At 38.5% G+C, this 72,089-nt stretch overlaps 1 long non-coding RNA gene across 1 annotated transcript; it reads right to left on the bottom strand.

Moving 5' to 3' along the window:
- Positions 1-24,114: 24,114 nt before the first annotated feature.
- On the bottom strand, positions 24,115-41,902 carry LOC140847673 (uncharacterized). Its single transcript, XR_012127676.1, has 3 exons — positions 41,807-41,902; positions 27,167-27,212; positions 24,115-24,307 (listed from the first exon to the last, which is right to left on the bottom strand). It is a non-coding gene; the product is annotated as an uncharacterized lncRNA (long non-coding RNA).
- Between the last annotated feature and the right edge of the window lie 30,187 nt (positions 41,903-72,089).

The following is a 72,089-nucleotide window of genomic DNA, read 5'->3' as shown; positions in this document are numbered from 1 at the left end:
ACAAATAAGCTTCAATTAAGGAGTTTTCTTGATCAGCTGTTTTCAAACTTTTTTTTAAGCAGAATTTTTCCAGGCTCTTAAACCATTTCTCCTGGGGCATAGTTTGCAGGTTTTTCACCCTGTTGGTCCCTTGATATGTTGCTCTGGTATATTTCAATTTTTTTTCCTGGAGTCTCCAAAACAAAAATGTTTCAAGTGCAGTCTACTCTAGATGGACTGAAGAGGCTTTCAGAACTGTAGAATGTTTGTATTAGAAGGAAATAAAATATCATCAAGCTCCTTCCAGTAGGATGAATATGGTAAACTACTGTTGGGCACCTACATAAAAATCACTAGGGAAGTTTGCTATGCACATAAATTCCTAGGCCTGTCCTCAGAATTCTTATTGTCTGGGGATAGAACCTGGGGTGCAGAATTTTAACAACATCTTCAGTGATCCTGTTGTTTGGCCATTCTTGGGAATGTCCAGGGAACACACTGGTTCCCAAATTGTGGCCATGACTTCAAGGGTGGGGGGATATGTAATGGTTTTAGTTATTCTAAATGCTGCCTTTTTATTGCCAAATAAATATTACTTGTTTCCCTCATGTATAATGTTTATCAAACCTATAGATGGTATTGTAACTAATAAGATATGTGTTTAAAAGTTATCCCATTCACAATAGCAATATGTTTTTATAGTTTTTTTCTCAACAAACAAGTACTACCAAGAAAACTTTATCATGTGTAACTCTGGGCAGGAAATCCTGGGGCAAAATACCTTTGAAACTGAAATCAGTCAAAGGTGGAAATAAAGTGGGAGAAGCCATTAGTTGCATATAAGCAGCCATCCACTTTTGCTCTTCATGTCACTTGCTACCTGGCTGCAGAAGAAGAGGCCCCATCCACCCAACCTTTCCCCCCTTGTAATTACAAGGGGAAACGAGGGCATATCTGGACCAGAGTGGTTGGATGGAGACCCCTTTTGCAGCCAGGTGATGAGAGACACAGATTAGCAGAAGCGGACGACTGCTTGTAAGCAATAAACAAGTTCCACTTTATTTCTCCCTTTGACTGATTTCAGTTTCAAAGGTATTTTGCTCCAGGATTTTCCCCTGGAGTTATAGTCAGCTAGTGCAGGCTGGCTCTACCAGACCACTGGGCTAACTGAAAATCTAGTTCTCATGATTCCTAGCTTCGTGTTCTTTCCACTACACTGCAAATAAAGCTAGCATGTTAAGAAGCCCTGGCAGCACATTATTTATGGAATCAGGGTTTATCATTTTGTATACAAACCCAGAGCCACCCAGTACACACCATCCATACCTGAATTCCTGTGGGTTTCTTCTTGCCTCCATATCACCCTGTTCTGACCTTATAGTTGCCATTTTTGGCTCTCCAGAAAAATTCCATGGGCTTTGCCTCCCTCCTTAGCCTGATTCTTTTCGTACAGTCTAATTTATCTTCAGGAGAGCCCCTCACCAGGTGAGGGTCAGCCTACTTAACTATGATTTTAAGGTTCTATCAGTTTGATTTTTCAATAATCATGTGGTATCTTTAATAAGCACCATTATCATAGACTTAATTTTTATCAGTTCTCCTTATAGTGCTTCCCAAAGTGGAAATCTTCCTTAAAGATGTTCAGTTAAAAAAAAAGGTTTTGTGATCGAATATGAATGAGACATGTGGCATAGTACTATACTATAGCTGCCTGCCCCCTTCCTTGGAGAACTACAGTCCATATTCACAAATTAGTGACTGTGAGCAGTCTTACAAAGAGAAATATGCTTACTTTGGTTTGATCTAAGATTTCCAAAATTTATTCAAGCATGTACCCTTTTATCACTGATCTTATAACCATGGAATATGTTTGGTAAATACTGAACAGTTTTAGTAGTTTACAGCAGTATGTACCTTATGGCATTTAAATCTATGTTCCATGTTAGGTAATGGCCTACCCTTGACCTTTCAATGGCAGATCAAAGAAGACAGATGTATTCTGATATCAGTGATTGGCCCAGCTCTTTAGGATTCAGCAGCCAACTCTGTTTATCTTCCAGGGTCCCTCTTAATCTTCCTGCATGAGACAATGGTCTTTTTAATTTAAGAAGCCATTTTTATGTGGAAGAACTACCAGACAATATTTCTGTTTGTTTTCCTTACTCATGCATACTTGGCTAGAACAGGCAGCATAGAAAGGATAGTTGTGAGTGAATATAAAGAAGTATGAGTAAAACGAAGTAGGATAATACAAGACCTAGGCAGTCAGGCAGAGAAATTTAAATGTGAAGATGTTAAGAAAGAGGAAATGGAACAACTGCCTATTTTCTCCTGTTCTTGGGCAGCTCCTTCAAGAAAGAGAAGTACCTTTATTGAAACAGCTCATTTATAATGTAACTGTTTCTCTTCTTTAGATAATAACATGGCTTTAAATCTGAGCAGCAACACAATATTAGCCAGGTGTCTCCTGAAAACCTCCTACTGCTGTTATACTCTTGCATTGGTGACCCTTGACTTCTTTACCTTTTTCTCATGCAGTGCCCTGGGCTTGATTCACAGTGACTGTGCTGATACCCAGCCTCAGCTCCCTTGGTAATAGTCATGGATTCCCTCATTGAATAGGGTGATATCCTTGGAGATTCAAACCTGCCCGAAAGGAACAATAAGGCTACTAGTACTTTTGTGTGTGTGCAGGTGCCCAGTGGAATTATATCATTGCTTTGAATTTCTCTCTGATGAGACTCCTTGTCTTTGGGGAATATCTAGTCTGCAATTGATTAAATCTACATCTGCAGGGAATAGAAATACTTCACCAGCCACTGTTGTGGCATCACTGCTGTGAAGATATTTGCTTGTCCCAAGAGCCAATCAGAGAAATGTGAGAGCCTTCTAATGCTTCCTTCTTCCAGTGCCTCAATTACCCAAATCTGCCTTGAAGAAATGCTTCCTGACATGAATGCCCTTCAGCCCACCTCTTCTGCCAGACTGGCAGAGACAATTGCTAAACATTTCACCTGCAGCCCACTTACTGATAGCTTTCTTATTCTAATTGGAAAAGCTTCTCCAATCAAATCCCATTCCTTTCTGTGTTTACCTGCTCTTGCAGTATAGTAGGGTCACAGCACACTCTCCTTTTCATAGGACTTCCTGGGAATTAGCTCTCCACCTCAGACCTGATGGCAGGTTTGATAAGATAACTGTTTCTTTACAAGAGACCACTTAATTTAGAGAGCAAATGTAGAAACCTTATTAATCTTTCTGTTCCCTTGTGACTTAGCTGTTTTCAGTAACTCCCGGTGGAACTCTGGGGATGACCATGGTTGGAGTTTTTAAATGATTACGTTGCAAACTGTTGAGTCTGGTACAGTGCCTAGCTGAGCTGAGTACACAGGTGTCCTCAGTACAGTGAGAAAAACAGGTGTTCTGTGTAGGTTTTAATCGTTCCCATGTGTTCCCCATCTGCCTGCTTATCCCCGGTTCTGTATTAATAGCTGGCCTTCTCACCCACAGTGCATTTGCAGGCACAAAGATGGCTCAGCAAAAGGTCTCCTGCCTGGTAAGTGCTCAAGGCCCCTTTTGATTCCAACCGTGCCTGCTCTTGTTCATCTTCCCAATACTTTGATCTCTGACTTTTTTATTTGGTGCTCACTCTCTTTTTTGGGGGCTCTGTGGTTTTTGACCACCTGGACTCCCCTCTGGCTTATGAACTGTTTTCTATCTTAAGCTCTTTGCTGAGCATACTCTCTGACTTCCATACACCTTATAATTTCAGACGAATAGCGTTTTTGTCAGTCCTGACCCATGTGATACCCTACTAGCTCCCTTAACTTAGGGAGGAGGGGGTTTTGAACTTTTACTTAGAACCCAGAGTCCTTAGTCCTTTATTTATTGCTAGCCAAGGACTGTGGATGAGACCCTCAAGATACCACAGTAAGGCAGGTCATGCACAGCTGGTGGCACTCAGGGCTCAGCTGGTGAAGATAAGATTGGGCTACTGAGGATTCAACTGCAAACACTCCAGGATAAAACCTCTACCGTCCCCAGTCCCACACTGCCAAAGAAGTTCAAGTAAGATTCTAATGAACTACCAAGCAGTCTTTATAAATTCTGCGTATAAACTCAGGGTTTTGGGTCCTGTGAATTCTATGAGTAGTTATTGTCTTTTGTTGGGAGTGTAGGGTTGAGCAATACATGGTTTGCCTCCCATAGCCTTTATTGTAGTGTCCCTCTATGGCACTGTACCCAGTTCTCACCCGTCTTACAATTGACCAGCTGCTAGGCTTAAATGAAATCAAACTGAGCAATGCACTTACCTAGCTGAAGGGGGAGAAGATTGGCTTTCCTTTTGTGAGGATTTATGTTCTTTTTTTTTTAAAACTGTTCTGCTTAACATCTTTAAGTCTTCATTTTGAGATAGGGCCATCTGCTCTTATTCTGTATTTTAGGCTTCAAGGATTTTTTAATAGGCCTCTTTGTGACTGGACTATAAATGATCACCTCTTTGCCACGTGGATGGTGTATGTAAACCTAGAGTTTATCTTTTGGTATATATGGATGCTGGGCAGTGGGGAGGACACGTTTGACTTTAAGTGGTATGGTAACTTTGATGCTGAGATTGTTGAGTGCTTGGGTTCATCTGGAAATATTTAAATTGCTAATTGACTGATGCATTACAGCACATGATAAAGAACCTGGGAGGAAATGTGAATATGAGAGGACCCTCATTTAGAAATATCAAAACTCCACCTCTGACTTCCTGATAGATTCTTTTAAATTAGAGAGTTACGAGAGAAGTGAGAGAAACTAAATTGGAAGTTGATCACAAAAAACATTTCTCAATCTAAGTCTTTGTTTGAGACAATTATAGATTTACATGCAGCTGTAAGAAACAATACATACAGTTCCTCTGTACACTTTTCCTGGTATTCCCCATGGTAACATTCTGTAAAATTATAACATCACAACCAAGATACTGACATTGATACAATCCACTGATCTTTAGACTTCACTATTTTGCTTGTAGACATCTGTGTGTGTGTATCTCTGTATTAAAGTTCATACAATTTTATCCCTTGTGTAGTTCAGTGTATCAACCACCATAGTCAAGATACTGAACAATTCTAACACTGTAAGTATCTCTCCTGTTGTTCTTTTATTGTCACACTGACTTCATGTCCCCATTCCCTACCTTCCCAGTCCCAAACCTTTGGCAACTACTAATCTGTCTTCCGTTCCTAAATTTTGTCGCATTAAAAACGTCATACACATGGGATCATTTAGAATGTAACCTTTTGGAATAGCTTTCTTTTGCTAATTTGCTGGAGATGCATCTGAGTTTCTGTGCATATCAGTAGTTCATTCTTTTTTATTGCTGAGAGTATTACATGGTATGTATGTACCACAACTGAACCTTTCATCTCCAGAAAGATACCTGGGTTGATTGTTTTTGGCTAATTACAGATAAAGCTGCTATGAACATTCATGTGCAGATATTTTTGTGTGACTGTTTTCATTTCTCTGGGAGAAATGCTTAGGAGTGCTTTTGTTGGGTCATACAGTAGTTGTATGTTCAGTTTTTAAGAAACTGCTACACATTTCTCTAGAACGACAGTGTCATTTCACATTCCCACTGCACCCCAGTGGGCACTGGTGCTGTCATTTTTAGTGTGGCCTTTCTGATCAGCGTGCAGTGCTATCCCTCACTGTGGTTTTACTTTGCATTTACATAATGACTAGTATTGAATAGATTTTCATGTGCTTATATATTGCCATCTGCGTATCTCCTTCAGCAAAATATCTCTTCATGTCTTTTGCAGTTTCTAATTGGATTTTTTGTCACTGTTGAGTTTTGAGAGTTGTTTATATATTCCTGATACAAGCCCTTTGTCACATACGTGTTTTACAGATATTTTCTCCCAGCCTATAACTTGTCATTTCCTGCTTTTCATATGGGCTTTCACAGAACAAAAAGGAAAGTTGTAAATTTTGATGAGGTTCAGTTGATCAGGTTTTCCTCTATGGGTCATAATTTTAGTGTCAATGCTAGGGACTTTTTTCATAGTCCTAGACCTCAGAGATCCCCTCTCCCTCCCCACCACCGCCCAACCTGCCTCTTTTCTTTTTTTTGGTTTTACAATTTTCTATAGTTAAGTCTATGATCCTTTTTAAGCTAATTCTTGTAAAGGTGTAAGGACTAGGTTGAGATAGGTGCTTTTTTTCTTCTTTTGTCTATGGATATCCAACTGCCACAGCACTGTTTACTGAAAAGAATGATTCAATATATAAAAAAACCTAAATTATAATAGCATCAGGAAAATATTATCCTTTGATCTGGGGTTGAGATGCTACTATGCTGTTTGTAAGTTCTCATGTTCACTGAGAAGTTTTTGAAGGTCCATATGATCCTACAAAGGAAGATTCTGATTTATTGTAGCACTTTATGGAAGGTGTTACTTCTAGGAGTTTTCAAGTGACTTGGAGCTCAGGCCAGGGGTGGCCTATTAAGCATTTATTGTAGAACATTACTCATTCCTGATAAAACTGAGTAGAATGAATCACTAGTTCTAATTCCAGAAGGCCAGAGGGGTCTTGAAGGCCATTGAATGACCAACAGCACTGGCAAACAGACCTCCGCTTTGGGCCTGAAGGATCCAGGTCACCCTCCCAGTAGCCTCTGCACAGCTTCCATGTCTCAGAGGGCACTTAATTGAACAGCATGGTCTAGTCCACCAGCCAATAGAATGACAAATCCTTTCCTTTCAAGAAAATGTTTTTCAAGAGTTGACCTTTATCAAGTGAAATATGTGTGACCTACAGATATTAGTTGCACCAATTTTTTTGAAATGTTTGATAGAAGGCATTTTCTTTCCATAAGGAGTTTATCTAATCCAATTTTCTTAATATGGCCTACATTTGGTGCAGTCACAGAAACTAGAAACTCCTCTGTTTTTACTTTCCATTCCACCCAGCTTTGTCAAATACAGTGCAGCTGCCAGCCTTTCAGCTATTTTAGAAGCCTTTATTTGAACGAACAAACTGCCAGGACTAGAAATGTCAACAAATCACATGGGCATTTGAATGGCTATCACCTCAGCCTCTGAAGCTGAAGGGATCCAGGCTTAACTCCAACATAGACCTTCAGCAGGTCAGTCATGGACCTAATAAAAACTGACCTAAGACTCAGTTTCCTCAGTTGAAAGCAGAGCGAATGATTATAGCACTTACCTTCTTGTGGAATACGTGGACTAATACATACAGACTGCAGATACTTAAAATACACCCAATAGAAAGGCAGCTATTTTGTTCACAAGCACTTTCTGTTAATAACTAAATCAAAAGCAACTTAGAACATTTTTGCCTCTTTGTTAAAATGAAACTATTTTTGCTATGAGTACACTTATACCATCAGCCATAAAACAAAAAAATGTTACTAGGGAAACTCCTACCTGGATGGTGGTGAACAGTGGCATGTATAAGTGTGTGTGTATGTATATGAGAGGGAAAATGCACGTGCAAGGCAATGGAACAGCATCTCCAAAGTACTGAAAGGAGAAATATCTTCTTATCCAGAATTCTACCAGCAAACTCAACCCAAATGTATTGTTACCTTGGGAAAAAAAATCCATTTATAACAATTTGTGCAGATCCATGTTTTGACTTGGTGTCAGATTCCTGCTACTGGAAGAACTTAACATTTCTTGTGGTGCAGGTCTTCTGACAATGTATTTCTTCAGCATTTTATTGGTCTAAAATTTTTATTTTGGCTTAATTGTACCATGTAGTCACCCCAAGCACTCTACCTCTTGCAGTTGGAGGAGGTCTGTCACTGCATCAGGAGTGAATATTGCTTCAAGGTGTGCCACTACATATTTTCCTTATATATCTTGTTTCTTGTCCCTTAGAATGTCAGTCCCATGAGGGGAGTGTTCTCAGCACTAGTGCAGGACCTGGTCTCAGCCACCCTTTCCTCTGAAACCACTACCTTGGCTGCCTCTTAGTGGGTGGGTGCTATGTCCTGGCCCCCACTGGCCCCTCGGCTGCCCCCGCCATTACCATCATTGCTGCCCACCCTTACTGCAGCCTTGGTGGAAGGTTAAGGTGACAAAGCTCTATTGTCATATATGCCCCAGTGACAGCAAAGCAGTCAGCTATGAGAGAGGAGCCAGCTGCATATGGTAGTGGAGGTGACGGCGTGGGAGTTACACAGGGCATCAGGGATGAGCAGGATGAGTGAGCTGAGGATGCCTATGACTCCCTGGAGGCAGAAAATGCCCTTCAGAAGAAGCAAGTGGAGCTGTGGAAGGTGGTGGTGATGGGCTCAGAACCTGAAGTTCTGGGGTGGATGTAGGGACAGCGAGGGGGAGGGGGGGAAAGATGTGTGTGTATTTGTATTTACATAGAATTCATGAGAGTTGCTTGGGAGAGAATTTTTAAAATAGTAACAAGCTACTTACCAGCCTCTTGACTAGTAGAGAAGATGTTAGAGAAACAAAGTTGGAGTCCTCGGCCTGCCAATTATGGGCTGTGTAACCTCTCTAAGATCTAGTTAAATTACCTGAAGAATGGAAAAAATTACCTAGTGTGATGGCTTATTTTATGTGGCAACTTGATAGGACCATGGGATGCCCAGATATCTGGCTAAACTTTATTTCTGGGTATGGATAAGAGGGTGTTTCCAGAAGAGATTAACGTTTGAATTGGCAAGCCGAGTAAAGCAGGTGGCTCTCCCCAGTGTGGGTGGGCATCACTCAACTGTCGGGGGCCCAGATAATACAGAAAGGTGGAGGAAGGTTGAATGCTGTGCACGTATTTGAGCAGAACACCCTTGGACTGGGACTCATACTATTGATGCTTCTGGCTCTCAGGGCTTCAGACTCAGCCTGGAACTATACCATGGACTCTCCAGCTCTCAGGCCTTTGAACTTCCCTGGGTGTCCTGCTTACACAGGGAACATCCTGGGACTTCTCAGCTTCCATTATGACATGAGTCAACTCCTTATATATACATATACTATGGTCTCTCTCTCCCTATATAAATATACACACACACATATATACATGTACATATACATATACACATATACATGTATATGTTTATATACACACATACATGTGTATATATAGGCTCTGTTTATCTGGAGAACCATAATACACCTACATTACATGACAGATAATGTATTAATTCCCTAATACCTACCTGGAACATTGAGTCACAGAGTGAATGATTTTAGGAGTGTAAAAAAGTCTTTCTTTTGGCTGAATTGTACCATGTAGCCACACTAAGCACTGTATGTTTTGTAGTCAGAGGAGGTTCTATCACTGCAGCAGGGATGAAATTGCCTCAAGATGTGCCACTATTTATTTTATTTACATATCACATAAACTTGGAAATCATAAAGCTTTTTTATTCACCTGCCTTTCTAATTTAAATGAAGAGGGTTACATCTTATGACCTCCTTGGCTCTTTTGGGGTTTATCTACTCTGTGAATTCCATGATAGAATTCCTTGGATTTTGAGTATAAGCTCTAATTTGCATGTCAACCAGACATAGATAAATGCATTTATAGAAAAGGCTTGAATAGTCTTTAAGATATTATAATTACTCATCTTGGTGATTTTTGTTTCAGGAAAAATTCCTTGAAGAATTGAGTATCATCATCATTTGTCTAAATCAAGTAAACTCAGAATGTTTAGAATGCTATTTGCCAGTATAAATAAAACTACTCTACTGTTACAGAAATAACAGTAACTTAGCCCATATTAAATTGCCTCCCTGCTTCAGATTTCTCCCCTCTCACATCCAGTGTTTATGACTTACCAAAGTCATATTCCTAGAGCACAGATCTGAGCACATCTCATACCCAGTCCAGATCCTCCATGGGTTCTCTGCTGTCAAATGGTGTGGTCTGACATGACTAGCACACTTTTCTAACCTCAACACGTATAGTGACCCTCAGAGATATTATGGTCTAGAGAAATGGAGACATGTCTTATACCATGTCCCATGCTTTCCCCCTCAGTGGGAATGTTTAAATTCTACCGAGGCTCAAAGGCTCATGGAAATGGCACTTCTCCCTGGAAGCTTTCTCTAATTCCCATGCCCAAGTCTAGCTGATAGTTCCTGTCTCTGAATGACCTCAGAGCTTTATTTCACCTGTTTTGTACCATGCTGCGCCCACCTGCCTGCTCTCCCTCATTCTCCTGGCACCATGTGTGCATCCTGTGTCCCATGCTGCGCCATGTGCCAAGTGTGCAGTGAGGCATGAAGCCGGAAAGACCCTTGCTCTTCTGGATGTGGTGATCACACTAGGGGGAATAGCCACTAATCGACCAAAGAGTTAATTTATAATTATACAATGAGTTGAGTACCACCCGGGAAAGTACAGAGCACCATAAGCTAGCTTAACAGAGGATATCATTTGGATTTCGAAGTAGAGAAAGATATTTTGGTCAGGGAGGTGGTACAGACCTGGCATAAGGCATATGAAGGTGCTAACAAAGGACACCAATGGACATCATGCGTTCAGGCATCCCAGCCTCCAATCTGCAGCTAACCAGTCAGGTTCTCCTGGAGAATTCGTAAAAAACTGACATTTTTTTCTTTGATGCTCATCCATCTGCCTAACAGGAGAATATCTTGATTAGCCTTTCCTCTAGCTAATTATCAATTCACCAAAATACACTGTTTCAAACTATGCTATTTTGCTTTTGTCAGATGAAATCTATTAATAATAAATACTAACTTATTGGTTTCCTCTGCATATAAGTAAAGGACATGCTAACAGATAACTAGTTGTCTGTCAGTTATTTTTTGGCAGAAGGTACCATTTACTGAGCTTTGATTATGTGCCAGGAATGGTGCTGAGAATTTTAAGTGGATTATGTCATTTGATTTAATGAAATTCTCAGATCAAGTTTTCTTTTTTTATCATCAAAATGGAAACTAAAGCACAGGAAAGTAAATCAGGGCAGGAACAACGTTTGAACCCTGTTCTGTTTGACTCCCGAACCTGTGCTTGTAAACACAGTGCCATACCATTCCCAAGTGTACACTTGAAGGGAGGGAGCATGTCATCCAAAGTGAGTCCTGACATGTGAGATGGAAATCAGCTAGAATAAACACATTTGAGACCATTACATTTTAGAAATAATGGGATATTCTGATCCTCTGAAAACCTGACTCGGGATTTTAAGGACCCAAATCAGTCCAAATTTAGATACCAATTTTTGGACTAACAAGTCCAACTCACAAGCAATAAGTATGTGGTTTTTCAAGAGAACAGATGACATTGTGAATATGTTGTCTCCTTTTTTTCTCTCAGCACATTTTTACCAAATAGGTTTTGATCTGTTTTTCTCCAAGTGTCTGCCTGCCTGTCGTCCTCACTTCCTTCTTCCCTCCCTTTTTTCTTCCTTCCCTCTTTCTCTTTATTTCCTTCCTTCCTCTTGTATTTTATTTGCTCCTTTTTCCCCCCTCTTAATTCCTACCTTTCAGTCCATTTGTCCACCCATTCTCTTTTCTCATTCAGTACATGAATCAAAGAGTGCCAAAATAGTTGAAATTTCTAGAAATGCTAAGCATTCTTGTCTCCAATAAATAACCTCTCCATGAGGTTAGCATTCCCACAGCTGAGTTCAGGGACTGGCATGTGAGGTAGCTTTGTTGAATGGTTTAAGCATCTCTTGAGGAGGATCATTTGTAATTTTATCTAGAAAGGAGTTTTGTTTTCAAAGTTACTGCTTGCCCTCCACCAGAGGGAATTTTAAAGCCCTCAGAAGGCACTCCACCATGAATAAAAAATGAGGCTATATGATAAATAGGTGGACTTCGAAACCTTGAACACTGAGATGCTTATCTGACCCCAAACTATGCGTCAGTAGATTAACTTCCAAGGTTCAACAATTCCTGTTTCCAGTCAAGCCAGAATACCTCGAAGTAATAGCCAATTTGCAGTCTTGTTGGTGCTATCCTTCAAAAACTTGAAATGTTACAAAGTAATTTAAAAAAATTACTTTGCTGCTGGTGTACATTGACATATGCATGTAGGATTAAACTTCTTCATGAGGGCATCATGAGCAGCCTAATGATTTGGTATCTCTGTAAAGCAATATTATTCAAATAGTTGTTCCACATGTATTTAGTAGTATAGGGAAACATCTAATTTTCTATTAATAAAAACTATTCCTCTCTTCACATTCAGAAAAAGAAATTTGTTATATACATTAGATAAAATATTTTAACTTTGGTATCTATTTCCTTCCATGATTCTTGGTTGCATATACTAAGGGTAGAAGCAACTTACATGAATGTGGCTACAGATTTGTTTAAAATACTGAGTTTAAATTTTTTCTTCATTGTGGTTTCATGTTGGCTAAATATTTCCAATTTTCTGTGGTTCTAGCTTAATGTTTGTTAAACTGGAGTATTTCTTGAAGGGCACTTATTTAAATTTAGATAAGAAATAATATATTTTGCTGTAGCATAAACCACATCATGCTTATTTTTCAGGCTTTTCTTCAATTTTATTTGACTTTCAACTGCTCAACATTGGTGGCTTGGCTGCATGTGCATGGCATGGAAGACTTTTATACCTGTGGATTTATGGCAAACAACATTTTCTTCAGATCTGTGAGTTTCCCACTAATTTTAATTATTTGAGATTAATTTTGCCAGAGCTGAGAGAAATTTTCCCATTTTTTTCTCATCACATAGCAAAGAGGTTTTCAGGCATATAGATTTACAGAGAGAGAGTTAAGTCTGGCAGGATCCTCAGAGATTGTATGATCAGATTATTTTGTGTTTCAGGAAAAAAAAGAAAGTCAAGATCAGGTGAGTGAGGCTTCCCAGGCCCCCTGCAAGAAGGTCCCGATTCTGTGTGCAGGGGGACAGTGGCTGTGTTGTGGTCCTTTTGGGGGCCTCTTGTTTTCATGCCTTGTTGGGAGACAAGGGAGGTTTTGAAGCATCAAGGGCCTTTTGAATGTCTCTGTTTTTGGTCTTAATTCCAATGCAGCACCCACCTTACAGTCTGGGAGAAAGATGTAGGAGGAGATAGAAATTTAAACAGTTACCCAAGAATTGTTTAAAAGCAGTTGTAAATATCATGAAAAAAATAGAGTACTGTGAGTGTGTAGGTAAAACAGGGATTTGATCTTGTCAGGTGGATTGGGGAAAGCCTCCAAGAGGAAGGCAAATTTAAGCTGAGATCTGAAGGATGATTAAGAATTGTCCAACCAAGGGAGACAGTGACTGTCACTATCAACAGCAGAGACACCGAGTAGTGCTTGGAGCATATGGTTTGAGACCTTGTACTCGGAGAGTTGATCATCTGAACAAACTAGTCTGTTTCTGTGGGCAAGACACTGAAATTCTTTGTTCCTTACCAGTCCTTTTTGTAAATTGGGGTAATAATACTATTAGGGCATTAGACCATTTTCATACTATTAGGAGAATCCCTTATGAGGTTTGAATGAAGCAATGCATGTAAAGCCCCTTAACACAGTGTCCAACACACAATAAACCATAATAAATGTTGGCCACTGTTTTTCCAGCACTTTGCAGATTACACAACTTTTTAATAGGCACCATGTATTATTTGATCACCAATGCTTCCCTGTAGTACCCAGTCTTCAGGGCTTAGCACCTCTGCTAAAGGTACTGTGATTCTTTTTCGGAGAAAATTAGTAAATGCTGTGGACCCCTCTTTTTGCTCCATTAGGGGCCAGGAGTAGACTAGAGAAAGGACCCAGATATTGCCTGGGTCTCAGGGTCCCAAAGAATATTCAAGGGTCATCTTATCAAGCCTGGAAGTTTGTCAGTACTTAAAGTACAAGTAGTCTCCCAAGAAGAAAGGAAACACACACTTAAAGGACCAGGTTACATTAAGGATTTTGACAACATGATATTTATGGTTTAAGTGCCCCTCAAACTGTTCAGTAATGAAGATGGGTGAGCAAGCAATCTAAGTGTTATTTTAAAATAATTTTGGTAGGAGTACAATATTGTTAATAGTCATCTCTACATCTCTGTTCTGTGAAGTAGCTATTCATTGTCCATTTATCCTTTCACAGCTATAAATCTTTGACCAAGTCATGTAGCATATTCTAAAATTTCTTGGAAGATATTCTAAAGAAATCCAGTGTGAGAAGGTGTGACTATTTTGCCAACTATAAAATAAGGGATGTCATTTGTATTGTAAAGAGCATTCTTTCCACTGCACATATATTTAACCTTCTTCTATGTGGTATTGTGGCTCATTCAAGGGTAAAGATGATGGCAATTATCACAGTTCTACAGTGTTTAATACTGGTAGATTATTTTGCCATTTGCAAAATATATTTTCCATTTTTTCACATTTGATTCTCACAACAGCTTTTCCAATTTTTAGTTTGTGAAACTGAATCCTGGAGATGTTAAACAAGTTGTTCAAGTTCAGACAGCTGGTTAGTGACAGAGCCAAGACTTGAATCCAAATGTTTGGTGTCCAAATAGAGTGCTTTTGCCATTGCACTACGATTTTTGCCTTGTTTTCAAACTTGGATGTGAAAAGAACAAGCATCTTAGAGTTGTAAGATTAGTAGGATACAGAAGACCATCTTTCCCCAGTAAGTCCCTGAGGCTCCCACTCAGAATAGATTCAGTTCCAGGCAAGTATTAGGACAAGAAGATGTCCCTGCTGAGTTCTGTGACCAGCAGTCCCCCTGGTGAGAGCTGTTAGGAGTATAGTTAGACTTGACCACTCTTCTCTGCCACACCTTCCACACCAGAGAATTCCCCAGAGGCCGTGAAGCAAAGGTCCTCCTAAGGCCTGGGGATTTCCAGCCCTTTTTGAAAAAGGCAACCTGCAACCATTTCCCGTTTGAGGCAGCCACTGACAGGTTGCTAATGATTCCCCTAGGGTCCCTCACTTCAGGCACTTAAAGGATTATTTCACTTGAACTTGAATCGGGGCGTTTTTCAAAGAAAATCCAGCTTGCTTTTTACCACCCTCCTTTGGGATTAGGTTTAAGGAAAAATAAAGCCATTATCTGCTTGTGGCTTTGATGAATCAGTGTATTTGCTTACTATAAACCCATGTGAAGTAGTTATTTTTCATGAAGAGATGGCATAGGCTTTTTTGAGTCTTGAGTCTTGAAGAATACACAGAAGGCTGTCTCACATTGATAACTGAGCTGGCGTCAAGGCAGCATACAAGTGCAGTGGACGGCTTTTCCATGTCTGACATCTTGAGAGACAGAGATACAGATTCTGTTTAAAATAGCAAAAAAAAAAAGGGTGCTAGGTAAAGGAGGCATTGATAACATTTGGAAATAAACAAAATGGTTTGCTTTTCTTCTGTTGCTTTAAATTGCACCTTCTCGTCAGTTGCTTAAGATACCTTTTGATCAGAGTGTATACAGGTTTGATAATTTTGCCTTTTGGGGACAAACATAGTAGACTGCACATGTGGCTTATTTAGGCTCAGTCACAGCAAGGCAATTCACTTTACTTTGTTAAATCTAAGACTGTTGATTCTAAGATGAACCACATTCTGTTATATCACTAACAGATATTAGCAGCTGGTCACACTAGCTTCTTTTGGCTTTGACATGTATCCTGTTCTCTTCTGGTGGCACTGGTTATTTTTCCTGCCTTTATTTTATTGTTTGGCATTTGAGAGGCACATGTCTTTTGCACATGTACCAATAACAAAAATAACATATCTTCATCTACGTCTTGGTTGTAGCTTCGTCTAAAGAACTTGTGTGTTGCCTTACAAGAGAATATAGTGTTTCAATTGTTATTTTCACCTAAGCATTTACTTTATGAATAGCGTCACATTTACATGCAGTAGCTCATTTTAACAGATTCTGTTTCAACAATAAACACAGTGAACTAGACTGTCAGGGTATGCCATCTCATATGTTACTACTGCCACTGGCCAACCATTGATTCTAAGACACACCCCAATCTTGGAAAAGGTAAAATGTGAAAAAACTTAGAATTGATGAACTATGATCATTTGTCAGCCCAAATAGCCAGGAGATGAGAAAAATCACCAAACTATAGGAATTTCAAGACAAGAAAGAATTGAAGCAGTAATCTAGTGAACAAGATCTCAAGTTCCCCTCAGCTTCACTAAACTTTAAATACATTTCTTAATGACTGTAGGCCCCTGATCTCCCTTGTTTTAGCATATTTACTCTAGAAAATTTATAATGATAAATTCTTTCTCTGTCTCTTTGAGATGGAAATGTTCCACAACCCAAAGGAGTCTACTCAAGGACCACCCCTTTGAAATACAGTCATGGAGGGTGATAGTGGCCCTATCTCTCCCAGTCTCTGTGGGAAGGTGGGGGCCTAAATTCTGGTGACAGTTAGCAAACACAGATGGCCTAATCACATTGGCCAACCCTCCCTGGCAAAGTCCTCCAGTACTTTTCCAGGGACTCACCCCGGTTCTTAAAAATTCCCTGCCTTTTGTTTCAGCAGAGAAGAGTTTGATCTCTTTCCCCTATTGCAGTAGTCTTTTCATAAAGTCTTCCTTGCCTGTTTAACTGATCTTGTGCATTTTTTCTTTACACGAGTAACCCAGTTCTAAAGAATTGTCAGCTTTAAAATGATCCTTTGTACATACATAGCACATCCTAGATTGAATTGCGATTTCATTTTTGCACGTTTTGGTCTCCACATAGTTTATGTGTTTTCCGAGAGTAAAATCTAGCAATATATTTTACTCTGTACTATTTCCATGTTGTAAATGCTGATTGTAAGTTTGTTGAGAATTGTAATTCATGGTTAGAACTAGTCATTTTTATTGTTCTGAGCCATAGGAGTTTGGAGGTAAAAAGAAATTCTTTCTAATCCAAATATCTTTTGTTCCAGCGTAAGATTTTGTGGCCCATAGAGATTAATGCCTTTCTCAAGATCACATAGCTAGGGTTAATCAAGAACAGTCCAGTGTTGTTTCCATTATACGAATGATACCCAAAATTGAACTATGCATCGGGCACCTGGGGAGCTTGTAAAAAAATGCTGGTGCGTGTTTATCAGTCTGGATCCAATGATTTGGAATCTCTGGTTGTAGGCAGTTTGTAAAAGCTCACTGAGTTTTTTTTTTTTTTTTTAAGCTTATCTCAAATGCAGCCAGGGCTGAGAACCACCAAATATGCTTTCTCCCTATATGTAACATACTAAAACCAGTCAGACTAATTGCTGGCTTACACCCTATATAGAAGAACACAAGGCTGAATTCTGAATGCTTTTAGCATTCATGTATTCACGAATTATCATTTTTAAAGCACCTGGCACTTCTCAGTTAGTCCTCCCATTGCTTTCCTACCCTAGCAGTTGTATAAAGTTGCATGTGATACAGCTGCTTGACTGGTTATGGTAGTTCACAGAACCTGGGAAGGTGGCTTTTGTACCAAAGCAAATAGCACTTGGTGAATCTTTGAAGCTGGCCTACAGGGAGATTGGGCCAAATATCCAAAGGGAAAGTTTTCAATGGACATTTCTATATGTTACAAATCAAATCATCTAGACTGTTGACTCACAAATCTGTACAGGTGATAGGGCATTTTTTTATGGGTGAGATACACTTCAGGAGAATGAGCTCCTTGGGGAAAGGAATTCTATAAATGCAAATGATTATTTTTATTATGCAAATAATTGAGCCTAATATCATAATAATTGCAATTATAAAGAAAGCCAGATCCCTATTCCCTGAGAGCAATATCTTTGTAAGGAACTTTAACAAAGCTTTTTATAACTATTGTTACATGCCTTAACTGCAGGGTTTTGAGTAAAAAGCAAACTTTTAAGTGAGTGTTTTTTTTTTTTAATCCATTAGACATAAATTAAGCCAAACCAGGAGATTGAAGTGTCTCCTCCCTCTCCCTCCCACACCACTGTGGGCCTAACCTTAATTTGCTGATGTTTGCAGTATTTGTGCAAGCACTGTTATCTTCTGGAGCAAAAGGAATGCTACATGATGATTCAGGGAAAGAATTAGAAACTCTGTATTTTTAAAGTCTTCCTTTTATGAGCAATTTAAATTGGCAGGGAAAATACAATTAAGCAATTTCAAAGGTGTAATTTTATGGAGATTTAAACACTACATCTCTAAACACTGCTTTAAAAAAGAAATTTGTAATTAAGGTTTTCTATTATTTATAGTTCTAATCCTTGTGAGACAGTGGCAAAAAAAAAAAAATTGCCAAGAACGTGATTTTTACAAAGTTCAGTCTGAAAATTTCCAGCCTAAAATGTTGAAATAGGAAAAGGTGAGAGTGACTGGAGGCTTCAGAGGTGGAAAAGAGCAGAGACATCCCTGCCGTGTCACTAAGCTCATGAGCTACGGGCGGCCTGCGGACTCCATCCCTCAGCAGCTGATGGGAAGTGTCTTACCTGCAAATTAGAGAGATCTTGCCGGATACTGTAGAAGGAACAGGAAATTACCAGATGTCCATAACCCTTCCATTTTCACACCCTCTTTTTGTAACCATCCAATACAAAGCTTCATCTTACAGTTCTCTCTGACAGCATCAAGTCTGCTTCGCTTACCCAGACTACTGGGAACCCCTAGTTGTTGAGCCAGTCTGTCCCATGGCACAGCTTTGCTTACTGCAGAATTGTGTAGTACATCATTACAAATCTGAATCTACATTTCATTTCCTGAAGTAGTCCCTCTTTGTAAGTCTGCATTTGGCCACACCAGGTTGGAGCTTGAAATCATCCATAGGCAGAATGTTTACAGCAAGGAAATATGCAAAGATTAGTAATTAGGGAATTTTTGGAGAGCTGGTTGTTCAGGTTTTGACAGCAAATTCCTTCCTCTGGAGCTGAGCAGAGCAAGTCTGCTTACTCATCTCGGCAACAGGTTTGCAAATGTTTTTAAGGTTTTTGTTCCTCAGAAATCCAGGCCACACACAGTGTGAGGGACACTGGCAGGGTCTCTTGCTGGGTCTCTCTAATTCTGAGTATGGAGTATGTGTGTTTTGTGTCTATGTCCTCCTCTAGGATATATTGCTTGTTTCATTAAACTTTTTCGGGAATTAAAATGATGCCTGAAAAATGCTTAGCATGGGGCCTCACACGCAGTCTACTTGGATACTATAATCTATTTGATGTTTAGTGTAAGGGTTTATTGTTCCGGACAGCCTTTGCTTACTTTCCTCTCCTTGCCAAAGAGGTTAAGAAAAAGGGCACCTTAAAAATTGCTTGTGCTTTTTTCCGAATTATTTCACCTGACTAAAATTTGTACAGTTCTGTTTAGATACAAAGGCTAGGAATGTATTTCCAACTTTAAATTACACACTGCACCTCGTTAGGACACGTGGTGGATCGTTGGGATGGGGATCCCAAAGTCTTTCTTCCCTTTGCAAAGAGAACTCCAGCAGGCGACAACAACTACATAATCGCTCAGAAGAGCAAAATCTCTGGCCTGAGGAGACTTAGTGCACAGTCACTTCCTATGCTGCTGTCTGGTTTGTCTTTCTGTCTCTGAGTCTATGACCCTCTTGGCCCTCTGTCCATGATACTTTCCTTTCCTAAACTCCTGAAGACTCCTGGTGCTCTAAAATCCAAAAGAGGACCTGGGCTGTGGCTGGTAAGTTGCTAGGCTGCTTCCCTCTGGTGTACATGTCCTGGGTAATCCCTTCCCTCTGAGTGTGGGCATGACTGAATAGGATGGGCTCACACTCCTGTGTTAGCTTGTGTTATATGGCACAGCTGGCTTCAAGAAAGGGAGCTTATCCTTTGTTGACTTGGCCTAAGCATGCGAACCCCTGAAGGGACTGGGCTTTTCCTGGAGTCCGAGACTGGAAGCATGAGATGGATTCCATGTAAGGGTGATGGTCTGTTGCTGGCTTGGAATATGGAAGAAGCCAATTTTCAAGGACTTGAGAGCAGCCTCAGAGCTGAGAGTGCCCTCAGTCAAAACAGGACCTCAGTTATACAGGGTCAAGGAAGTGAATTCTGTCAACATCCTCAATAAGCTTGGAAGTGGATTCTTCCCCAGAGCATCCAAATGAAAACCCGACCAGCCTAACATCTTGAAGTGTGAGAGACCCAGAGTAAACCCAGCTGAGCCAGAGCAGACCTGTTAGTTAAACAACTATGTGATAAACAACTAAATGGCTATTTTAAGCTCCTAAATTTATGGTAATTTGTTAGGCAACAATAGAGATATCAGCTCCTTGCCCAGATGGTGTTGTCTTCCTCAGTCTACACAGCTTAGGTCAGGGCACTATGTTGCCAGGTTCTCTCATTAGCCATGGGTGCTTTCTTCTAGATTGTTCCAACTTCCCTAGTGTTACCTCTTAAAATGGGCTGCGGAATGACTGCATTCCATCGCAGTTTGTCTAGCTCTGGCTCAGTGATCACTCTGTGCACAGACAGAATGTGCCAAAAAGATTCAAGGGATATTCCAGTGTTCAGTAAATGCATAAGTTACATCAATGTGAAAAACTGTAAATCTTTCCTGAAACAAGGCAGGGTAGAAATAATTGAATAAGATAAGGCTGGCTAAAATTTAGATCCATCTCTGTACTGTGGCATACTTTGCACAGTCACGTGATTATTTTCATGTTGGTCTCGCCTGTGAACTCCGGAGGGTGACTGCGCTCCCTTCATCTCTGAACTCCAGGTAGAGTGCTTAGCATATTATAGGTGCTCAAATGTCTTTTCTGTTTACCTAGAACAGAAGCATTTGCAAATGACAGGATTTACAGCTTGCTGAGTTTAATTGAAGTTTTTCTTCAAAGTTGAAAAGGAACAAAGAGAACTATATGATCAGAAAGACGTGAAGCGCTGAGGAATGTACCAGAGAGCAAATGCTTTTTCAGAATCAGAAAGCAATTTTTATGAACCAGGAGGTGTTGGTGAGCTGTTTCTGGGTGGGAGATGAAGAACTGAACAAAAATAAAAATGAGACACCTTAGAATTTGCCATAGAACAAACAAGACAGGAGGTGATACACTGATAGTTTAGAGCTGCTCTCAAAGTATATTTTCTCTAGTTGAGGAAAGGCACCGTCTCTCCTTTGAGAGAGCCTGGGTTATATACACAGACATAGCCAGGGGGAGTTATCCACAGTAAAATTGCCAAACTGATATTAAGAGAAGAAAATACACTCACAGCTAAAAGATAAATGGAACAAAGAAAAAGAAGCTGAAGTGCTTCAGGCAAGTCTAGGTTCCCCTGTAGGGAACCCAATTAGTACTTTACTAACTTGGACTGCCAGTTTCTGGGGAACATCTGAAAGAAATGGACAACTAAGGAATAACAGCACCAACCAAAATTGATGTCGTTATCTGTAGTGTCTATTACTGCATGTGTATGTGTATATATGTATATATCAGTTTTACCATTCCTTAGTTGGGGAAACTGAGTCTCAGAAGGTAAGTGACCTGTCCAAAGTTGCAGAGCTGATAATTGATAGGGGGAGCTGAAACCTAGTACAAGCATCTGTTGTTAATCTCTGAGCTCTTTCAGAACATCAAATTGTCTACAGAGGAACAGAGAATAGAAGATTATTTATTTTGAAATTAACATCCAAACTATTCATGTCTGTGAGAATCAGATGAAAGAGTTATGTTCTTGGGAAAGTCATTTAATTTCTCTGGAAAAAAATGTCCAATAATCCATTCAGCTCTGACAATCTTTGCCTGCCTGACTCTAACAGTTTGTAGAGTACTTAAAACGGATGAAGTGCCAGGAGACATTATAGGAAATACAGAGTCAGACTCTCTGTGCCTGCATATTCATTTATTTAACAGACAATTATTAAAAGCTGCCTTTGTGCCAGGCAGATGCTTGGAAGTACTCTACTAGATTCTAGGACATTTTCTTCTATGAACTAATTAAACAAAGGTTTTTGTTGAAATTTGGCTCATAAATTCCCACCTTATCTGATGTCAGCCCTACAAGTGATGTTCCCACAAGCAAATCAGAAGATGTTATCTGTTTTACAAATTTCCTTCTAAAAGCAGTTACTTTCCCATTCAATGTTGAAATGTCACATTTAATTTGAAAGTGAAGACTATGTTTGTGTTTGTTTTCATTAGCTGCTAGGTGATAAATCACTGACCTCCACTTTTCACTATAGAGAAGATCAATCCATTTAGGATATATCTTTTTATGTTATATTTTAGAAAATTAAAAATGTAGAATTCATCTTTGAGGACTTTCATTTATAAAAAATTTCTAGGTAATTAACAGTGAATATATGTGTGGTATAAAAGTTATGATTAGTCAGCTCATTACAAAGTATGGCACCATTTATACCATTTGAGATAATCTACAAATCCAGGTGTTTAATGAGCAGACGTGAAGTGTAAAAACACCAATTCACCAGAAGTGACAAGTGAATGAGGATGCCACTCACTGTCACCCTTTCCCTCTGGTGGAACTTCCAGGATGGTTGGCTTGCAGTGAATGATATACCTATTCTCTAATGAAAGGACAAGAAATCACAAATAAGTTGTAATACTGTTTCTCCTTCTCCTGATGTATCACCTTGTTCCATCTTAAAGCACCACAGTCATCGCTGCCTCTCTGCCCTTGTCCTTCCTCCTACCAGGTAACTGAAGCTCATTTTGGAGAATGCTATTTAAATTCTACATGCTGATTACAGAAAAATTTAGCACACATATGTAAGGAAGAAATTAAGCATAACTCACAATCTACCACCTCAAAACAAACATTTTTAGTGTAACTGGAATTTTTTGTGTTTGTGGTGGAGTATGTATGTGTGAGGCCTTTTAATTTTTGTTACCAACACTGTTGTTCAAAAATGGAATTGTTTTTCATTTCTGTTGGTTTAATATAAAGAGAAGGTACATTTAATATTTGTTTTATATTTTATTACATTTACATTTTACCTAGCCAACTTACTAAATTCTCTTGTTACTTCTAGTATTTTTTTTTTAACTGGAGTTTCTTGAGCTTTCCTAGTATATGGTAAAATAATCAGCAATTTTTTTTCCAATATTTAAAGTAATTGGTACGTGTTCTAGTCATACAACATTTTCTAGAGCCTCAAGGTAACATTGAAAGAAATAAATATATTTAACAATTGTAGTACAATGATATTATCAGTCTATCACTATCCATTGGATTTAACTCTGTGTAGTGCTAGTTTCATGGATTACCACTGATCCTCCTATATTTTATTCTTCCTTATCTTGAGGGAATCCCTCCATTCATCAGATAACCTTTAATGTCCATGAACTGAATCTGATTCTCGGCTCAGTCTTCTGTCCTGGTTATGATTTTTGAATGGCCACTCGTTTCCCTCTGCTACTGGCAGTAATAGGGGAAAGCGTTATTTGCTCTGATTATCTTGTCTCTGTGGTTAACTGGTCCAGCAACAGGGACTCTGGTATCTTCAAGTATTAAGAATCAGGAAACCTGGCTGTCTCTTTACGCTAGGATTCTTGTATGTCTGTTGTGATGATTCTGCTATCTCCTGATGTCTTGAGACATTCATCTCCTTGCCACTAATTGGCTGCATTTATTCAGACCTTTGGCTAGTGGTTTCAGTCGCAGGGTCGAGAAGACACTTGTGTCACTTTCCGCACCACTGACCATTTGCCTGTCCATCGCCATACAGTTGTTTGTGTTGTCTGTCCTGTATGTATGAACTCTGGAAATCTAGATATGGTGTCCCAGCCGTGATAACACTGTTTGGGTTTAGGAAAGTCTGTGAAATACTCAAAAGGCAAAATAAAGTTAAGGACATCAAGTGTCTGTCTTTGCTTTGGATATAAATGTAAAACTGAAGCTTTCAGTTTTCTCTGTATGTCCGTAAATGAAAAACAAGCTTTGTTTCACCCTCAAAAGAGCCTTTTCAACTGTTTCTTCATATTCATAGAACTTTTTTGTGTCTGTGACCAGATCTTTCTGACTGTCTCTTTTTCTTTCTGTCTCTCTCAGGACTTTATGGAAATAAGTCATAATAATCTGTCATTTGTGTACACTTTAGGGATATCTTATTCAGACAGATCTCTCACATTTAGAAGTACATACAAAGATGGAGAGAAAGAACCAAACTTGTTTTTATTTGGTTTGGAGAGCAGAGTGATCTGGATTCTGAAGGAGTTTTACTTGTTTTTTTTTTTTTTTTTTTTTACAATATGTGTATAAATATGTATGAACGTGTACTAGAAAGAAAATGCAGATCAGATGAGAATCATTCCGTCTGGCTTATGCTGGGTCTCATGTCCTCTCATTAGGACCTGAAAAATCTGAAGTACATGACTTTTTCTCTTCTCTCCTGAAAGTACTGGGACACTTTTGTAGAAATTCACGAATGAGCTAAATCAAGATGTGAGGAAAACTTTGAAGAGCTAGAACAAAGTATAAACAAAACTTAGAGTTAAGCCCGTATCATAACCCACAATCCAACTGTACAGATGTTAGTGAAAACAGCTTCTCTGAAAAAGGGAGAAATGGCCTCTAGCCATAAACTTCTTACCGTGGAGTTAGGACATTCTGTTCCTAGACTGAGATACCTACCCAAGAATCAGCACCAGGAAAACGGCTCTGTACAACAGAGAATACCTACCTCCAAATTTCCCTACCTTGACCAAGATAGTGATAAGATTCTTTTACTCTCTGAGTATGCATGGTGTTCTGAACAAATAGGTTGAAATACATTTATGTATTCTGGAGATTAATTAACTACATTATAAAGGTTCTTAAGTTTAAAGGAGTTCCTCTTTGGATTGGCTTATAGAGTATATTTAATACTTCTATATGTCCAAGAAAAGAGAACTCAAGAATTTCTCAGTAATGAAGGAATTTAACTCCTGTGCTTGAAATGTCCTGGCTTTTTAAGAAAGCTCTAAACCCTTATTGAAGCTATAAATCAGGGGGAGAGAAACTTATCTGTGAGTTAAATTAATGGATATTGTTAGGTTATAGCAAGTGATATCCAGCCTATAAAAAAAAAGCAGAACACTAAGAGTTTTAGCATTAAGACTTAATTGAAGAATTGACTTCTTGATTTTGAGTAAAAAACAAATATTCTTGTCCATATAAACTTGGAGCCATTTATCATACATTTTGCCCCTTTATTTATCTTTTTATTAAGGTATCATTGATACACAATCTTAGGAAGGTTTCACATGAGCAACGCTGTGGTTACAACATTCACCCGTATTATCAAGCCCCCCGTCTATACTCCATTGCAGTCACTGTCCATCACTGTAGTTAAGATGCTAGAGTCACTACTTGTCTTCTCTGTGCTGTACTGCCTTGCCTGTGACTCACCTACATTATGTGTGCTAATTATAATGCCCCTTAATCTCCTCTCTCCCTCCCCACCCACCTTCCCAAATCCCTTCCCTTTGGTAACTGCTAGTCATTTTTGCCCCCTTTTCTACCAAGTTCTTTCACTTAAATTCTTCAAAGTCCCTAATTACATTATTTCTAAACATTTCAATTGTTGAGAGTAATCTTTTCAACCCCTGGGTTTGACATCTGGCCTCAGACTTCTTTAGTAAGTTTCTTATGGCCATATGTAAAGGCATGTTCCCTTTTATAGTCAATGTAGGCATATAATCACAATTATCTGCTATTGTTAGTATTAGCCCCAAAGAAATTCCCAGGAAAGGGATAAAAATGGACATGAAATTAGTGATGCAAACTATGGTCTAATTATTCCTCATAAAAGCTACACAGAAATCACTACAAGATCTGTTTAATTTCACCAATTTGCTTGTACTTTACCAGTCAAACCCATTAAGGCCAGAGAGTAATGGATAGCACCTGTTTATCATAAACAGCACATTTGTGCATCTTCAAAATGTAACTCAGGTGTGTGTGTGTATGTGCGCAGATGGCTTTCCTGTCCTTAGCACATCAAAACATGACCATCTCACCTTCCCTTGCATTCAGAGGTAACTCTCCCTGATTAGTGTTGATTTATTTAGAGTCTGACAATAATTTACCAGGATGCATCTGAGATATTGTCTCCAATTTATGAGGATTTCTACCCTGTTTCATTGTCTCCAAGCTAGTAGAATGTTTAATCCACAATTTAAGGCTGACTAAAGCCCAGATAGCAAGTGAAGCAGCTCAAGCTTTAGAGGCCAAACTGACCAGCAAAAACAGTCCTGGCTAATAGATTTTCTCTTGACTATTTACTGGCCAATCACAGCAAACTGCACAATGACTGAAACACCTTGCTGTGCCTGGGTAAATACTTTAGGAAAAGATGAAACTATCATTAACTTAGAGAAAAGACCACTTGATTATTTGAAGTTAACTATCATTATCCATAGGACTTATTCCCTTGGTTAGGTCCAGGCAAGGAGAAAATGACCTACAAATTCCAAGTTTTCTAATGAATTTTTGATTGCCCTTTTACTTTTTGACTTCCACTACTATATGATACATAGTTGTTTATATGTTACTATGTTGCTAATATCCCAAGTGGATATTCAGTTGATGACACAGAATAAAAAAAGAATAAAGTCAGTTCTATGGTCAACTCTGCTCACCTGGAATCCGAGGTGGACTTAAAGGGGACTGAGAAATCATGGGAAAATTATGCAGTCCTGACTTAATTGCCAAGGAGTGGTCACCAGAAGCCATAATTCAGAAACAGATAGATCATACTCCTTGAAATAGCAGTATTCCTTAGAAACCCCCCAAATAATGGAAATTGTCTTCCTCAACAACTCCCATCTACAGCTTAAGGGAAAACTGTCCTGTTTAGTATATTTCCGTCAGTTAGCTGTACCAAAGGACTGCATTCCTCAGATCTTCTTCAGTGTTTGCTTTTAAAGCTTTGGCTTTGTTTGGCAACCCCATCTACACATGCTTAGTCTCTGTCATATAAAAGTATATTTTAGCAATCTTCCAACTTAGGGGTGGGCAAACTTGTTATGTAGGTTCAAATAGCAAATATTTTAAGCTTTATAGGTCATATGATTTCTGTTGCAACTACTCAACTCTGCCGTCATAGGTAAAATCAGCCATAGATAATATGAAAATGAGTAAGCATGGATGTTTTCTAGTAAAACTTCACAGATTTTTTATCAGTATAGACTCCTAGATATTTTACACTTGGTTCCATATTTTATGCTTGTATTGTATTACAGTACAATTTTACTTCTTTTCCTCCCAGTCTTATATAGTGCTGTATGCCAATTATATTTCAATGAGTTTAAGGTATACAGTATATACAGTAGTTGACTTACATGTTGTGAAACAATTGACACAATCAGTTCAGTTAATATCCATCATCTCAAAAAAAAAGGAAAAAAATATTTTTTATTAGTAATAAGAATTCTTAGAATCTACTCTCTTAACAGCTTTCAAAATACCCTACAGCAGTGGTAGCTATAGCTGTCATGTTGTGTTACATCCACAGTACTTATTTATCTTATAACTGTAAGTTTCTATCTTTGACCTCTTTATTGAACCCTCTCCCCAGCACCCCCCACTCTGGTAACCACAAATCTGATCTTTTTTATTTTTTTTAATTACACATATAAGTGAGGTTATAAAGTATTTGTCTTTCTTTGAACTATTTTATTTAGTGTTGCTCTCAAACTCCATTCATGTTGCCACCAAAGCCAGGACTTCCTTCTTTTTTATGGCTGAATAATAATCCATTATATATATATATGTGTGTGTGTACACTGTGTGTAGGCACTTAGGCTGTTTCCATGTCTTGGCTATTGTAAATAATGCTGCATGAACATGGAGGTGCTGATATCTCTTTGACATGGTGTTTTACTTTCCTTTGAATGTTTTCTATGGAATTGCTGGAATATAGGGTAGTTCTTTTTTTAACTTTTTGAGGTACCTGCATACTGTTTTCCATAATGACTGTATCAATTTACAGTCCCACAAACAGTGTATAAGAGTTCCCTTTTCTCCACTTCCTTGTCAGAATTTATTATTTGTCTGTTTGATGATGATGAGTCTAACAGGCATGAGATGAGATATTTCATTCTGGTTTTGGTTTGTATTTCTTTGATGATCAGTGATGTTGAACACTTTTCATGTACCTGTTGGCCATTTGTTTATCATCTTTGGAAAAATGTCTATACAGGTACTTTGCCCAGTTCTTAATCTGATTATTTGTTTTTATGCTATTGAGTTGTATGATTTCTCTACATATTTTAGATATTAACCCTTTATCAGATAAATGGTTTGCAAATATTTTTTTCCCATTCCATAGGGTGTCTTATTTTGTTGATCATTTGTTTTGCCATGCAGAATTTTATGGTTTGATATAATCCCACTTATTTTCAATTTGATGCTTATGTGTTAGGTGTCATATCCAAAAAATCATTGCCAAGAACCATGTCAAGGATATTTTTTCCTGTTTTATGCTAGGGGTTTTATGGTTTCTAGTCTAATTTTAAAGTTTGAATCCATCTTGGGTTCATTGTTTTTAAGTAGTATAAGGTAGGGATCTAGTTTCATTTTTGTACATATGAATATCAAATTTTCCCAGCACCATTTATTGAGACAGTCTTTTCTCCATTGCGTATTCTTGGCTACCTTATCAAATATTAGTTGACCATACATGCATGGGTTTATTTCTGAACTCTTGATTCTATTCCATTTGTCTATGTATTTGTTTTTATGCTGGTACCATACTGTTCTTATTACTAGAGCTTTATAATATATCTTGAAATCAGCAAGTGTGATGCCTCCTGCTTTGTTCTATTTCAGGATTATTTTGTTTGGGGTCTTTTGTGATTCCATATGAATTTTAGAATTGTTTTTCCTACTTATATTAAAAAATGCTATTGGATTCTTGATAGACTATAGATGGCCTTGGAAGGTGTAGGCATTTTAACAAAGCTAATTCTTCCAATCCAGGAACATGGGGTGCCTTTCCATTTATTCGTGTCTTCTTCAATATTTTTCTTCAACCTCTTGTAGTTTTGAGTGTAAAAATCTTTCACCTCTGTGGTTATTTTATTTCAAAGTATTTTATTGTCTTTGAGTCTGGGTGGAATGGGAGGATAAGCTCCAAGCTCACCCCTAGGTGCTTCTAGTCAGGCTTTCTGGTTGCAAGGTGCTAGGAGCTTCATTCAGCAATGAGAGGAGCTATGAATTAGATCCCTTGCTTGGGTGGAACAAGGGGAACTCTCTAAACCTGAGAAGACTTGTTTTGTTTGTGTTCTTAACTCAAATTGACCTGTTCCCCCATTCCCTGACTTAATGGTGTGTCTGGCTTTATTGTTTTGACAATCAGCTCTTCCTGTTATTCTCTTCGCTCAGACATTCCTGGGCTAAGCAGAAACCAGGCATCTGGTCAGGAGTGGCCAGGAGCTATATTTGGCAGAGGACCAGGCTATGACTCAGCTCCCCTGTCTGGGTGGGGGCACACTAAACTCTGTGGCTGCCGAGGTTCTTTATTTGAGGACCCAAATCAGGCAGACCTGCACCACACTGAGCTCCTTGGTCAGGCAGTGCCACTATCTTGGCTCTGCAGTTGAGGAAAGCTGGAGGCTGGGATTACTCCTTGGGTGTTGCAGGTAGGAACTTGGTTTTCCTAGATCCATTTGCTGGCTGTTACAAGCTCTTCCCCCTTTCTCCATCATAATCAGATTCCCAGTAGTCAAGACCCACAGATTCCTCTGAGATCCCCAGTGGATGAGACCATAGTGGGGGCTCCCAAGAACCACAGTGACAGAAGACCTGGATGTCTACCCTAGTTTCTCTTTTCCAACTGAAGTAACTGTAGGCTCAGTGGAGACCTTGGTGTGGTGACACACCAGCCTGGGGGAGGGGCAGTAGGGTCAGCAGGTAGCTGCTCCTCTTGCCCTTCTAATGCAGTCTCTCCCAGTCTCTGTGACACAGTTTCACCCCCATGTTCTAGAATTTTCTCAGTGGTATCTTGTTCAAGAATAGTTGTTAGTTCTTGTAATGGGGAGCAAGGTCAGGAATGACCTATGTCACCATCTTGGTGGATTCACCTGTGTTGTTTATGGATATTGAAATTTAGTTTTCATCTAGTGTTCTGTGCTATGTAGTATTACTATTCTTTGATGCAGTTTTAACCATTTGAAGATGCAAAAAAATTTCTTAGCTAAGGGACTGTACTAAATCAGGCAAAGGCTGAATTTGTCCTGTGGTCTGTAGTCAGCCAAGCCATGCTCCAACTGAGGATTTCTCAGTAGTTTTTTGACAGGGTGTGACATGTAGAAAAATATAGGGATACAAGAAGAACTTGAAGGGAAAATCTCCAATATAAGCTGATTGTGTGAAGAGAGGGATTGCCAGCTTGGAAATATCAACCCTGAGGATATCCTCGATAAAAATGAGAAATGGGAGGGAAATGAACTTCATGATAGGTTAGATATATTTCTCATTTCTCCTTTTTTTTTATTTGATGGATTTCAAGTTTCATTATGGAAGCTGTTATCCCCTGCTTATTTTCATAAATAGACTGCAAAAGAAGAAGTTAGAAATATTATTTTGAAGTCATCTAACTCCTCTGGTATACATGCACTATAACATATTTTTATCTTCCTGATGGGCTTTCACTTCCCATGCTAATAGTGATTTCGATTTTTGTCTCAAAGAAGCAGAACAACATAAGCTTTTCTGAGAAATTGAGACAAACAGTGCCAGTGTCTTGTGAGTGATTTGTTCAGAGAACATGCAGCAAGAGAAAGAAAGAAATGAATGTTACTGAGTAACTACCATGAATGGAATGTTATGCTAATATGTGTAGGATGCTTCCTAGAGACAGCACTAAACATATTAAATACAATGTAGTGGTTATAATTATCAGTGTCTTTTCTGATCTTAAAAAAACCATGTGCCTGAAGTACTGTTATGCCTGTTTTGGATTTTGGGACAATAAGGCTTATGAGATTAATTTTTCTCACATTACTAAGTGGTGGCACTGGGTACATAATATGTTCTCAATAAATATTTGCTAACTTTTTTGTGTGGGTGATGTGAACACTTAACTTGAGATCTACCTTCTTAACAAAATTTTAAATGTACAACCCATTATTATTAACTGTAGGCACAATGTTGTACAGCAGATCTCTAGAATTTAATCATCTTGCATCACTGAAACTTGGTACTCATTGAAAGCAACTCTCAGATGGAGAGACTTTTAATTTTTTAAATTTATTTTTTTATTTTTTTTATTTTTATTTTTTATTTTGGTATCATTAATACACGATTACATGAGCAACATTGTGGTTACTGAATTCCCCCCATTATCAAGTCCCCACCACATACCCCATTACAGTCACGGTCCATCAGAGTACACTACAGTATTTATAATCCACTTTTGATTTTAGAATAGACTGAGATTTACTGAAACATTGCAATGATGGTATAGAGGGTTTCCTGGATACCACTCACCCATTTTCTTCTTTTTGTTAATACCTTATAATACAGTCATGCAGTTGTTACAATTAGGAAAGCAACATTGGTACATTATGATGAACTATATTTCCACTCTTCATTCCCATTTCACTACTTTTCCCAGAAATGACCTTCTCATGTTCCAGGATCCCATTCAAAATACCATATTACACTTAGTAGTCTTGTCTCCTAAGTCCCTGTCTGGTCTGTGACAATTGTTAAGTTTTTCCTTTTTTTTTTTTTTTTGAGAGGGCATCTCTCATATTTATTGATCAAATGGTCAAATGGTTGTTAACAACAATAAAATTCTGTATAGGGGAGTCAATGCTCAATGCACAATCATTAATCCACCCCCAGCCTAATTCTCGTCAGTCTCCAATCTTCCGAAGCATAACGAACAAGTTCTTACATGGTGAACAAATTCTTACATAGTGAATAAGTTCTTACATGGTGAACAGTACAAGGGCAGTCATCACAGAAACTTTTGGTTTTGATCACTCATTATGAACTATAAACAATCAGGTCAAATATGAATATTCGTTTGATTTTTATACTTGATTTATATGTGGATCCCACATTTTTCCCTTTATTATTATTATTATTATTATTATTATTTTAAATAAAATGCTGAAGTGGTAGGTAGATGCAAGATAAAGGTAGAAAACATAGTTTAGTGTTGTAAGAGAGCAAATGTAGGTGATCAGGTGTGTGCCTGTAGACTAAGTGTTAATCCAAGCTAGACAAGGGTAGTAATACATCCACGGATGCAGTAGATTTCTCTCAAAACAGTGGGGGTGAGGTTCTAAGCCTCACCTCTGTTGATACCCCAGTTTCTCACTGATGGCCCCCCTGTGACTGTGCCTGTCTTAGGTTGTTCCTCCCTTGAGGAATCTTACCCGTCTCTGGCTAACCAGTCATCTTCCGGGGCCATACAGGGAAATGTAAAGTTGGTAAGTGAGAGAGAAGCCATATTGTTTGAAAAGGTTAGCTTTTTACTTCTTTGCAGACTTATGCCCTATGGCTTCTATGCCCAGCATTTGTCTTGAGGTATCTTTACCACTTGGAGGAATTATGATACTCGGTGAATTCAATATGAGGCACGAATTCTATTTAAGGGTTGTAATTAGGAAGGAAGAAGAAAAGCTATAGAGGTAGCAGATGGAAGAAAACATGGGAAGATTATTTCTTTGACATATCTTCTTGTAGAGTAACATAAGCATGTATAGGTTTTAAACTACTAATTAAATTGTGCACACACATTAACATAATAGGAATACAGTTACATAACCAAAGCAGATCTATAATTACCAGCCATCTCCAGTGAAGCCAAGAAAACCAGGTAGGCACCCTAGGCATTTGTGAAAATTCGACTATGATACAATGGATATCGTCCAACTGTACCTGAACAGTCTGAGAGAAATCAGACAAATTAAAACAACCCATTCCTGGGAACTGTTCACATCCCATATATTCTTTTAACAGTAGATAGTCTGTAGTTGTAAGATTTTGGAGCGCTGCAACTTGCACTTCTCCTAATTCTTGGTTGAGTTCCAACAGTATAGATCCAGTCAAATTTGTTGTTTTACTGTATGCACAGGCCAGCTTAGATATCTCCTTCTTCATTCCAATGGCAAGTTCAGGAACCAGTGGGATGAATGCAGCTACAACTGCAGCATCGCCTGGATCTTTGTTGAGGTTTTTTGATGATCATCTTCTGGTATGTCTCTTCCAGAGAGTGCTGATGTTGGAAGTTCTTCATATCATATCTTAGTTCATTTTCTGGGTAGCCAAATTAGATCCTCTGTATAAACACAAACAGACCCTTTGCCCACACTTTGATATGCCCTTTATACCATTGTGTAGAACTCATTGGAGGTCACCACACAGGAACTGCTTTTTTTTTTTTTAAGAGAGAGGAATATTATCAGAAAAGTGTACATCCATAGCCAATCATCTGACACCCTTCAAGTGATCAAAATTAAGGATATTTAAAGCATGAATTAATCGTTGATTTACAGTTAGTTTTATCATATCAGGGAGTAATCCCCCTTCTCTTTCTTTCTTTCTTTTTCTTTTTTTTATCTTTAATCTACACTTACATGAAGAATATTATGTTTACTAGGCTCTCCCCTATACCAGGTCCCCCCTATAAACCCCTTTACAGTCACTGTCCATCAGCATAGCAAAATGTTGTAGAATCACTACTTGTCTTCTCTGTCTTGTACAGCCCTCCCCTTTCTCCCACCCCCCCCATGCATGCTAATCTTAATACCCCTCTTCTTCTCCCCCCCCCCCCCATCTTATCCGTCACTACCCACTCATCATCCCCAGTCCCTTTCCCTTTGGTTCCTGTTAGTCCATTCTTGGGTTCTGTGATTCCGTTGCTGTTTTGTTCCTTCAGTTTTTCCTTTGTTCTTATATTCCACAGATGAGTGAAATCATTTGGTATTTCTCTTTCTCCGCTTGGCTTATTTCACTGAGCATTATACCCTCCAGCTCCATCCATGTTGCTGTAAATGGTAGGATATGCCCTCTTCTTATGGCTGAGAGGTATTCCATTGTGTATATGTAGCGCATCTTCTTTATCCATTCATCTACCGATGGACATTTAGGTTGCTTCCAATTCTTGGCTATTGTAAATACTGCAGCAATAAACATAGGGGTGCATCTGTCTTTCTCGAACTTGATTGTTGCATTCTTAGGGTAAATTCCTAGGAGTGGAATTCCTGGGTCAAATATTAATTGAACATATATGTTTGGGTTAATGTCTGGAGTCTCAAGTCTGTTCCACTGGTCTGTGTCTCTGTTCTTGTGCCAGTACCAAATTGTCTTGATTACTATGGCTTTATAGTAGAGCTTGAAGTTGGGAGTGAGATCCCCCCTACTTTATTCTTCTTTCTCAGGATTGCTTTGGCTATTCGGGGTCTTTGGTGTTTCCATATGAATTTTTGAATTATTTGTTCCAGTTCATTGAAGAATGTTGCTGACAATTTGATAGGGATTGCATCAAATCTATATATTGCTTTGGGAAGGATGGCCATTTTGACGATATTAATTCTTCCTAGCCACAAGCATGGGATGAGTTTCCATCTGTTAGTGTCCCCTTTAATTTCTCTTAAGAGTGACTTGTAGTTTTCAGAGTATAGGTCTTTCACTTCTTTGGTTAGATTTATTCCTAGGTATTTTATTCTTTTTGATGCAATTGTGAATGGAATTGTTTTCCTGATTTCTCTTTCTATTGGTTCATTGTTAGTGTTTAGGAAAGCTACAGATTTCTGTGTGTTAATTTTGTATCCTGCAACTTTGCTGTATTCTGATATCAGTTCTAGTAGTTTTGGGGTGGAGTCTTTAGGGTTTTTTATGTACAATATCATGTCATCTGCAAATAGTGACAGTTTAACTTCTTCTTTACCAATCTGGATTCCTTGTATTTCCTTGTTTTGTCTGATTGCCGTGGCTAGGACCTCCAGTACTATGTTAAATAGCAGTGGGGAGAGTGGGCATCCCTGTCTAGTTCTCGATCTCAGAGGAAAAGCTTTCAGCTTCTCACTGTTCAGTATAATGTTGGCTGTGGGTTTCTGATATATGGCCTTTATTATGTTGAGGTACTTGCCCTCTATTCCCATTTTGCTGAGAGTTTTTATCATGAATGGATGTTGAATTTTATCGAATGCTTTTTCAGCATCCATGGAGATGATCATGTGGTTTTTGTCTTTCTTTTTGTTGATGTGGTGGTTGATGTTGATGGATCTTTGAATGTTGTACCATCCTTGCATCCCTGGGATGAATCCCACTTGGTCATTGGTGTATGATCCTTTTGATATACTTTTGAATTCGGTTTGCTAATATTTTATTAAGTATTTTTGCATCTACACTCATCAGGGATATTGGTCTGTAATTTTCTTTTTTGGTGTGGTCTTTGCCTGGTTTTGGTATTAGGGTGATGTTGGCTTCATAGAATGAGTTTGGGAGTATTCCCTCCTCTTCTATTTTTTGGAAAACTTTGAGGAGAATGGGTATTATGTCTTCTCTGTGTGTCTGATAAAATTCCGAGGTAAATCCGTCCAGCCCGGGTGCTTTGTTCTTGGGTAGTTTTTTGATTACCATTTCAATTTCTTTGCTCATAATTGGTTTGTCTAACTTTTGTGTTTCTTCCTTGGTCAGTCTTGGAAGGTTGTATTTTTCTAGGAAGTTGTCCATTTCTTCCAGGTTTTCCAGCTTGTTGGCATATAGGTTTTCATAGTAGTCTTTAATAATTCTTTGTATTTCTGTGGGGTCTGTCGTGATTTTTCCATTCCTATTTCTGATTCTGTTGATTTGTGTTCTCTTTTTCTCTTAATAAGTTTGGCTAGAGGGTTATCTATTTTGTTTATTTTCTCAAAGAACCAGCTCTTGGTTTCATTGAAATTGCTATTTTATTCTTCTCAATTTTGTTTATTTCTTCTCTGATCTTTATTATATCCCTCCTTCTGCTGACTTTAGGCCTCATTTGTTCTTCTTTTTCCAATTTCAATAATTGTGATATTAGACGATTTATTTGGGATTGTTCTTCCTTCTTCAAGTGTGTCTGGATCACTATATACTTTCCTCTTAGGACTGTTTTCGCTGCGTCCCACAGAAGTTGGGGCTTTGTGTTGTTGTTGTCATTTGTTTCTATATATTCCTTGACCTCTATTTTAATTTGTTCGTTGATCCATTGATTATTTAGGAGCATGTTGTTAAGCCTCCATGTGTTTGTGAGCCTTTTTGTTTTCTTTGTAGAATTTATTTCTACTTTTATACCTTTGTGGTCTGAAAAATTGGTTGGTAGAATTTCAATATTTTGGGTTTTGCTGAGGCTCTTTTTGTGGGCTAGTATGTGGTCTATTCTGGAGAATGTTCCATGTGCACTTGAGAAGAATGTATATCCTGTTGCTTTTGGATGTAGAGTTCTATAGATGTCTATTAGGTCCATCTGCTCTACTGTGTTGTTCAGTGCTTCCGTGTCCTTACTTATTTTCTGTCTGGTGGATCTATCCTTTGGAGTGAGTGGTGTGTTGAAGTCTCCTAAAATGAATGCATTGCAGTCTATTTCCCCCTTTAGTTCTGTTAGTATTTGTTTCACATATGCTGGTGCTCCTGTGTTGGATGCATATATATTTAGAATGGTTATATCCTCTTGTTGGACTGAGCCCTTTATCATTATGTAGTGTCCTTCTTTATCTCTTGTTACTTTCTTTGTTTTGAAGTCTATTTTGTCTGATATTAGTACTGCAACCCCTGCTTTCTTCTCGCTGTTGTTTGCCTGAAATATGTTTTTCCAGCCCTTGACCTTTAGTCTGTATATGTCTTTGGGTTTGAGGTGAGTTTCTTGTAAGCAGCATATAGATGGGTCTTGCTTTTTTATCCATTCTATTACTCTGTGTCTTTTGATGGGTGCATTCAGTCCATGTACATTTAGGGTGACTATTGAAAGATATGTACTTATTGCCATTGCAGGCTTTAAGTTCGTGGTTACCAAAGGTTCAAGGTTAGCCTCTTTAGTATCTTACTGCCTAACTTAGCTCACTTATTGAGCTGTTATATACACTGTCTGGAGATTCTTTTCTTCTCTCCCTTCTTATTCCTCCTCCTCCATTCTTCATATGTTGTATGTTTTGTGCCGTGCTCTTTCTAGGAGTGCTCCCATCTAGAGCAGTCCCTGTACGATGCCCTGTAGAGGTGATTTGTGGGAAGCAAATTCCCTCAGCTTTTGCTTGTCTGGGAATTGTTTAATCCTGCCATCATATTTAAATGATAGTCATACTGGGTACAGTATCCTTGGTTCAAGGCCCTTCTGTTTCATTGCATTAAATATATCATGTCATTCTCTTCTGGCCTGTAGGGTTTCTGTTGAGAAGTCTGATGTTAGCCTGATGGGTTTTCCTTTATAGGTGACCTTTTTCTCTCTAGCTGCCTTTAAAACTCTTTCCTTGTCCTTGATCTTTGCCATTTTAATTATTATGTGTCTTGGTGTTGTCCTCCTTGGATCCTTTCTGTTGGGGGTTCTGTGTATTTCCGTGGTCTGTTCGATTATTTCCTCCCCCAGTTTGAGGAAGTTTTCAGCAATTATTTCTTCCAAGATACTTTCTGTCCCTTTTCCTCTCTCTTCTTCTTCTGGTACCCCTATAATACAGATATTGTTCTGTTTGGATTGGTCACACAGTTCTCTTAATATAGTTTCATTCCTGGAGATCCTTTTATCTCTCTCTATGTCAACTTCTGTGCGTTCCTGTTCTCTGGTTTCAATTCCATCAATGGCATCTTGCATCTTATCCATTCTGCTTATAAATCCTTCCAGAGTTTGTTTCATTTCTGTGATCTCCTTTCTGGCATCTGTGATCTCCCTCCAGACTTCATTCCATTTCTCTTGCGTATTTCTCTGCATCTCTGTCAGCATGTTTATGATTTTTATTTTGAATTCTTTGTCAGGAAGACTGGTTAGGTCTGTCTCCTTCTCTGGTGTCTCTGTGATCTTGGTTTGCCTGTAATTTTGTCTTTTCATGGTGATAGGAATAGTTTGCAGAGCTGGGACTAGTGACGGCTGTAAGAACTTCCCTTCTTGTTGGTTTGTGGCCTTCCTGTCGTGGGAGAATAGCGACATCTAGTGGCATGTGCTGGGTAGCTGCACGTAGACAGGGCTTCTGCTTCCTGCCCGGACGCTATGGAGTTTATCTCTGCTGTTGCTGTGGGTCTGCCTGGCTTGGGCTGCTGCTCCAAATTGGTGGTGTTGTGTTAGAGGGGAGTGGCCAGGAGTCTATTTATCTCCATAAGGGGCCTCCGTGCTCCCTGCAGCCCAGAGGATTAGAGTGCCCTGAGATCCCCGGATTCCCTACCTCTGGACTAATTGTTCTGCTCTGCCCCTTTAAAAGTTCCAAAAAGCACTCACCAAAACAAAACAACGACCACACACACACAAAAAAAATGGCAGGTCGTTTTTCTTTATTCTCTGATGCCAGCCTCAGGCACCCGCTCACCAGACTTGCTGCCCTGTTTCCCTAGTATTGGGGTCCCTATCCCTTTAAGACTTCCAAAAAGCACTCGCCACCACCACAACAACAAAAAAAGATGGCTGCTCGCTTTTCTTTTGTCCTCCAGCGCCGGACTCCGGTACCCGCTCACTGTTCTTGCTGCCCTGTTTCCCTAGTGTCCAGGCCCCTGCGCGTGCACTGTGTCTGCACTCTAGTCTGGATGGCTGGGGATGGGTGTTCAGCAGTCCTGGGCTCCTTCTCCCTCCCGCTCAGACCTCTCTCCTCCCTCCGGGAGCTGGGGGGAGGGGCGCTCAGGATCCGCCGGGTGGGGGTTTGTATCTTACCCCCTTTGCGCGGAGCTGGGTTCTTGCAGGTGTGTTGATGTGGTCTGGATGTTGTCCTGTGTCCTCTGGTCTTTATTCTAGGAAGAGTTGTCTTTGTTATATTTTCATAGATATATGTGGTTTTGGGAGGAGATTTCCACTGCTCTATTCACGCCGCCATCCTGGCTCCACCTCGAGACTTTTAATTTCAAGATGAATGAATCTACTAGTTTTGAATCAATTCTGTTTAATGGAAAGCTTTCTTGTTTTTACCTGGCAGAGAGTGTAGTCTGTCCTGGTGATAATTTTAATGCTAAAGTAGCTCCTTGACGTGCTGCTGAGGTCATACTTGATGAATTCAAGAAAAGAAATTCATTAGCAACTAAGGAAGACTGAGCTTCTTGACCCAATAGGTGAGGCTGTTAAGGGATTAGCATTGCCATACATAGAGTTACGATTAGCAAAATAATTGGTGATACTTAACACAGGACTTTCACCAAGAGGGGAAAGAAATAACACTATTTGTTGTTCATGTAATTAGATTTTTCACCTCACGTGAAAAAGTAAATCTTGCAGGACATGCAGGTAGACCTTGAAGTGGCTGCTCTAAGATGATGTGGGTCCTTAATTACAGGACTCATCAGATGGAGGACTTCAGACTCACTAGGTGGTGCTGATTTGAATTCAAAAATGTTAAAACCTTTGAGACAACAGATTATTGGTCAGCTCTGCAACCACTCTGGCCGTCAGGCAATGTGAATCATTTATTCTGGCACTTCATGAGAATTTGCAATCAAATCCCACTTGAAATGCCTTTAATAATTCTACTCTGCCCTGGAAACTTTTGTCAATCAGTAATCAAGGCTGCCCTTCCTTCCCACATTGCTCTCTCCAGCTTGGCAGCAGCTGAACCTTTGTGGTCAGAGATTTGCTAACGTATTGGCTTGAAGGCACACATTTCATGTTTCCTGTGCCCTCTCATTTCCTGCCTCTCAAGGCACTACCTCTCTAAGGATCCATTTCGGTGTTCCTAATAATCACCCTACTCCTGAGACAGTGACTCAAAGACAGACTTTAGTGTGCCTGGCCTCTCATTTTCCAAAATATGATCTTCAACTGCCTTGTCTGAGTGTTCTGGAGAATCATATCTTTCCTGTGCTATACAATATTAAGCCCCAAAGTAAGAGATGTGAAAGATTAGGAGAGAGGACAATTTTGTACTTGGGGAAAGGTGAAGGAAAGGAGGAGTATTTCATGTTTCTTTAAAATATAACTTTAATCACAACCAATCATGGGCATAGTTTCCTATCGCTTCAAAGTAAAAATGTATTTTTTGATAGAACAATTTAATTCCAACAAACCACACTTTTCAAGTCTCCTAATTAACTAGAAACTAAAGAAGAATAAATTCTTTTTGTTGACACAATGAATTCTTATTTGTACTGTTCTTCAATTTCTACTTTTTATATAAATTATTGTTTGCTTTTAAAAAATAAGAATCCCTCTGTTTTCTTTAGTTGCTGATATTAACTGTGTTGAAAGCAATGGTATTAGCAGTTGTGGTCATTTGGACTGTGCGCACATGGGAAGGGTCATCTTTTCAGGGGTGCACTTTCAATGCAACAAAATTCTGCCATTTCTCTTCATTAATTTATTATTTAAATTTTAGAAAGGGAGCAGGGAGTTGCCTTATGTGCCACAAACAAATCATATTCACACCTGCTGGCATACATGATCTCTACCAACTCTCCTCACCAGTCACTTAAAGTCGACGGGAGTACTGAGAGTTGCTCTTTGATCTCAAGCAATGCTCGCTTAAAGCATTGTTCCCTCCTTCCCTCACTTCTTACCCAGCATTTCTCTGGTGCATTAGATGGAATGGCTGGCTGCCCACTCCTAAGTCCCCCGGACAGTGATAGAGAGTAGCCCACCAATAAGTCTCTCACTCAGATATAATTTAATTTATTAAGGAAGTGATAAAATGTATATAAACCCCACCCAAGGAAAACATTTTTTCCATTATACCCATTAAAGACATTAGGTGAGGGCTTACCACATTTCATTGTCATGTAGCTTCTGTTTTAGAATCCTGACAACTGACACATGTCAAAATCAAGATTCTGGAATGTAGTGACCTTCCAGTTGCAACTCTCAAATTCTAAAAAGGAGACCCTATAATGCTATTCTGGTCTGTTACACTGTTAAAACCTGTTTCCCACGAACATTTCCCTGTTCTTAAGACAAATTTACACAAGGAATAATAAGTTATCTAGCTTATGGCTGTATTCATTCAGAAATGACTTCTGACACTTAGGATGAGCTGAAATTTTTAGGATTCAAGGGAGATAGGAGATATCAAGGGATTGAAATCAGTGGGAATAGTACAGCAATCAGTCATCTTTAACAACCTGCATCTCCGTGTCAGTCAAATCTTGGAGTATGCTTTCTCAATTTGTCCAATTGTGATACTTTGATTAAAAGTAAATTGGGTTATTAGTTAGTTAAAACGAGGACCTAGTACCTCAGAGGAGTTGGCTGCCTTCCAGGAGGAAGGAGAGGAGGAACACATTCAGAGAGATTTACCTGGGGAAATTGTATTTAGTCAATAACCTAGTTATTACATGTTGGGAGTCAGAACTCTTTGAATCTAAGAGTGTTTTTCCCTCATGAAATCACCAGAACTCTTTTATAAAGGTGGTTAAGTATCTAGCATTTTGCCTGAGAGGATTGCTTGTGATCTGTACCTAACTGGGAAAATATCTACTCTGAAATAACTGACTTAGTGTCAGATTTCACCTTCAATTATGACGTCTTTGGGGATGGATGCGTCAAGCATCCTTAAGCCGTAGCGGTAAACTGGTGAGTGCATTCGCCAAGGGAAGGGAGCCTTTTCACGCAGGGCGGTGGCTGCCCTGAGCAGTTTCACATGGGGAGAAAGGGGAGGCATGCATTCGTGTCACTACCATTTATTGAAACAAATCCTACGTTCCAGGATCTGTGTTGAAAACCCTGTAGTACAAGGTTGAATAAATCACACTTCCTACCTGGAAGGATGTTAAGCTTGGGGCAGGGAGGAGTCAGAACTAGAAGCAAATAAAAGAGACTTCTATGTGCTAAGTGCCCTAACAAGGAGCCCAGAAGAGTGCAGGGAATGTCAGAGGATGGCAGTACTCACAGAGGCTGTGCAGCAGTTTCTCCGAGGTGGTGTTTCATTTGGCCCTGATGGGTGAGAAGGGGGAGGATGTCCGAGGGAGTGCCGAGGCAGAGGGAGTGCGGGGGCCCAGGAGGAGTGCAGGAAGGGCCTGCTGAGCCGCATCACCGTGGCGACGGTGGGGCTGGGCCAGAGGTGATGGCGAGGACGAGAAGGAAGCCCTTGCGTGCCAACTAGGAGTTTGGCCTTAATCCTGTATGCACCCAGAGCCCTTGCTTCTTTCTTTAAATATAGGCAGTTGATTGAACAGGAAGTGCTCATTAGGGTACAGTCAGGAAATAGCTTAATTCCACCACTTATCCTCTAACTCTGCTCTGTTTGTCTCCCTAGACTGGGAAGATTCCATAGCTTGTTGTCACTTCTAGTTATAAATGATAAGAACCTCATTAGAGAGTCCAATGAGCTATGAGTCAAAATTCCAATTTCCTATTCAACTAAGGCCATGTGCCCTTCACCACAGCTGAAACCTGACTTAGGTGCAGAAGCGGGCCAGGCCGAGCGTGGCCTCGGAGCCGCACCGGCCAGCAGCTGCTGCTGCTTCTTGGCTCCCGAGAGTCTCACGTGCCTCGTCCTATCCCAGCTCCCCCTGTTGGCTTAGGTTTTTTCCCATCGCTTGCTCTCCCTTCTACTTGCTGTGCTCTTCTGGCTGCTTCAAGGTTGGAAGGGCGACGGGGTGACAGGGGCACCGGTGCCTTTCCATGTGACTATGAAGGCCTTTATCACAGCAGACACTCAAATATCCTTTCATGGTGTAACTTGGTAGATTCTTTGGAGGCCTCTGGGTCTTAGAAATGGACAATTTTCCAATTGTTATGTACTCTCCAGCTGATACCTCCTCAGTTCCTACATCACTTACATAACCCCCACACAGAGGAGGATTTACCCCAAAGTTAAAGATACTTCAAATTCAGGGCCCCTCATTTGCAGAGGCTCCTGCCAAGACCCCCGAGAAGGCCCCTGGCAATGTGTTCACATGACCAGATGTTTTTGTAAAATTTTAAGAGTAAGGTATTTTAACATAAGAAATGAAGACTGAAGTCTCTTGCTGTTCTAATTTTCCCTCTGAAATACTTCCCCTTATGCCTAGAAAGCTTGGAGTGTTTGTGGGAATTTGAGGGGCAGGTGACTAGGGGGAAGTTGATTTGGGGATTCATTTAGTTAGGATTTAACAGGGTATATTGATGCGGTTCAAAAGTGACAATATTTTTCTAGACATCCAGTGTGAAATGGCTTCTAAAACATTCCTATCACTGGGACAGAGGTTTGATTGACTTGAAGTGGCCTATTGCACCTGGCCTCAGAAGCATGTGGGTGGAAGAGAAGAAACAAGATTTGAAACATAAAAGGTTCAAAGCTAGTGTGTGAACAGTTCTTCCAAATATTACAGATATGAAAGATTAGTCACAGTTTCACAAATTAGACAATTCAAAAAATTTACATGGTATGCCAACATAAGATATAAAGCAGAAAGACACATTCTATTAACAACTTAAAAACAAAAATTCTTCAGCCATACCTAAGGAAATACTAAATGATCTTTTAATTTCTTTCTTCTACTATTGTCATGTGGAGCTGGCATCAATATATGCAGCCAAGAATTTTAGGGAAAAAAACTATTTCCAGAGTCAGGCCAATCAATTAATAAAAATATTACTTCCTGGATTGGTGTTTCTGGCATTTGTCAGCTTTTATAAATTTGTATTTTATTGTTATTTTCTTATTCTAAATAAGCTTTTATTTTTGGGCCTAATTTTATATATGTAAAAGAAGACCCCTTCAAATTACACTTCAGACCCCAGGAAGCGGAGCATCATGCCTTCTGAAGGGCTCACCTGTTCAGGTGGACTGCCTCTTGAGTATTAAGTTGTCAAGATTTCAAGCTTGGTGACTTTCTCTGTCACCTGGGTCACAGGAAATACTTGCGTCCCTATCTTGCCCACCATTCCTGGGAATGGTGCCTTGCTCAAAGGTATTTATTCTCTCTCACCTCTGAGAGCCAGCTAATGAGTGTGTATGCTCTGCTCAGGAAGCCTCCAGCCTGGGGCTGTGAGAAAGCAGGGTGCCCCCAGGCAAGGACTCCTATCCCTCATCCATTCCCTACACACAGGATTGTTTTTGATGCTCCTTTGACTTCCCTCCATGCAGAAGAGAACAGGCAATGGGAAATGCTTTAGACTCATCCTCCTAAGTCAATAATTAAATTGCTTCAAGTATCTCTGCCCTGATTGTTTTCCTCAGCTATTTTCAAGGCTTCTTGGATGTGCATGTTGGACTAAGGTCCCATAACTGGTTTCACTTTTCCTTATAGGCAAATCTTACAGGGTATCTAGTACCTCTTATTAGAGAATGGGGGTACTTGTTACTCATCACCCTCAGCTGTAGTTTCAAGGGAGGCACATTTGGGGGCAGCTGCTTTGTTTCAAATATGTATTCTTTTTGACCAAAGCCTTCATGAGTTTTCCAGTAATCAGGCCAGGAATCAAACAAATGAAAGGAATTTGGGGTAGATGATTCAAGCCATGCAAAAGCAACAAGGACAGAAAGCAAGCAGGCTGGCCCAGGGATCCCTGGCATGTTAAGGCAGAAGCAGGAGACATATGAGATAAGGGGCAAAGAAATGATGTTAGAAAAGCCCATATTGTGACCTTTTATGGAGTCTTCATCTTTTCCCGCTAGGGTCAATGATTATCTGAGGCAACATAGATGGACCCTAGAGGGCATTATGCGAAGTGCAGTAAGTCAGACAGAGAAAGGCAAACCATACGATTTGATTTATATGTGGACTCTAAAAAACACAAAACAAATGAACAAACAAAACAAAACAGATACCAATTCATAGACATAGGAAACAACCTGTTAGTTACCAGAGAGGGAAAGAGTTGGAGGTAGGCAAGATAGATAAGGAGATTAAGAAGTACTCACTTCCAATTACAAAATAAATATGTCATGGGATGTAATGTACAGCACAGAGGATATAATCAATAATATTATTACAACCTTGTATGGTGACAGATGGCAACTAGACTTAAAATTATGGGGATCATTTTGTAATGTATAAAAATATCAAATTACTGTGATGTATAATTGAAACTAATGGAGTTTTTCATGCCAATTGTACTTCAACAAAATAAAATCTGAGGCAGCTCTTTGACCTTCAGTAATTTTCAATATCCTTTCTCCTGCTTGTGTAGTTCTTTTCCTTACCTTATACCCTATAGTCTAATTTTATACTTCCACAAAAAAATTCAGGAATCTGCTTTCGTCTCTTTGTGTAATTGATAGCCAGAACATATTTCTTTACTGTCCAAATCACTTCCTCTCTAATTTGTCACACACAGTGACCACTTCCAATGCCAAACCTCTTCTTCTCTAAGAAAACATTCAATGGCAGGGGAATTAAAAGGTCTTTTAAGAAAACACAAAGATCTGGAATGGGGAAATTGGACTTGTAATGATTGATTCCTTTTCTTGTACTGTTCTGCATATAGACTGGGGTCTAATGATATGGAATTTTGAACATCCGGATTTTATTCTGAAGGCAGTGCAGAGACACTAAAAGCACGCAATAGGAAGAGTAACTGAGAAGCGGAGCATGAAGTGAATCAGGGAGTGGGGAGCTGGTGGTAGAGGTATTAATAGTGTACTTATACATGATTAGGGAATAGCACAATAATGTAGACCTCTAGGGATGTGAACCCAAGAACTAGAACAAAGGCAGAGGCTTTGTGAGTTTAAAGGGTTGGGTGGGAGACATGAGACACTGAGAGGTGGAATTTCCAGAATGTAGCCACTGATGGGTAGCAAATAGAGATATCAAAGATAACTCCAAGTTTTCAAGTATAATCAGGAAATACATCATAAAAAACATAATAAAAAATCCAATCGATGGATGAAGAAAATTTTGGGGAGATATATATCTCCAATATATGTATATATATGTACACACATTATGCAAACATATACACATGGAATATTATATAGCCATAAAAAGTGAGGAAATCTTGCCATTTGTGGCAATATGGAAGGACCTTGAGGGCATTATGCTAAGTGAAGTAAGTCAGAGACAAATACTGTATCATCCTACTTTTATGTAGAATAGCACCTCAGTTATATCTCAATTCAAAAAATTCCTCAAAGGAGGAAGCATTTGAGAAATATGGCAATTCATGGGGGCATTCATGTAAAGTTTCTTGATGAGTGGGTATTATTTAGGAGATGGTGAAGAAGATAGGACATGGGGGTATATATCTGGGAGTTGGGGACATTTATGATGTTGTGAAAACAACACTAGCCTTAAGTGCCAAGGTAAGTTTACAGACTACCACCTTCTATCTTTGAGAAAGTCATCTGGGCAGGTGACTAACCTGGCTGGGTATCTTGGTTTCCCCTTTCTAAAACAAAGATCCACATGTTGTTGGGAGCATTAAAGGGGTGGATACATATATTTCATAAGCTTCTAGACTAATATAAGGTATAATTATATGGAGAGAGCTGGGGATGAATTTGAGAGGACAGCTAATGTGATTGCAGGGGAGGGAGTGCAACAAGACAGGTAATAAGAACTGAGAGGATTAGTCAAATGTGGGGAATCATGTTAGTGTCATCCAAGTCCAGAGAGTGTCAGAAGAGATCAATGCCACATGGTGTCAAAAAGGCTTGGAGGGTCCTCTTGAAAGGAACCTATCAAATTTGACAATCTGACAGTCATCAGTGGCCCTCAGAAAAGCAGTTTTCAATGCAGATATAACAGCAGAAAGTAGACGGATAACTGAGTAGGAGAGTGAGCTCTCTGGTAATCTCTCCCTTTCTCATTCAGCACTGACGTAGATCCTCAGGGCGCACATGGACATGGAGACCAAGATGTCCCTCTTTTTTGACCTCTATGCCTCTCTGTCCTGATCTCAGTAGTCAGATAAGAGGTACAGGGGAAATGGTGGGAGGTACAGCAAAATAAAAGCTTCCCAATTTCTTTTCCTGCAAATGAGCATCTAATACCATTGATTTTCCCTTTACTGCTATGTCCGTAATTACATTCATATGCCATTTACTTCTCCATGTAAATCACTATACCAAGAGCCAAGGACAGAGTGCACTGAAGGCATTTGTTTCCTTCTCCTTCTGCACCAAGCTCCTGCTGCTGTTTTCTGTATGGTAATAGTTCTTTATATTCTGGATATTAGTTCTTAGAAACTCCCCAAGTCCTAATAGCCTTTATTATTATTCTTAATGCCTCTTAGTCAAATTTGAATACCTTGGAGTCTGTGTATCTGTGGTAGTGGTGGTAGTATGGCTGCAAATAGTTCTCTGGGATGATCCGATCTACTGTCCTCATAAGGCTTTCTGATTCCTCTCGTGGAATGGTTTGTTTCTTTAAATCACACCCCTTGGTGAACTTAAAAGCAAGAAGTCTCATACCTCCTTCCTAGCCAAATTATACCCTAATAGAGGAAAATAAATGCTAATTTTTGAAATTTCCATAAAGATTAAAAAAATTTCTCCTGCTTATGATGTGATTTTTAACACCACTGGTTTTGAATAAAGTTTAAGAAGTCTGTACTCTTGTGTTTGTTCATGATATTTTATGAAGTATTTGTAATCTGTACTTTGAGAACCATGAGAAGCCAAAATTCATCTTCATTTGAGGAGAAATTTGAATTATTCTTGAATTTGTCTTTTTCTCCTTATAATGGATAAATCCCAAGGAGGAAATTAGGGTAGTAAAATATCCTGTATTAGGAATTTCCTTATCATAGGTCAACATCCTAACGATGTTTAAGATTCTACATATGTTGGTAATATTTACTATGTTTAAGTCTCTTACTGGGACACCTTTAAAAATGTCCATTTTGCAGCACAAGTCACATGTGAATGTACTAGCTAACTTGCATATGGCAGATATGGTCTGTCCAATCACATGTATTAACACTAATTGGTTTTATTAGTTCTTAGGCCAGATAAATGTCATCTATGATATTATATTGTTTCTGCTTTTCAAGTTTTTACCTTTACAGTGTTAGATGAATTTGTGGCACAGATGAAAATAAGCATCTTACAAAAACTGTTTGACTAGAAGAGGTATCCTAAGGGCTTAAATTCCAGATCTGTCATGAACCAACCATGTATGTGATGGGCAATCACTCCATCTCCTCTGGCTTCATTCAGCTTCTTCATCTGTAAAATGCAAATTTAACTAGATCATCTCTAAGGCTCCCTGGTGCTTTCATCAGCCCTGGGCTTTTCTTCACAGAGTGCCAACAGGCTGGAGAACTCTCATCTCTCAACTGTTTGAACACCTCTTGCATTTTAATTGTTTTTTTTTTGTAGCACTGGTTCTCATTAAATGAATTAGCACCTCAAGTAACTATGAACCATATGTTTCCCTGTACATCCAGTGACCCCTTAGGTGGCCCCATTCAGATTGCTTCAGTTTATTCATACCTGCTCATGCACCCACTTGGTTCTTTAGTACTCTTTCCTGTGTCCAAAAAATAGTGATACAAGAGGATGTTAATTCCCATACAGAATGGCTTTAGACTTCGCCATCACATCTTAATATTCTCTTGTTTACAGGTTCATAGGCCCCTCAGCCTTTCAGTCTCTTTCACCATTCATTTGTAATCTTCGGGAGACTAATAAACTCATACGTCTTCATGGATATGGTGTTTCACAAAGGCGCCCCCGAACCAAGGCCCTTTAGTATGCTTACCTCTGCCGTAAGGAACGCGCTGTCTCAGGGCCTCCTAGGCTCTGTTACCGCTGAGAGTATGTGCAAAAGGAGCAGGTCAAACAAGAAATTCCTAAGCTCCCTTTCCAGAAACCCTGCCCTCACTTTTAGGTATCTTAGTTGTCAATACCCATTAATTATTATATTCATTCAGACCGCAGCTATTTCCCTGTCTCCAAGAGAAGCTACCTCCCTTTCCTATGCTCTCTGCTGCCCTTCAAGCTTCTATTACAGCACAGGAACCAAGAGAAGATAGTTACCCATTGAATGTAAATAAGATAGCTTTCCCCAATCTAGCCAAAGATTCCTGAGACTCCCCCTGCCCACATCAAAGAAGTCTGTAAATTCTAGAAGTCTCATGGCAGGTTTTGCCTTCTAAGACATCTCAAGATGAAGTCAACTCCACACTGCAGTTACATTCTTTGACATCCTTATCTGCTAGCCTGTATTCACCTCTTCTCCAGGTTCATGGCCTGGCTTTCCAACTGCTGATACAGAAAGAATGAAATTTTTGCCCTTATTTTAATGACCACCTCAGTTTTGGTCATGAGGTTATGTGAAAGTCTATCAGGAATTCTATGTCCAGAGCCTGAGAAGTTATCAGAAGTAGGAGGGACTCTTCATTTTTGTCCCTAAAAAGGGACAATATTTCTGATTATCTTTATTCTTTGAGTTCCCTTTGCTTAGTTTTGGCTTTGCAGGGCTGAGCCAGTTCCCTGAAAGGCAGCTATGCCTCGTTAATCAGCTTATTTTCTTATAACTTACTGTATTTATTTTTGTTTTCCTATTCACTTTTCATCTTTTTCATCTCTGACTCAGCTATTCAGAGAATCACTGTTCTTTCTTGGGCCAGAATTTTGAAGGGGAATCAGTGTCACATTCTGCCTTATGGTTGTGAAGGTCATTAATTGTCAAAACTTTTAAGGGCATTATTATGTAGAGCTCATAGGTTCCTTGATATTGTGTGTGTGTGTTGGGGGAGGGAGAAGAATCTAGGGTTATATATTTATGCATGTGAATGTGTATTTTTCTGAAAGGGGCACAAGTTTTCATGAGATTCTTAAATGGATCCATACCCCCAAAATGTTAAGATTCCCTGCTTATAGAAGAATAAAAATTTGGGAATAAAGTTTTGTGCTGTAAGATCCACTAGTATTTTCCATATGGACTTTGCCCTCTATCATAAACTTATAAAACATATTTTTCTAGTTTTACAAGAATGGTGAAAGTTCATGCCTACCCTCCCTTGATTCCCTGACCTGTCATAATGAGAACTGACATCTGTATCCATCAATACCAGGCAGCAGTAAGGCCCTTAGCTGGGTCACTGGGCTCATCTCTGGCTTTTTCTGTTCCCTGCCAGCCAGATATATTTTGAGGCAACAAGGAAAAACTAAGAAAAGCAGTGCTTGTAGGTTGGCAGTCCCTTAGAAGCCTTCCTAGCGTAGCACATAGGAGGTAAAAAGTTGAGGGGAGATTTTACCTTCAGGGTGAAGCCTTTTCTATATCTAAATTAAACAAAGAAGTTGATAATCCTCCTTTTTTGTTTTATCGTGTTAACCAAAAAAATCACTAATTTCTTTTTCAGACTAACTTTGTCTTTTCTATCCTTCTCAAGTCATGCCTCTCTGCTGGGGAAGAGAAATGTAATTATTATCCTAGCATTCAGACATTAGTAAAAAAAATGAGCAGATTATTTCAAAATATGTGTTTGGCCAATATGGTCTCAAATGTCTTAAGATCTTTTAAGTTTTCTTAAGGTCCAGGGAGAGAAGAGGATCATGTGCAAGTATAAAAAGTAGCCCAAGGGGCAGCCTCTTACCATTCTGTCTCCTGCAAATGGATGAGTCTTGGCTCCCAGGAAGATTGTTGGCCAGCCCGCTAGGAAAAAATATTCTTCCTAGACTGTATTTAACCTCTACAGAGGGTTTAAAAAAAAGATGAATCTCCTAGGTTGCACAATACCTTCTCTTTGAGGCCCATGTAGAGTGAGAACTTCATAAGCCTGATTAGTAAGTCTTACCAAATCAAAAGTTCTGATCTGGCCAGACCCAGTGTGGAGTTATTTTAGGTCTCTTAGCCTATAGTTGGTACTGCTGCTATGACATATAATAAACTTAGGCAACTTAATCAGGATGGTACTGAAATCTGTTCCTCTTTGGATCACCTTTCAGGCCCAGACCAGATTTGGACAGACAGGATTGCAAAGAAATTTTATTTTATATCTATTTAGTATAAAGAACAACCACCAGAGAAAGAACTACTACAACGTATATGTGTGGTGAAAAATTCTCTGAGCTTCCAAAGGATTGGGAGACATTTGAATTTGACCAGCCCGAGTGGAGAGACTTTGTACAACCTCAGTCTTTCAGTAGAGACACCAGATAAACTGTATGTAGTAGGGATAAACTACTTCTGCAATGCTATTCTAGATATGCCTTTAAAATATCAAAATAAGGCTCAAAAATATCAAGCTGAAGTCTGTCTTCCAAAAAAAAGCTTACCCCTCTTTAAAGGAAGACAACAAAATTCCAGACAGTCTACAACATAAAATACACAATTCCTAGCATATAATACAAAATTACCAGATATGCAAAGAAGCAGGAAGACGTGACCTATAACCAAGAGAGATTACATTGATAGAAGCAGATCCAGAAATGGCAAGAGTGATGGAATTATCAGATAAGGACTGTAAAACAGGACAGTTGACCCTTGAACATCATGTATTCACACTATGCTGGTCCACTTATAGGCATTTTTTTTCCAATAAGTACACTGGAAAATATTTTGGAGATTTCAGACAATTCAAAAAACATTTTCTTTTCTCTAGCTTACTTTATTGTAAAAATATGTGTTAATTGACTGTTATTTGTATGGCTTCTGGTCAACAGAAGGCTGTTAGTAATTCCTGGGAATAAAAAATTATACATAGATTTTTGACTGTTATGGGGATCAGTTCCCCCCAGCCCCTGCGTTGTTCAAGGGTCGATTGTATTATTAAAATATCCAGTTATTTAAAGGAAAACATGAATATATTGCTAAGAGAAATAGAAGGTAAAAAAATAACCAAGGTAAATTTCTAAAGCTGGAAAATATAATGCCTGAAATGAAAAATTCACTGTGTTGGTTTAATGGGAGATAAGGGTATTAGAGAAAAGAAAGATCAGTGAACTTAAAGAACAATGGAAAATACTAAAATCAAAGCATTCATGAACAAAAAGCTAAAAAAATGTATATATAGTCTCAGAACCTGTGGGACAATGTTAAGCAAACTAACATGTGTACAACTGGTATTCCAAAAAAGAGTGTTAGGAAAAATATTAAAAGAGATAATAATTTTCCTTCTTGATTAAAAGCATATACATAGAGCTCTGTGAAGCTGAAAGAATTAAAGCAAGATACACACACACACACACACACAAAATCAGGGCACATAAAATTGCTGAAATCCAGTGATAAAGAGAAAATATTAAAAGTAGCCAGAGGGTACAGGGAAGCACTTTTACACAGGGCAACAAAGGCTAGAAATATTGTTGAATTCTCATTAGAAACAATGCATGCCAGAAACAATGGAATGGCTCTCTAAAGGCCTGAAAGAAATGAAAAAAAGGAAGGTGAAGAGACATTTTTAGACAAACAGAATCTGAGACAATTTATTGCCAGCAGACCTGTCCTACAAGAAACATTCAAGGAAGTTCTTTTCACTAAATGAAAATAATACCCAATGAAAAGTTTTATCTACCAGAGCAGAAAAGTGCTAAAATGGTAAATATGTAGATAAATAGAAAATACTTTTTCTTTTTGATTTTTTAAAAAAATTTTATTTTGGTATCATTAATCTACAATTACATGAAGGACATTATGTTTACTAGGCTCCCCTGTTCACCAAGTCCCCCGCACATTCCCATTCACAGTCACTGTCCATTAACATAGTAAGATGCTGTATAATCACCACATGTCTTCTCTGCATTGCACAGCCCTCCCCGTGCCCCCCACACACCATACATGCTAATCGTAATGCCCCCTTTCTGTTTTTCCTGCCCTTATCCCTCCCTTCCCACCCGTCCTCCCCAGTCCCTTTCCCTTTGGTAACTATTAGTCCATTCTTGGGTTCTGTGCTTCTGCTGCGGTTTTCTTCCTTCAGCTTTCTTTTGTTCTTACACTACACGTATGAGTGAAATCGTTTGGTACTTGTCTTTCTCCGCCTGGCTTATTTCACTGAGCATAATACCCTCTAGCTTCATCCATGTTGTTGCAAATAGTAGGATTTGTTTTTTTCTTATGGCTGAGTAATATTCCATTGTGTATATGTACCACATCTTTATCCATTCATCTACTGATGGACATTTAGGTTGCTTCCATATCTTGGCTATTGTAAATAGTGCAGTGATAAACATAGGGGTGCATCTGTCTTTTTTAAAACTGGAATGCTGCATTCTTGGGGTAAATTCCTAGAAGTGGAATTCCTGGGTCAAATGGTATTTCTATTTTGAGCATTTTGAGGAACCTCCATACTGCTTTCCACAATGGTTGAACTAATTTACATTCCCGTCAGCAGTGTAGGAGGGTTCCCCTTTCTTCACAACCTTGCCAACATTTGTTGTTGTTTGTCTTTTGGATGGTAGCCATCCTTACTGGTGTGAGATGATATCTCATTGTGGTTTTAATTTGCATTTCTCTGATGATAAGCGATGTGGAGCATCTTTTCATGTGCCTGTTGGCCATCTGAATTTCTTCTTTAGAGAACTGTCTATTCAGCTCCTCTGCCCATTTTTTAATTGGATTATTTGCTTTTTGTTTGTTGATGTGTGTGAGCTCCTTATATATTCAACCCTTTATCGGATCTGTCATTTATGAATATATTCTCCCATACTGTAGGATACCTTTTTGTTCTATTGATGGTGTCCTTTGCTTACAGAAGCTTTTCAGTTTGAAATAGTCCCATTTGTTCAATTTTGCTTTTGTTTCCCTTGCCTGGGGAGATATGTTCAAGAAGAGGTCACTCATGTTTATGTCTAAGATATTTTTGCCCATGTTTTTTTTTCTAGGAGTTTTATAGTTTCATGACTTACATTCAAGTCTTTGATCCATTTCAAATTTACTTTTGTGTATGGGGTCAGACAGTGATCCAGTTTCATTCTCTTACATGTAGCTGTCCAGTTTTGCTAGCACCTTCTGATGAAGAGACTGTCATTTCCCCATTGTATGTCCATGGCTCCTTTATCATATATTAATTAACCATATATGTTTGGGATAATGTTTGGGGTCTCTATTCTGTTCCATTGGTCTGTGGCTCTGTTCTTGTGCCAGTACCAAATTGTCTTGATTACTGTGGCTTTGTAGTAGAGCTTGAAGTTGGGGAGTGAGATCCCCCGCCCCCCACTTTATTCTTCCTTCTCAGGATTGCTTTGGCTATTTGGGGTCTTTGGTATTTCCATATGAATTTTTGAACTATTTGTTCCAGTTCATTGAAGAATGCTCTTGGTAGTTTGATAGGGATTGCATCGAATCTGTATATTGCTTTGGGCAGGATGGCTGTTTTGACAATATTAATTCTTCCTAGCCAGGAGCATGGGATGAGTTTCCATTTTTTAGTGACCTCTTTAATTTCTCTTAAGAGTGTCTTATGGTTTTCAGGGTGTAGGTCTTTCACTTCCTTGGTTAGGTTTATTCCTAGGTATTTTATTCTTTTTGATGCTATTGTGAATGGAATTGTCTTCCTGATTTCTCTTTCTATTAGTTTATTGTTAGTGATAGGAAAGCCACAGATTTGTGTGTGTTAATTTTGTATCCTGCAATTTTGCTGAATTCCAGTATTAGATCTAGTAGTTTCGGAGTGGAGTCTTTAGGGTTTTTTACGTACAATATTGTGTCATCTGCAAATAGTGACAGTTTAACAACTTCTTTACCAATCTGGATTCCTTGCATTTTTTTGTTTTGTCTAATTGCTGTGGCTAGGACCTCCAGTACTATGTTGAATAACAGTGGGGATAGTGGGCATCCCTGTCTTGTTCCTGATCACAGAGGAAAAGCTTTCAGCTTCTCACTGTTCAGTATGATGTTGGCTGTGGGTTTATGATATATGGCCTTTATTATGTTGAGGTACTTGCCCTCTATACCCATTTTGTTGAGAGTTTTTATCATGAATGGATGTTGAATTTTATCGAATGTTTTTTCAGCATCCATGGAGATGATCATGTGGTTTTTGTCTTTCTTTTTGTTGATGTTGTGGATGATGTTGATGGATTTTCGAATGTTGTACCATCCTTGCATCCCTGGGATGAATCCCACTTGGTCATGGTGTATGATCCTTTTGATGTATTTTTGAATTCGGTTTGCTAAGATTTTGTTGAGTATTTTTGCATCTATGTTCATCAGGGATATTGGTCAGTAGTTTTCTTTTTTGGTGGAGTCTTTGCGTGGTTTTGGTATTAGGGTGATGTTGGCTTCATAGAATGAGTTTGGAAGTGTTCCCTCTTCTTCTATTTTTTGGAAAACTTTAAGGAGAATGGGTATTATGTCTTCTTTGTATGTCTGATAAAATTCTGAGGTAAATCCATCTGGCCCCGGGGTTTTGTTCTTTGGTAGTTTTTTGATTACCACTTCAATTTCGTTGCTGGTAATTGGTCTGTTTAGATTTTCTGTTTCTTTCTGGGTCAGTCTTGGAAGGTTTTATTTTTCTAGGAAGTTGTCCATTTCTTCCAGGTTTTCCAGCTTGTTAGCATATAGGTTTTCATAGTACTCTCTAATAATTCTTTGTATTTCTGTGGGGTCCGTCGTGATTTTTCCTTTCTCGTTTCTGATACTGTTGATTTGTGTTGACTCTCTTTTCCTCTTAATAAGTCTGGCTAGAGGCTTATCTATTTTGTTTATTTTCTTGAAGAACCAGCTCTTGGTTTCATTGATTTTTGCTATTGTTTTATTCCTCTGTTTTATTTCTTCTCTGATGTTTATTATGTCCCTCCTTCTGCTGACCTTAGGCCTTATTTGTTCTTTTTCCAATTTTGATAATTCTGACATTAGACAATTCATTTTCGATTGTTCTTCCTTCTTTAAATATGCCTGGATTGCTATATGCTTTCCTCTTAAGACTGTTTTTGCTGTATCCCACAGTAGTTGGAGTTTTGTGTTGTTGTTGTCGTTTGTTTCCATATATTGCTGGATCTCCATTTTGATTTGGTCATTGATCCACTGATTATTTAGGAGCGTGTTGTTAAGCTTCCATGTGTTTGTGAGCCTTTTTGCTTTCTTTGTACAATTTATTTCTAGTTTTATGCCTTTGTGGTCTGAAAAGTTGGTTGGTAGAATTTCAATCTTTTGGAGTTTACTGAGGCTGTTTTTGTGGCCTAGTATGTGATCTATTCTGGAGAATGTTCTGTGTGCACTTGAGAAGAATGTGTATCCTGTTGTTTTTGGATGTACAGTTCTGTAGATGTCTTTTAGGTTAATCTGTTCTAGCGTGTTGTTCAGTGCCTCTGTGTCCTTACTTATTTTCTGTCTGGTGGATCTGTCCTTTGGAGTGAGTGGTGTGTTGAAGTCTCCTAAAATGAATGCATTGCAGTCTATTTCCCCCTTTAGTTCTGTTAGTATTTGTTTCACATATGCTGGTGCTCCTGTGTTGGGTGCATATATATTTAGAATGGTTATATCCTCTTGTTGGTCTGAGCCCTTTATCATTATGCAGTATCCTTCTTTATCTCTTGTTACTTTCTTTGTTTTGAAGTCTATTTTGTCTCATATTAGTACTGCAACCCCTGCTTTCTTCTCGCTGTTGTTTGCCTGAAGTATGTTTTTCCATCCCTTGACTTTTAGTCTGTACATGTCTTTGGATTTGAGGTGAGTTTCTTGTAAGCAGCATATAGATGGGTCTTGCTTTTTTATCCATTCTATTACTCTATGTCTTTTGATTGGTGCATTCAGTACATTTACATTTAGGGTGACTATTGAAAGATGTGTACTGATTCCCATTGCAGGCTTTAAATTCGTGGTTACCAAAGGTTCAAGGTTAGCCTCTTTAGTATCTTACTGCCTAACTTAGCTCGTTTATTGAGCTGTTATATACACTGTCTGGAGATTCTTTTCTTCTCTCCCTTCTTATTCCTCCTCCTCCATTCTTCATATGTTGGGTGTTTTGTGCTGTGCTCTTTCTAGGAGTGCTCCCATCTAGAGCAGTCCCTGTAAGATGCCCTGTAGAGGTGGTTTGTGGGAAGCAAATTCCCTCAGCTTTTGCTTGTCTGGGAATTGTTTAATCCTGCCATCATATTTAAATGATAGTCATACTGGGTACAGTATCCTTGGTTCAAGGCCCTTCTGTTTCATTGCATTAAGTATATCATGCCATTCTCTTCTGGCCTGTAGGGTTTCTGTTGAGAAGTCTGATGTTAGCCTAATGGGTTTTCCTTTATAGGTGACCTTTTTCTCTCTAGCTGCCTTTAAAACTCTTTCCTTGTCCTTGATCTTTGCCATTTTAATTATTATGTGTCTTGGTGTTGTCCTCCTTGGATTCTTTCTGTTGGGGGTTCTGTGTATATCTGTGGTCTGTTCGATTATTTCCTCCCCCAGTTTGGGGAAGTTTTCAGCAATTATTTCTTCCAAGATACTTTCTGTCCCTTTTCCTCTCTCTTCTTCTGGTACCCCTATAATACGGATATTGTTCCTTTTGGATTGGTCACACAGTTCTCTTAATATTGTTTCATTCCTGGAGATCCTTTTATCTCCCTCTGCATCAGCTTCTCTGCATTCTTGTTCTCTGTTTTCTAGACCATTAATGTTCTCTTGCATCTCGTCCATTCTGTTTTGAAGTCCTTCCAGAGCTTGTTTTATTTCTGTACTTTCCCTCCTTTGTTCTTGCATATTTCTCTGCAAGTCCATCAGCATAGTTATGACTTTTGGTTTGAATTCTTTTTCAGGAAGACTGGTTAAATCTGTCTCCCAGGTTCCTTCTCAGAGGAAGATGTAGAAGATGTCAAAGCTGTCTGGGTTAGTCTTGTCTGGATCAAATTTTTTTGCCTTTTCATGTTGATAGGTGCAGTGGAGTGCTATTGACACGTCTATCAGCTGGGAGAGTCAAGACTCTTTCCACTTGGCTCCTGGCCTTTCTTTACTGGGACAACTGCGACCCCTAGTGGCTTGTGTTGGCAATTGCGTGTAGACTGGTTCTCTGTATCTTGCCCAGCAGGTTTGGAGGAAGCTCCCTTGCTGTGGGCGTGGCAAGCCTCTGGCTTCTGCTCTGCTATGACGGGGCCCCGGAGGGATAATGCATGGGGGGCTGTTTGGCTGTTTACCTCTGTGAGGGGTCTCAGAGCTGTTGCCCAGGGGGTTAGTGTGCCTGGAGTTTCCTGGAATTTCCAGCTGCTAGATTGTGACCTGGGATGCTTCCGTCCGGCTGTGGTGTCCCTGTCAATTTAAGACTTTCAAAAAGCACTCAGTTTTCTTTGTCACAGGGGCGCTGGCTTCGGGACCCGCTCAAAGGTCTTACTGTTCTTCTTCCCTAGTATCCAGCACCCCATGCATGCACTGTGTTTGTGCTCTGGTGCGGGTGGCTAGGGCTGGGTGTTTAGCAGTCCTGGGCTCCCTCTGCCTCCCCACTCCGACTCCTCTCCTCCTGCCGGGAGCTGGGGGTAGGGGCGCTCGGGTCCTGCCGGGCCGGGGCTTGTATCTTATCCCTTTCACCAGGCACTGGGTTCTCGCAGGTGTGGATGTAGTTTGGCTGTTGTCTTGTGTCTTCTGGTCTCTCTTTTAGGATTAGTTGTATTTGTTGTGTTTTCAAAAATATATATGTTTTTGGGAGGAGATTCCCACTGTCCTTCTCCCGCTGCCATCTTGGCTCCGCCCCTGAAGTGTCTCTTTGATTTTTTGTTTCTTTAAAGTATAATTATTCAAATCAACAATAGTGGACTATATGGTTTATAACATTTAGAAATAAATATGTGATAACACAAATGATGGTCATGGATAGGGTTATGAAATATGCTGTTTTAAGGTTCTTGCACTGTATATGAAATATATTAATGAAGTCATTCATGCTTTAGTGAATTCAAAGTGCATATTGTAGATTCTAAAGATATATCTTAGTATAAAAAAATAAAATTGTATAACTAATAAACCAATAGAGTAGATAAAATGGAATAGTAAAAGTGTTCAATTAACCTGATCCTCCTCCTCTACCACCTGCTTATATAAGAAGAATAAAAACTATCAGAAAGTCCTGATGGCCTCTCTTTTCTCTGTGAATTTGAAATTCTGCTAAGAATTCATCTGCTGATAAGTGAATTCATTTACTAGGGGCTGTTTGAAAAAGATATTAAGGGGAAGAGGGAGGGATTGCTTCACATAGGGCCCATCTGAGGATGGGGAACAAAATTTGTGTTGACATTATTCCACATGGTTGTCCATTTTTCTCCAGCAGTGCTTAGCCATTTGGATGAAGGAAAAGGAAGCTAGGAGATCAGTTTGATAAAAGTTTGGCATGCTAGAAAGCCAGACAGTAATAAAGTTGTGGGTGTTGGTGAGTTGAAATGATAGTGAGATCTCGGCTAAATATGTCAGGAAACTCTTTCACTATGGGACTCATAGTGTGGAAAAATAAACTGGAACTTGTAATAAGGACAAACAATAGATGTAATAGGAATGATATAATGAGAGAAGTGAAGGCATACAGATTTAAAGTAGGGAACTAGAGTGTAAGATTTCAGAGGAGGGAGCAGTTGTGGGTGGAGTTGTTTTTTATTTTTATTTCAAAATATTTTAAATTACTTTGACATATGAGTTACATATACAATCTAAGTATTTTTTAAATTTTGATAAATTCAAAAAAATGCACAAATTATAGTGTATAATTTGGTGAATTTTGGCATGTATATATACTCATGTAACCATCACCCAGATCAAGATACCAATCTCACTAATTTTTTTTCCTCCTTCACCTATTTCAACTACTCCCTCCTCCACCCCCCCCCCCATGGCAACCACCAGTCTATTTTCTGTTTCTATGCATCTATTTCTGTTTTGTTTGTTTTGTTTTTTAGATTCCACGTATAAGTGAAATTATAGAAATTATATGGTTTTTGTCTTTCTCTGGTTTATTTCACTTAGCATGATACCCTCTAAGTTCATCCATGTTGTCACAGATGGCAAGATTTCATTATTATTTATGGCTTAGTAATATTCCATTGTGTATATGTCTTTGTATATGTGTATATATATACCAATCTTCTTTATCCATTCATCTGTTGATGGACATTTAGGTTGTGTCCATACTTCAGCTATTGTAAATAATGCTGTGATAAACATAGAAGTGCACATGTCTCTTTGAATTAGTGATTTTGTTTTCTTTGGATAAATTCCCAGAAGTGTAATTGCTAGGTCATATGGTATTTCTATCTTTGGTTTTTTGAGAAACCTCCATACTGCCTTCCATAGTGGCTGCACCATTTTACAGTCCCACCAACAGTGCATGAAGATTCCCTTTTCCAAGCTTTATGTATTCAACAAGTGCAAATTAATTAGTTTGGGTATAACTATATATCCACAAAACCATCACCACCATTAAGGCCATAAATATATCCATTACCTCCCAAAGTTTCCTTCTGCCCCTTTATTTTTGTTACTTTTTTTGTGTGGTAGGAGCACTTAACCTGGTATATACTGTATTAGTAAATTTTAGTAAATTTTAAATATGTTATATAGTACTATTAGCTAGAGGCACTATGCTCTATAAATCCCTCAAACTTATTTATCTTGCATAACTGAAACTTTATACCCTTTAACCAGCGCCTCCTCATTTATCCCTCCCTGAAGCCCCTGTTAATTACAACTCTATGCTCTGCTTGCATGAGTGTGACTATTTTAGATTCCACATATAAGTGAGAAAACAATAGCATTTGACCTTGATCCACTCATGTGGTTGCAAATGTCAGAATCCCTTTCTGTTTTAAGGCTGAGTAATATTCCACATTTTCTTTATCCATTCATCTGTCAATGGACATTGGGTTGTTTCCACACCTTGGTTATACTTGGTTATACTGCATGGCAGTATATGTCTTGAAGACCCTGATCTCATTTTTTTTTTGCATGTATACCCAGAAGTGAGATTGCTGAGTCATAGTAATAGTTCTATTTGTACTTTATTAAAGAACTTCCATACTGTTCCGTTATGGGTGTGCCAATCTACATTTTCTCCAACAGTACAAAAGAGCTCCCTTTCTCCACATTCTTGGAACCCTTTTTATACCTAATAAAGCATATGATTTTGAACTCCTTGTGCCTTAATCTAGTCTGATGAATTAACCAGCCAGAGATATTCAGTAAGTGTTGAATATCTGTCATGAAAAAAACAAGGCGGGGTTTATTAGAAATATCTTTATGAATTCATAGCAAAGCTACTAATGCTTACCTATATTCTCTTCCCAATAGTGGGCCAAGAAGTAGGAAAACCAAATGAATCACTTCTGCTATATACTATTTATAATCTTAACATGGACATCTATACTTGGGTATTACATTAGGTGAGTCATTATGTGATGTAAAGAAAGGGCAGGAGGAGGACCAACATAGATTCACAATTGGCTAGTTACTATCTGATGTGCTTCCTACCTGTTCAGTGAGGTTTGAGTTCTCATAATCACTTTATAGATGAGGAAACTGAGGCTTAAAGAAGAGATGTTACCTCACTGCATTGTGTTAGGCTGCTGTGGAGGAAATTGAATCACCTTCCTATCTGAAACAGTTATCAGGAAAAATAATTCCAACTTTGAAATAAAATTGATAATATTGCTTCTGTAGTTTTTTGGGGCTTTTATTCACTCTTCTGGTGATTGCAATTTGGGATCTCCAGAATGAAGGAAATTATTGATAGATTTGGTACAGTTATCTATAGCTTTAAGCACTTGAGCTAAATTAGTAATTCCTCTTAAGTTTTATTTGAAGTGTTCTGCTAAACTACACAAAACAATAGATAATTATTCTTCTGATTTGTGGTCTGCTTTTTCTATATGTATTATTTATTTGTACAGTGTTTATTTTTCATGTATGGTACTGATATAAACCTGCAGTTGCCTGCCTGAGTGGTTGGCTCCAATGTTAGATATTGATGGTTTGTCAGTTGTTTTAATTATATCTGTCAAAAATAAGTTGATCTTGATTTTGTCTTGTCATTTTTGCATGTAAGGTAATAAACCATAGTAATTTTTAGAAACAGTTTGTATAGACATTATTCACTTTGGGCCCAGATTTTATGTAGAATAGCTTTTTGAGTTAAAATATTTCATCATTTGATGTAATGCAGATCTTAAATATTATCAAAATCTACAGCTTCCCTGAATCCTTTCCTTTTACTGGCACTCCATATTTTGCAGCAGGAACTATGCACTGATCATTTCTTTTCCTATCCTTTCCATTCAGAACAATATCTCCTCTCAGGTAGGACTAGTGTTCTTCCTTCCACTACCTGTAATATTACACTAAGCAAGATGGTCTGTGTCCTTGTTTGTCAAAATATAACTACTGGATATGGGCATGAGGGAGGGATGTGGATTATGCCTCTGGTTAATGTAAAGAATAAAAGAAGGTGTGAAGTTAACATTTATTGAGTCTGCATTTATCCTGTCACTATTCTAAGTGATTAACATGTCATCTCATTAGTCTTCATGTCAATTACGTTCTGTATTATCTTCATATTATTGAGAAAAATCAGGGCTTGAGGTGTTGTATGATTCTAAAGCATATTATGTATTTCTTCTATTGTACTCTGTTGCCTCTAAAATAACTTGTAGCTGAATAAGTAGGTTTGGAAATGAGAGAGAATAAGATTCTGAGAGCCATGAAGAAAAAAAAATTAATGAGAGATAGAAGTTAACAATGTTAGCAACTATGAAGAACAACAATAATACAACATAAAAAATAGGATTAAGTAACTGAACTGTATGGAGTTCATTAGGGGATTAGACATGGTTCTCAAATTTTAATGTATATGAGAGTCAGCTGTGGTATTTGAGCAAATACACATTCCTGGACCTCACTGCAGACATGCTGAATCAAAAACTATTGGGCCGGTTATTGATGATGATGGTCTACATTATGTATTTAAAAGACCCTGGAATACAGCAGAAAATAACGAAAGGTGATACCAGATTGAAATGGTAAAACTTAATTTTCAGTTTATTTATCAAATGTTGAATGAGTTAATGGAACCACTGATGCCCTTCTGCTCAGGCTGTCATAGATGCATTCCCAGTTCTCCTGGGACCTGTGGTCAGTGATATCAGGAGGTTCTGGCTCATTTTTCCTTGGCCAAAGCCACATTAGACCACGTGACCACCTGGCCTCAGGCCTCTGCTGCCCTCTCAAGGCCAAGTGCAGTACTGCTAACACCTTGACTCCATGTGGATGGGAAGCTATTGATCAGAATTAGCTGAAGAACTTTGAAGAATAGGACTAAGGTGAGAATGAGTTTCCATTTCGTTTTGGAGAGAGAAGGAAGAGTAAGTAAGAGGCTTACTGTTTGGTGGTGATGGTGTCATATCAACATAAGATGAAATGAAGGCCCCGTCACTCAAATCCTAATTCTTTTTTTTTCCCATTAAAATACACTACAGAAGAAGTTGCATAAGTAACATTATTTAAAATGTAGGGTAGGTCAGGACCACCCCAAAAGGGTACAACTTTCCTGACCAATATGAAAGAATCTAAGAACACTAATAGAACCTTTAGGAAAGATTTCTGAACAACATTGATCCTAAAGGTATATGGAAAACAAGAAGTAACGTTGGGACCATGTAGTCTGATTTTCCTTATTTTCCAAAAAAGAAATAAAGAATATTCTGGAATATGATCTAGTAATGGGACCCCTGGGAGAAACTTTAATAAGACTCTTCATGTAAGTTGTTTTAGATCCACTTAAAAGGAAGTGGTGATCACAAATACAAGGGTGTCACGAACAAATTAAGTCAGATATATATTTACTTTTATAGGATCACTAAATCAGTGGTCAGGTGAGTATAGATCTAGGTCATCTCATATGTACCAATGCATTTGGATGAAAGTCTTTAAAGCCACAGTCCATAAAAGTGTTAGATGTCTGTCCTTCTTGCTTTATTTAATTTCCTAATCTTACATCCATCTTCAATTAGATCAGGAGTTGCAATATGGAGAAAAGTAGAGTTTTCACAGGGCAAGTGATCACTGTGACGTACCTAGGCTGTCAATAACAGACAGAGAAGGGCGAATTATTACATAATTAGAAAATCAATAGTTTGGACGTCTTTGGTACGAACTGTGAATGAGACTCCCCTTAGATTAACTATTTCTACTTCCTGATATTTTTCTCACATTACATACCTCATTTATTAACTATCTGTTTCTAGTCTTAAAAATGATGTATATAAATGCTTTAAAAATTTAAAGTTCAAAGAGGTATACAGAAAAAATAACAGTGGGTCCACAATCTTAGTACTTCTTTTTGAGAAATAGTGCAGTTATAATTTTAATAGTTTTTGAGAAAAATGTGTTTCCCATATACTTGTACACATTGGATCATACCATCTGTATGTACTCTTTTACATTTTCCTTTTTTGCATTAAAAGGTGGATGATCTTTCCATATCGACATGTATGGAAATTCCTTTTCTATTTAAATTTATGAAATATTCTATATTTATGGTATTAAATACCTTATCCACTATCCACTTAAGCACTTGAAATGTGCCTAGTTCAGTTTGAGATTGGCTTTTTGTTTTAAATACCTACAGGATTTTGAAGCTTTAGTACAAAAATATATAAATTACTCCATTAATAATTTTTACATATTGATTATGTATTGAAATGATATTTTGGATATATTGAGTAAACAAAGTGTTATTAAAATCAGTTTGAACTGTTTCATTTTTTAAAAGGCTAACAGAAAATTCAAAATTACATGTTTCACATTTATGGCTTGCATTACATTACTATTAGAAAGTGCTGTTGGGTATATACATATAAAAAATATATATATATAAATATGTACTGTATGTTATAAGGAATAAAAGAACATTCATATGTCTAGAACTATTTATTAGGTAGGTACTAGTGTGGCAGCTGTACTGATTGTTGAAAATGTATCCATTCTGACTGGTAGGTAGGTAGCTGCTGATCTGAACCTCCAAGTGCCCTAACCCCACTGCCCCAGCTATTTGGACCTGAATCTCTCCAGGATTCTAGTGACTGGGAAGAAGGCACTGTCTGGACTCCGATACTAATTACTGTAGAAGTTGTCTTTTTAGGTTTGTTGGTAGTCAGACTGTTCAGATTATTGCATATTTTGAATATCAACCCTGCCTATACATGCCACCCAGTTTAAGAATAGATTACTAATGTTTCTGAAGCCCTTTATGTAACCTTCCCTTTAATATCTTCATTTTACTCCCTCTCCTTCCCTCCCATAGTTTAGCAACCTTTCTTTATAGTTTTACTATTAAAGTTTATAGTTTACTATAAAAGTTGCATCTACAAATGATAAATTATTTAACCTTTGTCAGTTTCTAAATCTATATATAAAGGCAATTGCCATGTGAATATTCTTGTTTTTCTCATTTCATGTGTTTTAAGATTCGTTCATGTTGATATATGTAGCTATAAATTTTTTGTTCTGCTGCTGAAAAGTATTTCACTTTATAAATACATTGAGTCCATTTTCTTATTGGTGAGCATTTTGCTTGCTGACAACTTTTTTGTTGTTATTCCAGTAGTGCTGCTATGGACATTCTTGAACATATTTCTTCACATATTCAGGAATATATTGTGTGAAGTTTTTCAATTTTTTTTTATCACAACTCAGTGTGAAATACATTTTACAATGCACAGAACAGATGTGCACATAAGCACATGTGATTTACTCCCCTCTGTGCTCTCCTCTCCTCTCCTGTTCTCATTTCATAGTGGGGCAAGTTCAAACCATACTCTTCTTTGAGTCTCCTGGCAATTTTTGACCCTCTGCTGTTCGATATAAATTTCATGGTCGGCTTGTCAACTTCCATGAAAGTCTGTGTCAGGATTTTGGTTGGAATTGAGTTGAGTCTGTAGATTAATTAGTGGGTAATTGATATTCATATCCTTAATAAATTTGCGTATTTTAGTAGTTTTTTCCCCTCAAATAATCAACTGTTGGTTTTTTTTGATTATTCTAAATTCTTTGTTTTTCCTTTCATTAATTCTGCTCGTTGCATTCATTTTTACTTCTTTTCCATGTAAGCACTTGAGGCTTGACTGCGTCATCGAGGCTGTGGGTGCCTCTTTGTAGTACTACTGTGTGAATCTCTTTACCTGAGTCTTACATTCATTTTCCAACACTGCCGGCCAGGCTCTTCCCAAAAAACATGCAGGCGTGTTTTCCTTACTTAAAGGTGTCACACAGTGTTCTCTGTTGTCCATCTTCGTCTTAACTCCCAAGTTCTAAGTTAAGAAACATTTGGCAGTTACTTATGAGCTATTGTAAATACATATGAAACATTTAAATACAGTACTAAATTTGAAAATTGGTGTCTTTCAATATTAAAGTATGTTTTTGTTAATAAGAATAACATACTAAAATTGCCAGTTTATCTTGGCTTTGGAAACAGTATACATACATCCAACAGAGTCCCAAATAGTGGGGGTGTAAACTGGGGCAGCCACACAGTATGGAGTTTCTTCAAGAAATTAAAAATGGAAGTACTATATGACTTAGAAATTCCACTTCTGGATGTTTATCTGAAGAAACACTAACTCGAAAAAAAAAAGGCAGCTATGTATTCATTGTGGCATTATTTATAATAGCTAAGATATGGAATAAACTTAAGTGTTCTTTGGTAGATGAATGGATAAAGAGATGGTACATGTATATAATAGAATACTACTCAACCATAAAAAACAACAAAATCGTGCCATTTGCAATAACATGGCTGGACCTTGAGGATATTATGCTAAGTGAACGTCACTTAGCACAGAGAAAGACAAATACCATATGATTTCACTTATATGTGTTATCCAAAAAACAAATGTATAAAAACAAAACAAAACTGAACTGATAGATGCAGAGAACAGACTGATGGGATAAGGATTAAATGGGTGAAAGAGATCAAGAGGTACCAACTCCCAGTTATAAAATAAATAATTCATGGAGAAGTATTATACAGCATGGGTAATATAGTCAATAATATTGAATTACCTTTGGTGACAGGTGGTAAGAAGACATTATGGTGATCATTTCATAGTGTATATAAATGTTGAGTCACTGTGTTGTGCACCTGAAACTAAAATAATATTGTATTTCAATTACACTTCAGTTAAAAAAGAGTCTCAAATATGTGGAGGAGTGGTGTGCTTTTGAAAATTAACCATATCTGAAGCACTGTACTTAGTACTGGCTAATGGTGAGGCAATCTCTTTTTGAGGCTATAGTTGTTCAAATCTGAATATTGTCCCCATGGGGGAAAAATAAAGCCCTTCTCTATCTTCTTTATGAGGAAGTATGTGAAACTAGTCATCAGGTATTTTGCAGGAGCATCACTTGATATTCAAATATATTTTCTGAGCAGGTTTCTCCTAATTCATTTCAAATGTTTTGATATTCTGTGTCAATCTGACTGCCAAAATGAAAAAGAAAAATTCACTCCCAGGTTGAGTGTTGAGTACCTTAAGGTTGAATTTAGTGTTTTTTTTTAAATGTATTTTTTACTTGGATTGTAAAAGATGGATTTTTAAAATAAATGCTGAAAAAGCCTGTGTTAACCAGTCTATACCCAGATCTGTGTCCCAGGTTTACTTAGATGGCCTGAGTTACGTTTACTTTCTCCAGGTTGTCGCTTGTGAGTTTCTATTTCTCTTGTCATCATCTTGAAAATGATGGCAGAGGTGTGTCATATTGTTTTCCTTTAAACTTTCTTGTCTAAGAAAGAATCCATTCTTCTATTAACAGTTAAACTGAAGTTGGAATATTTACATTACTTATATAAGACATATCTGAAACTTGAGTAGCAACAAAAAAGAAGTACATGCAGAATAACTTGCAATAATGGTTTATAGGCGATGAGTAGCTTCTAAAATCATGACAGGTCACCTGAATTTCAGAAGGAAGAGATGAAGGCATAGAGGAGAAACACCCTCCCCGCCTCCCCAGACAGTTGATGACAGTCTTCAGGGGTGACCATGACTACCAGAGTATTGGGAAAACACACAGTAAGCCACAGGTCATATGCATTAACATGGAAGTTATTATGTTTCAGAGCTCAGTGGCATCTCCCTGTATTACTTATATCTGCCCCTGATTATTAATGAGAATGAGAAGTTGTAGTGCTTTGCGTGTGCTGCCTACAAAAGTCTCAGAGATGATTTCAGTGTCCAAAAGAGAGGGATTCTGTAATATATTATGGATAAAATGTTTGGGACTCTAGAATGGCATAAAGTGAGGAAAAGGAGAAGATAAGGCTAGGGTACAATCTAGGAACATCTTCATGCAGGGCTGTGAACTTGCTTCAGACCAGGATCAGGACACTATAGAGAAGGGCCTTCTGGAAGATACAGACACCATTATTGTGAATTTAGTGTTTTCTTTCATCTGAGCTTTATCTGGGTGCAAGCTTTGGTAAGAGAGTTGCTGAGCTCCTTGATTGAAGTCTGAGGAATATCTTGGCTTTTAAAGTTAACATGTTAGCAATGAATAGGTTATCCCAATTCTAAAAATGTATTTCCTTACCAAATATGGCTGGGGTTTCTCTCTAGCAACAGAAAATCAGAGTGGAAGAAAGGGAACAACACTTGGCAAACCATGGCAATCAATGATCTTGCCCAGATAGGCTGTGTTGACATCTTTGCTTCTTCCCAATGGGATACCTTGTAGTAGAAAATAAATAATGTGTAAATCAAGCTACTGTCAACTATATTTGTAACAGTGCATTTGATTGTTGGGCACCCAGTTTCACTGCAGACATTTAAAAAATTGGTGCATATCTTGAACTATAGTGAAGGGGTTAGAATTCATGTCAGGTGAAATGTTTAACAGTGTTATGGGTATCTAAGTCAGAGAAGTGAAGACTGGAACTCACTATGCAAAAATTTGCTAAATATGCAAAATATAGCATAAGAATTTCTCAGTGAAATTGGAATTTGTTTTGTATGAATCCAGAGGGTATGCTCTTTACCCTTTGCCTTCATGCTAAAATTTAAACAATCGTAGGTAGCTCTGTACAAAAGAAACTCAAATGCTTCTGCAGCTTATCTGAAGTCAGTCAACATATATTGTAAGACATAAGTATACAGAATTTTCCTTTTTCATACACTCATTCATTAATTCATTGACAAAAAAAATCAGTAAATGATCTGTTGACAACAAATGATGGAGTGCTGGCGATGAGCCAGTTCAGTAGTGAATATAACAGCCAAAGTCTCTTTTTCTGACCTTTGACAAAATCCAGGACATCTTATAATTATTACCTCTAATATCACCTCCTTTGTTACACCTTTTGCCATTATGTATACATTCATTTAAGCATGTTTCACATCATGTTGTGACTAATTTTCCTACTTGTGCAAGAGGAAGTGAAGGTTAATTTTCTCTTTAGCTTTATAGTCCTAGTTCCTGGAACATATCAGGTGTTTAATAAATGTTTGTTAGTGAAAGAACAGAATAACAAACACTGCTTTCATGTCCTCATATACTAGGGTATTTTAGGGACATTTCTAATGCTTAACTCAAAAATGAAAGTTTAAATCCTTCCTTTTCTCCAAGCCTTTTGCAGTCAACGCAGAATATTTTTGTGCCATTACTGTCCACTCCAGAGATAGAAGAATTATGGTGAGAGGGAGCAACCCAAGATCCTGCTAGATTTGCTGTTAAAATTAAGTCTTTATTTATACTTAATTGCTTATACTTTCATTCTCCAACAAGTTAAATAGTGGGTACTTTACATACCATATCCTATGTAATTTAATTTTTATAGCAACCTGTAATTTGGCCCATTATTTAGATGTTCAACTCAGAGATTAAATTATTTGTCCCAATTTCCATTCTCAATAGGGTTGCCAGAGTAGAAAGTTATGGTTTATCACTGAACTGGTATATCTGAGTAGACAGTTTTAAATTGGATGAAGAAATCTTCTAAGTGGGGTCATCAAGTAGTTATTATTCCAGGCCTACTAAACTTTAGTGGAGGAAAAATAATGACACTGTTGACCTGCTTAGAACTTAAGTAGATGGGAAAAACCAGATTTATCTCGCAGGTTGTCTCCTATAAAATTTGATCAAACGCTTCTCCTCCTGGTGAAGATGCCTATTTTCTCTGGAACTGCCTGAAAGATGCAGTATTCTCAGTTTATAACTTGAAGTTGATTTCCAAGCCTGGCATTTGAGTCACCCAAAGTGATCCTGGGAGTAAATGTCAGCTCATCTAGCTCTCTGATCTCTGGATCAGCATCTATACCAGCATATTATTTTCTTTTTTTGGAGATGCATCTTTCAGTGGGCTGGGTGGAACCTTTTTTGTTTCCAATCAGTTCACATATTCATACTGTTGCTAAATGAGATAAGGATCAACATCGACTCTATCCCTATTTCATTTATGAGAAGTATTATTTACTTATAAGTGGATGGGAATGGAAGAAGTGTCACTCATTTTAAAATCCTTTTGAGATAGATGACAAAAATCATATGATTAATCATCAAAAATACTTTTTATGAGCAGCTGCCAACTGTTAAGTTCCTCAGTCAGTCTAGTTGAATGCAAAGAGTTGGAAACTCTTTGACTTATACTTTTAAAAAAATCCAGTCATTAGAGTCATTCATTTTTCTCAACACTGATACCAAAATTTAAATCATCCATTTGTTCCATATCCTGTTGACTGTTACAGAATTGGGACAATGAAACAGTAAAATTAGATATGGGTAAGAGACCATACTTTCCCACTTTACCAAAAAGAAGTTCAGTAAAATAAGTTTTGAGCTTAAGTTTCTTCTTCTATAAAATTTGAATAATGGCATACCTATATTATATGATTATTGTGAGTTTTCCATGAATTACACATCTATCATAGTAATGATAAGAACCTCTCGATAAGTGGTAGCTAGTGCATGGTGAACTTGGTCTTGATGTAGGTATCTACCTTACCTAAGGGTGAGTTGGGAATAGCATTGAGATTTTCAAGAACAATGACTAAATAGAAAACAGGCAACACTATCAAGATTTTTGTATATATCATTTTGAGGTAGAATTTCATCCAGTGGTAACATCCAATCTCTTTGGGAAGAAGATTGACAAAAACTAGGTTGGGTGTCTGGAGTCCAGAAACATGGGGTTAGGTTAAGAGAAAACATTTATGTTCAGCAGGGACCGAATATAGGAGCAAAAACTGATCCGGAAACTTGGGTGTAGAGGTGGGACCAACATAGCTACATAGTGTGGAGGTTTAAGGGATGGCTGTAGATAGGTGTGCAAAGTCAGGCTTCATCCTCCCATGCACAGGCATGCAAGCATAAACAAGAGATACAGAGCCTAGACACGGAAAGGCAAATGAGTGTCATCTTTGGTGCCAATGCCTCTATGTTGGGAGGGGACTTCTGGAATGATGAGAAGAGTTTTGAGGCCAGATATGAGTTCATTAAAGACAAAATTACCCTGATGGATGGGGTAAGTTAACATTCAGACTTCTTTTTCATACCAGGCCTATAGCACTTAAATTAATTCTATTGATGGTAATCAGTTTCTTAATGAATTCTTTGTCTTGCTTAAGATTGGCTTCAGTAACAATGAAGTTCAACTAAAAGAGCTTTCTTAATTATGTCCTGAATTCCTTAAGTGGGAAGCAGTATAGCATCATATACATTTTTTTTTTTATCTCCTATGGCTCTCAATTTATGGTTGCATATAGAGTACAAACTGATCAATGCCTGTCATAGATTGTATTCAGTCCTAGGGCTGCCTTAACAAGTACAAAAACTAGGTGGCTTTAAAAACAGAAATTTGTTTTCTCACAGTTCTGGAGGCTAAAACTCCAAAATCCAGGCATTAACAGGCTGGTCAGTGAAGTTCTGTCCCATGACTCTCTCTGAGTGTCTGTGGCCTCAGGAATCCATTGACTTGTAGGCAGCATTCTCCTTGTGTCTTCACGTTTTCTTCCTTCCGTGCATGTTTCTCTCTCTGTGTCTGAATTTCCCCTTTTCCTTAGGACACCAGTCACTTTGGATTAGGGAACACCTGGATGGCCTCATCTTAACTTGATCATCTCCTCTGTAAAGATCCAGTTTCCAAATAAGGTCATATTCACAGGTTTGGGAAATAGAACTTTAACATATTTTGGGGGGATACAATTCAACCCAAACATTGGTAAATCCTTGAGAGGGAAACCTCAAACACCATAGAAACACCATGGTTTCCCTAGAGAATCTATGAACACTGATTAGGAATTAGAAGGTTTTGTTTAAGCCCACATTTACCACTTATTAGCTGTAACACCCCAGGATATCTTAAACAGTTTTAATCTCAGCTTTCTTATCTCTACATTGAGAGTAATACTTCAC

This window comes from Manis javanica, chromosome 2, assembly GCF_040802235.1.
Source record: "Manis javanica isolate MJ-LG chromosome 2, MJ_LKY, whole genome shotgun sequence".
NCBI classification, from domain to species: Eukaryota; Metazoa; Chordata; class Mammalia; order Pholidota; family Manidae; genus Manis; species Manis javanica.
Note: the sequence above shows the minus strand (reverse complement) of the source record. Positions and strands in the feature narration are given on the sequence as shown.